This window comes from Coenobita brevimanus, chromosome 38, assembly GCF_032717465.1.
Source record: "Coenobita brevimanus isolate Jiangsu-jjx chromosome 38, ASM3271746v2, whole genome shotgun sequence".
NCBI classification, from domain to species: Eukaryota; Metazoa; Arthropoda; class Malacostraca; order Decapoda; family Coenobitidae; genus Coenobita; species Coenobita brevimanus.
Genome location: NC_136991.1, coordinates 50429812 through 50501900, shown reverse-complemented (window position 1 = coordinate 50501900; position 72089 = coordinate 50429812). Strand labels below are relative to the sequence as shown.

The 72089-nt window shown below is 40.9% G+C and overlaps 4 protein-coding genes and 1 long non-coding RNA gene across 5 annotated transcripts; 1 reads left to right on the top strand and 4 right to left on the bottom strand.

Annotated features, from left to right (window-relative positions):
* Positions 1 to 2787: 2787 nt before the first annotated feature.
* Positions 2788 to 11983, bottom strand: LOC145396466 (peroxisomal ATPase PEX6-like). Its single transcript, XM_080269841.1, has 10 exons — positions 10608 to 11983; positions 10213 to 10336; positions 9601 to 9820; positions 8506 to 8606; positions 7642 to 7806; positions 5801 to 5947; positions 5181 to 5289; positions 4634 to 4750; positions 4160 to 4237; positions 2788 to 3399 (listed from the first exon to the last, which is right to left on the bottom strand). Exons 1-10 carry the CDS (start codon positions 11904 to 11906, stop codon positions 3108 to 3110), a joined length of 2652 nt encoding a protein of 883 aa, XP_080125967.1. The 5' UTR covers positions 11907 to 11983; the 3' UTR covers positions 2788 to 3107.
* A 3439-nt stretch (positions 11984 to 15422) lies between these two features.
* LOC145396465 (uncharacterized) lies at positions 15423 to 27472 on the top strand. Its single transcript, XR_013896785.1, has 5 exons — positions 15423 to 15527; positions 15869 to 16052; positions 20883 to 21043; positions 21242 to 21466; positions 27316 to 27472. It is a non-coding gene; the product is annotated as an uncharacterized LOC145396465 (long non-coding RNA).
* Positions 27473 to 38591: 11119 nt separating this feature from the next.
* LOC145396528 (tubulin-specific chaperone C-like) lies at positions 38592 to 41459 on the bottom strand. Its single transcript, XM_080269906.1, has one exon. The coding sequence runs from the start codon at positions 41307 to 41309 to the stop codon at positions 40296 to 40298; it is 1014 nt and encodes a 337-aa protein (XP_080126032.1). The 5' UTR covers positions 41310 to 41459; the 3' UTR covers positions 38592 to 40295.
* Positions 41460 to 41532: 73 nt separating this feature from the next.
* Positions 41533 to 48571, bottom strand: LOC145396529 (protein CEBPZOS). The gene is made up of 5 exons (XM_080269907.1): positions 48510 to 48571; positions 46502 to 46642; positions 45363 to 45407; positions 44795 to 44922; positions 41533 to 41664 (listed from the first exon to the last, which is right to left on the bottom strand). The coding sequence occupies exons 2-4, from the start codon at positions 46629 to 46631 to the stop codon at positions 44816 to 44818; spliced, it is 282 nt and encodes a 93-aa protein (XP_080126033.1). The 5' UTR covers positions 46632 to 46642; positions 48510 to 48571; the 3' UTR covers positions 41533 to 41664; positions 44795 to 44815.
* Positions 48572 to 55396: 6825 nt separating this feature from the next.
* LOC145396591 (solute carrier family 40 member 1-like) lies at positions 55397 to 69646 on the bottom strand. The gene is made up of 11 exons (XM_080269966.1): positions 69579 to 69646; positions 67202 to 67323; positions 65741 to 65855; positions 63677 to 63801; positions 61815 to 61929; positions 60663 to 60872; positions 59766 to 59960; positions 58634 to 58743; positions 57529 to 57955; positions 56283 to 56481; positions 55397 to 55571 (listed from the first exon to the last, which is right to left on the bottom strand). The coding sequence occupies exons 1-11, from the start codon at positions 69643 to 69645 to the stop codon at positions 55397 to 55399; spliced, it is 1860 nt and encodes a 619-aa protein (XP_080126092.1). The 5' UTR covers position 69646.
* Between the last annotated feature and the right edge of the window lie 2443 nt (positions 69647 to 72089).

Sequence of the window (72089 nt, the reverse complement as noted above, 5' to 3'; positions counted from 1 at the left end):
TGACTTGCTACATACGCTTAAGTGTGATTAAAAGCTGCTACATTCATGCATAAAGGGGCTTGAACTTTGTAATATATATTCTGTGATATAAGATGCTAATAACACATCGTGTGTTAGATACGGTGTATATCATTCATCCATCATCCAATCCTATGTTGCCCCATGAGGAGCATAGGAGCCCGAGGCTAAGTAAGTTGGTCTTGACATTTAACATGAGAGTGACCAGCATCACTCATCCCTGAGTGGCATTATGTGAGCAATAAACCCCAGCCACTCCTTGGATATAAACCTACACAGGCTCAATCCGATTGGAGCGCCTTAATTACTCACTAAACCATCAGGCACCGTAATTTGGTTATATAGTTACCACCCAGCGTAGTAAATGGTTTCCTGGTGTACAGGAAACCATTTGGCATGTCACTCAGTGTAGTCACCCATAGGCAGAAGGAAGAAGAAAGAGTGAAGGAAAGAAAGACAGAAGAGGGAATGTAATGTCACTCGTGGGCAGAAGGAAGAGGAAAGAAAGAAGAGGGAGGAAGGAGGAGGGGAAAGGGCAGACACCCAAAGCAGCACTACACTGAGTGAGTGGATGGTGAGTGCCCCCACCTACCACAAGAAGAAGCCAATAATCAGCATTCTAACCAGATCCATGTTCATGAAATAGTTTGAAGTTTAGTTAGCTCTCCACAGCATTACTTTAATATGGTACATTTTAGGCAGCTAGCCTCACTGTTTCTGAGAAACAACTGTTTGCTGTAAAGTGAAATTATTCTTACAGCAGCAGTGGAGATGTCATTCCAGATATCCTGTCTAGGACTGTCTGCTTGTACTGGATGTATTAGCTTCTAGGCTATCATAGATCATGATACTGCAGCAAATTTTCCCCAAGATGCATGATTTTCATATATTTGCCTCAGCTATACAGTCAAAGAAAGAAGCACACAGGTTCAAAAAGCCTGGACCCTACCCCAAGTGATACACTGCCATGTTCCCTTATGTCTTGGGTTATACTGTATTGAGAATTTAAGTACAGTATTGAGATTGATGTCACACTGTTTTACATTACAGAGAAGGGCCTTTAGTAATGCATCATGCTGCAGTAAGGGTTTGTGGTTTTGTATAGCACATCTGAGACGCGATCAGGAACAGGTTTGAGGTGGCTCGGCATGAGCACGGCGTCACTCCAGTCAGGTGTGCAGTTGTCAGCACCCACGTGTGCATTGTTTGTGGGTGGGTGTGTTTTGCATGGGTTGTATGTGTGTGTATATGTTTTGTGCTCTGTGCATGTGTGTGTTATGTGTGTGTGCACAGTACATTGTAATAACATCTGCATGTTGGCAAGGTGTTCAGGTATTTCTGGTAGAGCTGTGAGAAAAAGGGTGACTTTTGCAACATGACCAGAAGCAGTTAGGCCATTATAATATTTAAGCTTCTGTAGCACTGTTTTACTTAATGAAGTAACTGTCAATCAAAGGTAATTACATTACCTTAGACCCCCTTGTAATGAGTGACAAATGGAAGGTATATATACCACACCTTAATGCATTTAATGAAAATGAAATACAATATAGCATTGTAAACTTTTCCACATTGTTTCAGAATGTAGGGAACTGCAACACTAACAGTACTTTTTGGCTGTTCATTTCCTTGTTTAGTGTAGTAGAGTAAGTAGAATTAAACTGTTATCATTTTGTATAAGAATGTGCTGCTGAATTTGTCTTTTTCACTTCTGTATGTAATAAACTATGTACATAATTGATTTCTCTAAGTTCTCTATATTTTCTCTCGTACAATAACCATATAGGCTTATCACTAGTTTTGTTTTGTTTGTGGTTGAGAAATTAAAAATGCAGTATGAAAGTACGGTTGATATTGTAAGGGACTGTCCACAGAATTGTTTCCATGCTTCAGAAGCTTGTATCAACCTCTCTCTGAGCCCTTCTGTTTCATTACACTGTACAGAGACTCAAAATATCCCTCTGTCATAATAACCGTGATGTGGTAGCGAGTGTTTCTTTTCTTAGCCAGTAACTCCTACATGCACTCATTCATAGCGTCCTCCTCCTGCATTTCATTTCCATAGTCATCCAGTGTAACATTTACGTTTTTTTGGCCTTGGCTAAGCTGACATATGTAAACACTGGTCATCTGATGGCTGTTTCATCGTTTTACAACATCCCTGGTTAGTCCCTTTACCACAAGATCATTTTATAAAAACATTTCATTTATACCTACATATTTTCCTCCTACAACAAGGTAGGTACCGGCATGGAGTAAAAAATAAGTAATGAAAATGTCTGAGAAAATAACATTTTAAATATAAATTCTATTTGAACAATAACAAACAATATAAATACATGATAAAAAGGCCATATATTAAAGGATAATGCCTCGCTAATTTCTTGAGCACATAACAACCACTAGGACATTTTTAACACCACTCATCATCATACCTTCATTCTAACTATACTTCTTTCACTTTAACCTGGCCTATATTTTCATCGTTCTGTAGCTTATTTCACACAACTGAGTGGCAGAACAGGTAATCCTATGGTTCTGTGCTCTTTCCAAAGCACTTCCTCATGACTAACTTCATATTCTAGAGTTATCATACTTGCAGCATTTAAGATGGAGAAATGTCAATTTTAGGCCAAGTTAGAGTAAAACAAGTACAGTACACTGTAAATTTTCCTCACATTCACATTAGTTAACACATCTAAAAACATCTCCATGATTATACTGAGGAGGTGGAAAAAGAATGAAAGCACCTAGTAAAACATTCTCCTTTATCATAGGAGATAGGAGGCTGCTTGTAACGCAAGTAGTGAATAACCATCTTGTTCTCCAGCTTCCAGTTTGTTATCTGCACTCCATATTTTTCACAATCCCCTTGATGTAATGCAGCCTCCCACACCACAACACACTTACTCACCTCACTGTCACAACACAGACAGTCCTTCACCACAGGCACAGCCTCAACAAAAAGATTTCTTGGAGTAGTCACCTGAAGTGTCTGATCTCCTGCAGTCTCCTGGGTTTACATAAAGACTGGAGCTATACTAATCTTTTTCACAGCTCTCCATTTTCTATTCCATCCGCCCAGCACATTACCTCTGCGTCTGCTTTTCAAGACTCTTGTAATGTGCGAGTTCCCTTGGGCTCACAGATGGCACTAGGTTCTTCACTGCTTTCTCAAAATCCCTCTCCTCCACCTCAAATTCTTCTTCAGCTTCATCTGCTACCTTCCCTTCCCTTTCTCTTCTGTCTATCTGGTCAATAGCCCGACGGATGGCAGAATACAGAGCATCGGAGCATAAGGCATGGAGATCTGCTCCAGTCAAAGTGAGTGGAAGGAGTTCAGCAATGCGGTGGAGGGAGACTGAAGAGGCAAGGGGCATTCTGTAGGGGAACGATGCAGTTATATTTGGCTGTAATAAAATACTACAGCACAAAACTAAACATCCTCCTCCTAGTCATCCAAATCTCTTTCGCAGTAGATGATTTTCCTACTTAACAGATTTTAAAATATATTTTGAAGAAAAATTATGGCATGCTAACTCCCAGAATAAACACACTCTTTTTACCTGCTTTAAAAGACATAATCCATATGAGATTGGCATGTACTTCCTGCATCTCGTGGTTGGAAAAACTGCAACTTAAACCATCACCAGACCAACACTAGCTAACCTTCAACCATCATTTTCACACTGTCCCATCAACCATCACAACTCATCATGTTCACTCCTCTCCACCCACCCCACTCTACTTGTATCCAATATATCGAGGGAAATCTGTCATTTACATTTTCCTACTGCTGATGCTGTCCAAAAGTCATCATCACATGGTGTACTTGTCTCATCTTATCTCACCACTCACATCATCTAAGTCCGTCCCAAACTCTTTCTTCCACTGCATTTATCATCTGCTTCCCTACCTTTGCGTTACCATATAAAGTATAAATGCCTACCCAAAATGCCCATCTCCACAGCATATACTTTGTCAAGCATGACCCACCACCTAACACTATCCCAGTCCATCTTGTTTACGCCTCTCTACCCATCCTAACCATTTCTGGTGCAGTGTGCACCAAAAATAAATAAAACAAGTCCACTGGATTCAAGATGTTAATAAAACACTTGAAATGAGGAATAAAACTCACTTGGATGTAACAGCCTTGAGAATCTTAACCTGCCCTTCTCTGTCCTCACACACTCCTAAGAACACCAACTTCTCAAATCTGAAACACAATGCAGAGAAGAGGGAAGAATTTGCTTGTTTTGCTAAGGGTGCTGGGAACACCAGGTCTGTTTAACAATATTACATACAGCATAACATCATCCTCACCTCATTTCTCAGTTTTCAGGAGCAAGGCATTAAGCACCATAATTATAGTAGATGCTGTCCAATTCTTACAATATACAAGTCTCCACAAGTAAATTATTATCACAGACTGTTCTATTTTTACAATTTTATCACTTTTAATTTTTACTCTAGTTTGGTTGTGAAGAATATGGTGGCTGTGTGATTGAAAAGAACATACATGTAATTATATACACAACTCTTAAAGCTTAGATGAGTTTTTTGGTACATCTCTTAAACAATTTGCACACATCAGACCAGATCTGTGCCTCACCTCCCAGGCCTGAGCAAAGCCGGGTCCAGCAGGTCAGGTCGGTTAGTGGCTGCCAGAACAAACACATCCGCCCCACTGGAGACTCCATCAAGTTCCGCTAAGAGTGCAGACACGATCCTGCAAATTTACTGTATATAAAGTCTGTCTGCAATTAAAGTCTATGATGTGTGTAGGCAAAATGCTAAGCTACTTTTAGTGAAACATGCAAGACATGTTCCTAGTTTATGACTAAAAGGTTTAAAGCATTATCATACTGTATAGTTTAAAAAAGCTCTAATGCTGTTGCATGTGTTAGTCATGGTTATCTGACAGCGGCTCTCCATACTGCTCAATCTGTAGCAGCCTCTCTTAACCCTAAGGACACACACACCTCCTCCCAACTCTTTTTTTTCTTTTTCTTTCTTTTTTCCTTTTTTCTTTTTCTTTCCTTATTTTTGGGGGGTGGGGGTCAGCCTCTTGCAACTTCACACCCAACATTCAAACTTTTCAGCCTCTGCACCCAGTTGCCATCCTCCATCCTCCATCAGCATAATGAAATAATGCTCACCTGTCCATAACTCCTCCAGAATCACCTGAACGTCCTCTATTTGGGGCCAGTGAGTCCAGTTCATCAAAGAAAATAACACACGGAGCAGCTGCCCTGGCTCTGCTGAACACTGTGGAGGGAGAGGATATATATAACAGTATAATCTGACATCATAAATATTGTCCATGAAGATATTTGTACCAGTATAATTATGCAGTATATATATTGACTGTGATTGTGAATTTATTATCACTGTATTCGTCTAGCCTTAATTGTTCTCAGTCTTGCAGGTCTAATATCAGGTCCCTACACTACACATGCAGTAAAATGGGATTGGATGTTACCATTTTACTAAGTCCTCTGCTAGAATTTTTTCATCTCTTCATTCCTCTGTTTCACCAAGTATCATCTTACAGTCACATACAGTACTTATTTCCTCCCTTTGGAGCTGCAGTCTCGAACTAAATATTTTATCTTTTCCCCACAACATTCTGCACTAATGTACCAACACCTATTCCTTTATTTTTTCATTCCCTCCACACCCTACTTCTTACTCCTTTCACCTTCCCCACTTGGTCCCTTCCTCCACAGCCTACACCTTATTCTTCTCCCCCTCCCTCTCTGTCCCCAACTTATCTCACCTTGCCTGACATTCTCCTCACTCTGCCCGACATACATATTGAGCAATTCTGGGCCTTTGACAGACATGAAGTTCAGTCCACACTCGGTGGCCACAGCCTTCGCCAATAGAGTCTTGCCAGTGCCAGGTGGACCATACAGCAACACACCTGCCATGGGATATTAAAGTGATTTACCAGAACGCTACAAGGTACTCAGGATACGATTTGCCATCCAGTACCATCCTACTCTTCCATCTCAGGTACTGTACTTATATTTTATTAAGGTACAATAGGCAACACTGAAAAGGTAACAATTATTCTAACCATTCTCTACTCAATGCCTGATCCAGAAAAAAGAATGGAAGAGCATAAAAGTGGGAGAATCCTCACCAATATGCCAAATGAAATGGGTCAGACAATCATTCACACATCATTCATGCTTCCAGACACCAGAAAGATATGTGCAATACTTCATCCAAGCAACATGACCCCCTGTCAGTTCCCTAGTCTCATCAACTCTCTTGCAAGATAATTTTTTCAGGCATTAAGAAAATTATATTCAAGGCTGCAAATGTGTACAGTATCCATATGTATTGGATGCAGTAGTCAGCTTTATCTCTGTTTAGTGTATCAAATGTTAAAATCCATAAGCTATTTAAAGATATACTGTAACAGCCAGTTTCTTGAAAGCCTAAATGCAAGAGTAAATGTTTCAACTTTCATCTTTCATTGCACATCTTGACCAGTTAGTGATGAATCAGTGCCATATTCCATAGTCAACTTATAGCTTTATTTGTGAAAAACCTGTAAAGTAAAGCAGGTTAATTGAGGAATCCCTGTATTTTGTTCTAAATCAGTTTATGTACATTAGCAGTAAGTCGGTCTTTTCCATGTCTCTGAATCAGTAACCATAAAAAAACGACCATCCCTTCATTGCCCTACTGTAGTCCAAATCATTAATTCACCATCATCATTCCACCTCTTATTTTCCTAGCCACAGGTGGGGTAAGATATGGTCTAGGAAGCAGGGGAGGGAAAAAAAAAAACATGATAGTGGGATAACAAACCCACAGCATACCCAACAAAATAGGCCATACAGTCATTCAGTCACTCTTTCTACTTTTAAATAAGTCATAATCTATCTATCTATCTATTGCCATACACCTTAATCCCATAAGGGATGGCCACAAACAAATCGCCTCGATACCGTCCTGTCCCCTGCCATTTCACTGCCCTGATTCAGCTCACACACACCCTCTCTCATATACCTCTCCACTCCGCCTCCCCCTCCTTCTCCCCCCCATCTACCTCACTCACATACACTCTCCTCATCAGTCTCTTGCTCTCCATCCTCTCCACATGGCCAAGTCTTAATTATAATATAATTACTAATAATAATAGTAATAATAATATTAAATAATAATCTGTCATTCTAATCTATCTTAGCCAGATGCCTTAATTCAGTATGGGGTGGCTATTTGTCTTTGAGTTAATTGTTTTATGGGGAGGGGCACTAACCCTCCACCAACCCACTTGCTGATGTGTATGGAACATGTATGGGTTGGTTATATGGTTACCATCCAGCACTGTAAATGGTTTCCTGGCTTACAGGAGACCACCAGGTTTGTCATTCAATGTAAAGCCACCTGAAAAGGAAAGAAGAGTAATAAAATGTAACAGGAAAGATGGGAGATAGAGGAAAAGAGGAGGGCAGACACAAAAAGAATGGTAAAGGTGAAGGAGGAAGTAGCCAGCACTACATCAAGTGTGTGGATGATGGTTGCCACCACCTACCACTCAAAACATAACATTCGTAAATGAATAGTAAATGCTGTTCCCAAAGTAAACCCAATGCCACTGACCTGAACGCCGCAATTTGCTGGACACAAGTGCCGGGTGTTTTAAAGGAAGTTGTATGGTGTTGACAATTTCTCTCTTGGCCTCCTCCAACCCCCCAACCTCCCCCCACCTCACCTGTGGGATGCGTGGGGCTCCCAGAGCATCACTACGGCTCCCCTGCAGCTCATCTGGTTCAGGTGCAAGGCAGTCATGTCAAATATAAGCATTCCTCACTAAGGGCCTAGGACACATCCAGGTAAAAATTTACCAATCAACTGGTAATCTGCATGCTTCGGCCTTATGGTTTAGTTGTAAGCACAAATACAGGTACATTGATATTTTACTTCAAAGCAACCTACAGTACAGTAATTCATGAATATATTTATATGAAAATGGTCATTAATTAACCTGCAGTTTACCAATGACTGCTAATGCAGTTGTCATGGCAGATAATTTTCATTAAATAATTTAACAATGAAGCATCTCAAAAAACTTTACAGCAGTGCTAAGTGTAAGTGAGGAATAGCTGTAGAGGTACTAGTGTTGATATAAGAAACATGCTTATATATTCATTCCATGAGACATCACATCAACGCTAGAATTTTCTAGCATGTGATTGATTTACCCATATTGAAATAGTACAGACCATTTGAAGAGACCTACAAATAAGGAACCCAACATGTATCACATGTAAAATCTGTCAGTCTAAAGATCATATTTTCCCATGGCCGCCTCAGGTTATAAAATATGTATCATAATATGTAATCATACAGTATTTTTAATATACTCTAAAAAAAGCATCCATTTCAGAGCCAGTTATGTTATAAATTCAATGCTTTCTCAGGAAAAAAAAAATCTTGGGGATGAGATACATTATACACACATACCCAGTGCATTTAGTAAATCAGTGTGCGTTAAGGTCAGCTGTCTACTGGGGAAGACTTCTGTCCTCTCTCTCTCTGTCTCACATACACGCAACAAACACTGTCTGTCCAGGAAGAAAACTCTGATTAGCCTACCAAACTAGTTCCTGCCATTCATTTTTAAAGTAGACGATCACACCAACAGTTTTACTTTACAGGGATTGATGATGGATGTGTTCTAATATATTAGTTTTTTCCATACAAATGGTATGCACTGTGCTGTAAACTGGGGGACATTGGTAACAGGCAGATACAGTAGGGGTAGAGTGGGTTGTGTGGGCTTGAAGCTAATACTGATAAGTAATGGCAACTACTGTATATACAAAGACAAAATTTATGTATAAAACAGGTCTGCTGTGGAACTGTTTTCCTCTGTCTGTACAGTATTTCTTTTTGCCCATGACCTCCAGTCTCTTAAACACAATGAGTCCAGCCATTTTGAAATGAATGGCTTTTGAATATGGATTTCTAGCTTTTGGTTTCTTCTTCCTTGCATTAAAAAAAAAAAAAAAAAAAAAAATCTGGTAAGACATTGCTCTGTTCTGCCTGGAAAGTGAAGTTTCATTGGAAAGTATGAAAGTTACTGGAGTGACCCCTTGAAGCATAGTGCCCTGCTGGTTTATCTGAAAGGATATGGTGACTACCTGATCGTTACAATGCTTGTGGTATGTAATGTTGGGTGGGTGGTGTGCACAATAATTCATTAGAGCACACAGTTTTTCGTGTTTTGCCTTTGCATTAGGGAGATGTGTACCAAAAGAACTGTGTGTGTGAGCTGGGTATTGTTCTGGGATAGTCAACTGTGCCTTCCAGTTCAAATTGTACATCAATGAAAATATTTAATATTCTTGATGTATGCAGTTCATAATTGTGGTTATTGGTCTTCTTTTACTTGTTTGAAGTTTTCCACATTTTCATGATATTCAGAGGACTGGAAGTCAAGATCCAATAAAGAATCATGATATATTGGTACGAATCCTCTGTACCATATACTGTATTCTGTTTTGTATATCTTCCCATCTACAGTCTTATTGTTCCTATACAACACAGTGCCCTCACCTCTGAGCAGCATGTAAAAGTGCCTCAAAGTCCCCTAGAGTGTATCCTGCTGTACGCTGGGCTAGGGGCTGAATCTGAGGCCTATCCAACATGTGGCTTCTTTCTGTGGGTGTCAGTCTGTCACTGGTGTGTGAGAGGAGCCACGTCAACATTGCCCCACGCTGGGCAGGGTCTGGCGCACCCACCCTTTCCTGGTGACTCCATACACTCCACAGGTCATCTGGGGAGCATGTTCCACTTCCTGGCTTTTAACTTTGCTTGAACTTGTTACGTAACACATATCACAAGACAAGTACTGCGACACTAAAACAAAAACTGCTACAGTACTGTACAATCTTAAATTCATTATCATCATCAACCAGACCTCCTTTCCCACCCTCCAGAGGGCCAGGAAAAATTTGAGTGAACATAAAACACTGACATAAATTACTGTATTACCATATAACTGTTAACCAACTACATTTTCTAATACTGCTGTAATATCTGAGGTACGGTAAATGTATGTGCTGTACTGTAGTACAGTAAAACATACCATACTTATGTATCGTAGCTTCAACTTATTTTCCAACAACCATAATTCCCACTCAGAGAAGGTGTTAAGTGACAGCACACCTGAGACACTCTTGCGGTCAGGTGCAGTGGCCAAGAGGAAGACTCGTGGTTCCAGTTGGGACAGCTTCACTACTTCTTCTCTCAGTGTTGACACCACTCGCACATCCTCCTGTCCCTCACGATTCTGAATAAATAATCCGCAGTGAAAGACATTCAGCTTTCAATCATATGGTCAAGGATATCAGTTCACAGTCGTGACTGGCATCTCCATCTTATGATATGTGCAGATGTTGAAGTGTTCCATCTAAGTCAGTACAGTACATACAGAGGACTGTTACAGTATAGAAGACAAATTCTATCCATGGAACTTCCTCCCTATTGCAAAAGTATGAGATAACTGAGATTCTAAATGTTTATCTACAAAATATACCATATGTGCCAACATCCTCACACACTTTTGAGATGCAATGGACATTAAGGAGTGCCAGGATGCAGGGTCCCTGTGCAGAAGCTCGTACAAATGTCTGCCGCAGTCTGGCCTCTGTGCCCCCACTGGTGTCCCCCTTCAGCATCCAGCAGTTGGCCCACACCACACCCAGCCCGAGGGATGATGCAGTCAGTCGGATTACTTCTTTCTTGCCACTCCCAGGAGGACCCAGGAGTAGAATAGTTGCAGTGGTGGTGATGTTATGCTTATATTTTGGTGACAATGTTGACTTATCCCCTTTTTCTCGAGGTTTATTACTAACTTTGGCTTGTGCTACATTATCAGAAACTTTAACCCTACTTCTCTGCCTTCTGATTCCTTTTGGAGTGCTTGGAACATGATTTGCTGTGGCACTGACTAAGGGTGGAACTTTTTGCTTTCTCTCAAGCAGTTCTGTTTGAAGAATAGCTTTAACTTTGGAAATGGTTTCTTTTAAAAGTGGTGGGATGTCTACTTCTCCCTTGCCATCAAAGTTTTCAGAAATGACAGGAAGAAGGCAGTGTGTAGTGCCTAAGAGATACAAGTCCGTTGCCCTGGCAGTTACTTGGACACACTGCCTGGTCTCTCTTTCTGATGTACCTTTCACCTTAGTCACTTTTATGAACACATATTTGGGAGGAATTAAAGAATTTCCAGGGGTGAAATCATAAGCTATGTGGCTGGGCACTGGGAGAACAATCACATCACCCTCTGCTACGATCTTGGGTACCCTGAAGTAATCTTTCAGCAGGGATTCTATTTCCACTCCACATCGATACTTGGCTGATTCAATGGCTTTCACATGAACTTCACTAGCAGTCTGAGGTAAATGCGGAGAAGTATTGAAATCTTCACCCTTTACCGGTATTCCACTTCCTTGTATATTATCCCAGAGTGTCACAACTCTCCTTACAGGCTCTGACAGTTCTGAAAGTCCATTACTGAGGAATCCCACTAAAACCTGTACATTTTCACCATTAACATTCTGCTGGACATTATGGTACAGTACAGGGGACATAAGACAGCATTCATTTTCTACATCTGGGCACACAACTACTCTGATCCACCTCTTCCACCCACTTTTCATATCGCCATAATCTCTGTTCCACTTTCCACCTTCCCCCTCACAGTGGAATACAGCTTCATACCATTGTCCACCATAAAGTTCTAGAGTAAGAGATTGTTTGGGACTTACTAGAACCAGAGCATTGATGTCAAGTTCACAGTTCTGTGCACTTTCTAATTTATTATTCATTTCATTCACTGATATCCTGCGAGCCTTTAGCATATGTGGGGATCTCCTGTACTTTCTCTGCTTTGTACAGTATATGAGAGGGTTTGCTATATGTGGTCTTGTGAGTTTAATAAGAAAACAGGCATAAATCAGTGTTCGTAAATGAGTTGCCAGTGCTGATATGGGTATGTTTCCCTCCATGATTAATCTGAAAATAAAAATGAACCTATGTAAGTACAGTACAGTGTATCTTCCTCCATGAAAAGATACTTTACTACCAGAACTTTGGCTGTATTGACCTCTGTGAACCTACTGAACAACATTTAAATACTGTACTATATCTCACACTGAAGGTCGAATTTTCAAGGTGACTCAGCCGTCAGATCAAACGAAAGGTAAATGAAATATGACTATTATTTTTTTCTGTTCTGCAGATTATTACTGATTGAAAATATTTATCTATATAGCATCAAGGTACACAGTATAAGCCCATATGATATAAAACTCAGATAAAAGTGTGAGTGTATAATTCCAAAAGATCTTAATGAACAAGATTTGGTGCTGTATAAAGTCAACTAGTCTCCCTTTCAAACACTGGCTACATCAGATTTTTGGTTATACCTTCAACCCCTCCCCCCAGTTTGTCTAACACATCAAGGATGTAATTTATTTTGTTATTATTGGATGATGAATGGAAAAAAAAAAAATTATCTACAAATGTACTGGTAGGCTGAAAGAGAAAAGTTATTTATGAACTGAGCATTTCTGAATGGATTATCTAAGATGACTGAACTTCCTGAAGCCCAATAAAACTATCTGGCATTACTGGCCAAAATAAAATCCCAAAATGCAACATTGCCCCTGAACAGGTTAATTAGGGTAAGCTTAACCCTGTGATGTATTGTTCAGATATTTTCCTCAATCACTGGCTGGATTAAATCATTTCTCCCCCATCAGAAGTATAGGAACCTGGGGCTAGGCTAATCAGTCCCAGAATAAAAGCTGGGGGTGACCAGTGTTGCTTACCCCCAATACGCACTGTTGGCAACAAACTCAACCACTCCTCGGATTTAAATCATTATGACTTCCATCCAGTTGGAACATCTTAACTCACTGGAACATCAGGCATCATTTGGATACCCCTTATGGTTACCACTCATTGTGGATTACAGGTCATTTGACTTGACACTCAATTATTGAACCCATCATAAACAACTTGATATTAGTTTGAATAAACAATGTTTAAACAATACCACTTCTGACTGTATTGTAACCTACGATAACCATCAGGGGTAGATGGTTTTGTTTGCACATAAATTTAATGTCATGCGATATTCTCAAGTTATGACAAACCCATGAGTTAATGAATACTATCTATCTATCTATCTATTGCCAGACGCCTCAATCCCGTTCGGGGTGGCCACAAACAAAACGCCTCCACGTCAACCTGTCCCCCGCCATTTCACTGCCGTTCCCAACTCACACCCCCCTCTCATATACCTCTCCACCCCATCTCTCCATCTCATCCTCGGCCTCCCCCTCCCTCTCCCCTCCTCCAACTCACATATACTCTCTTCGTCAGTCTTTCACCCTCCATCGTCTCCACATGGCCAAACCACCTCAGTGTATTCCCCCTAACGCTTCCTATCACATCCACATCCACACCACAACGCTCCTTTTTATCCTCATTTGTCAGCCTATCTCTCCGTGTGACTCCACAGGCTCCTCTTACGATGAAACGCTCAGACGACAGATCGGTCATAATCATGAAGGTTCTTGGTAAATTGTAAAAATGGTCGGATATACATATTACATGTCACCATATTTACATGACACACACAATATTCCTTGCACTGGTACACAGTTACTTCAGGAACTGTAAATAACACATGAAACAGGTTATTATCAGCCTTACGGCTATGGGTCCTTCACACGATCCCGATTTCTGTTAGATATATTTCATTGATGTTCAAGGCTCTGTCCCTCTACTTTTGAATCTCATACAAATTATAATAGATTCCTAAAGACAAGCGCTTTTAAAGTGTTGGCTTTTTAGGATACTTGCCATTTAACTCAAAACTCTCAAAGTGATAGTTTAGTAGGATAAGCGACGTAAATATTCCCACCCGTTTCCCCGTCACAAATTCCCCCATCAAAATATGAATGATACCCTGTGCGAAATTTTTGCATGAGGTTAATGGTGTGGATGTGTGTATGCGGCCTTCATGGATTTGGAGAAAGCATATGACAGGGTAGATAGACAAGAAATTGGAAAGTATTAGGAAAATTTGGAGTAAATAGGAAGTCGTTGAACGCCGTGAACTATGGTGAAGAGTATGTATGAGGATTGAGGGGGTCTAAGGCTGCAGTGCGTGTGGATACTGGATAGTGAACTGAGTGAATTCTTTTGTTGGAAGGTTGGATTGAAATAAGGATGTGCTATGTCCCTATGGTTGTTCGGTCTGTATATGGATGGGGTTATAAAAGAGGTACAGGAAGGTAGGACAGTGGTTTTTGGAGCGACCCTAATGAGAGAGGGCAGTTGTTTGCAAATGATACTATGGTGTTAAGACGAAGGGGAACTGCAAGGCTTGGTGGATGAGTTTGGGAGAGTGTGAGAAATGGAATCAGTGAATGTAGGGAAGAGTAAAGTTAAGGTCTACGAGAGAAATGAAGCCACTGTGTACAGTGAGGCTGGATGAGGAGGAAATGGAAAATATGAGTGAGTTTAAGTACATGGGTAGTGTGATGAGTAAGGATGGAAGTTTAAGAAGGTGAAATGCTTGAAAGGGTACAACAGGGAAGAAAGTTTGCTGGTTCTCTGAAAACAGTGATGAGGAACAGGGAACTGAGCATGGAAGTAAAAAAGTCGCTGAATGACAGTATTGCGGTACCAACCCTAACGTATGCAAGTCAAGCTTGGACCATATTTGAAGGACACGAGTCAAAAGTGAGAGCAGTGGAGAGGAGCATGTGGAGTGACGTAGAGAGACAGACTGACAAATGAGGAAGTGAAAGAACGTTGTGGTGTGGATGTGGATATGATAGAAAGCCTTAGGAGGAATACATTGAGGTCGTTTGGCCATGTGGAGAGGATGGAGAGCGAGAGACTAGCGAGGAGAGAGGTGGAGTGGGGGAGAGGGAGTGGGAGGCCGATGAGATGAGGGGATGGAGGGGAGAGGTATATGAGAGAGGGAGGTGTGAGCTGGGAGCAGGGCAGTGAAATGGCTTTGGACACGGCGACATGGAGGCTATTTGTTTGTGGCCACCCTTTACGGGATTGAGGCGTCTGGCAATAGATAGATAGAGTATTGTATGGTGCAGACGAAAATCTAGGTAATTTTAAGGTGAACGTGATATATTGACGTTATATATGACCCTTATCACAAGTTTTATGAGGTAAGATAATAATGGAATCACTTTAGAACTGCGGTAGTGCATCCGGCTCAGTGAACGATCGATAAACGCAGTGGTGTGTGTGACGGAGGGATTAGAGAAGAGATTCCGATCCTTTCATAGACTCAAGTGTGATCGTCTTTTCAGCAGACGTATAAATACTGAAAGTAAACAGTAAGGAGGACGGCGTGTGCTATAATGCCAGTGAAATTCACGTGTATACACACTGAATGGTTGCATTTTTCGTATTGTGGAAGATATAGATACTATTACATTAAGGTATGTCATGTATTGTGATTATGTGACTAAGGTGAAATGTGAGAATGGTTGGCAGTATGCTGTATCCCCCAATCTCGAGTGTGTCGGGTGACCACTTTGGCCGGCATTAGTATATTTGATAGCGGTAGTACGAGATAAACGCATATATTAGGGTGCACAGGATTAGAGGATTCTTGCAATGGTAAGATGGATAAAATTAGGCATCAGATTAATGTGGTGTAAGAAGTGAAGATACCCAGTGAGGACCTTAAGCTGGTGGGAACTAGGAATACTAGGTTATACAACACTTATATTCTTTTAGCCTTTCACAAAGCTCTAATTTTGTTTTTCCTTTTTGGCAGGGTGTTCTGAGTAAGTGCCGATTCAAAAGCCACACCTCAGTGAACCAGCAATGACCCTTACACGAAGACCTCTGACCGATATTCAAAACTGTTGGCCAAGATGGGCCGTGCAGAGTAGTGAAGGATTTTATCACCACCTCTTGAAAACATGGCAGTGCCTGTGCATTTCTTCTAGTTGAGATGGGTAAGGAGTTTCTTTTTCTGCTCTTTTTGTTATTTTTCTTTTGTATGCTACGGTACACACTGTAGTGCTGTCACCCTCGATAACTTCGTGACCCCATTATTGTGGAATTTTAATTCCTCAAAGAATGAATTTTTACTTTCAGGCAGACACAATTTTGTAGATAAAAGGATATTCTGATTTTTTTGTGTGGTTCATGTGATTTTGACTCATTTTTGGAATTGCCTCGTTTCCCTGTTTTTCCTTCCACCTCCATCCCTCTATTGAACGTGGGAACCCGTGCAGAGAAATGAAGCTCTTTCACATGAAAACGATGGCTAAGATCAAATGAATTGCGTAACAGATCAGAAAATCCGTGTTTTATCCGAACCTAACCAAATCTGACTGAACCCGAGGGTGTGCCATTGCTTCTCAGACCCCTCATAGCATTAATGTAAACTCATCTAACTCAATCAAACTGCATGAAGAAAAATGAGACAATGAAGCTGGCAGTTTTGAGCATTATCTAACTTCATAAAACTAAGGAAATGGTAAAGGAAAAGGTTGTTGTTACGGGAGCCGACACAAACTGCAAAAAGATGCCATCGCTCGCCAGATAACTTAATGTTAAGTGCAAAAGTGGGGTCAACTTGAATTACCCTCTGTTATACAATTTTTGTGTTACTTTACTGAAAGTAGGATATTTATTGATTTATCTACATATAATACTGGAGAAAAAAATGGTTTCTTTATCAGAATACAATAGAAGTGGAAGGTTGCGTCCATCTCAGTTAGGAGACAGCCTACATACGATTATTGTGTTGCCTAAGTATTGACACTATCGTGTTTTTAGGTGGTGAATGTACATTTGTAAGGAAAAATGGTAAATGAATATAACGAAATTGTATCTTACATAACAAATGAAGGAAATATGGTACTTAAACAACCAAGGATCATGTGAACTCACTGAGCTCATATGGAGGCGCTTTCTCATGGGTAGCGTGGCATAGTTTGTGTGCCTGCCGCCAGTGGCCCTGGGTGGCGCTGATGATGTTTATACACTACACCTGTCTCCCTTGCCTTTTGAAATCAGCCGATAAATCTAGAAAATATAGTGCTGTGATCGACTGCGCAGCTATTATATATGTGGAAAAATAGATTGTAGCAGAACTGAGACGTTTTCTCAAAGCAAGAGGAATACCGTGCCTTTAAAAATTAGGGTTGCTGATCTCGGCCACCTAAGATTTCGACCGTACAGTTCTTACTAGTATTAAGTGTATAATGGATAGAATCATGTCAGGATTTGCCAAATGAAAGATTACGATCTTTGGAAACTGTATGATAAATTTTTCCAACAGCTGAGATTCATAACACTTGATAAAAATGTGCTGAATGCAAAAATACACAATAAGCTTTCATGGCTTTTAGTAAACTCTGTGGAGAACTTCTCAGCTTAAATTTCACGTAGAGCATCAGTAAAATATCTAAGACGAAAATAATACTGGTATAATGCTTTATGCATGAGTAATAATCCCGATAGGAATTTTTTTAAAGGAAGGTACACCAACTCTGAGTGGTTAGCGACCCCACGCTATTTAGTGATCCGGCGAGCATTGGCAACTTTCAGGAATTTGCGGGGGCTCCCATTGATTAGAGGAACCCAGAGAAAAATAAAGCTGTGTACTGTGTGTTTGACATTTGTGAAAGAAATACAGCACACTCTCGTTATACAATCACTATAGTGGACACTCATTTGCTTATGAGATCAGTGAGACTTTATTTTATTTATTAATTATTTTTTTATTTATTTATTCATTTTGTGGTATGGTAGGTGGTTGTGCTCATCATCCACTCACTCGATGTAGTGCTGCTGTTGGGCGTCTGCCCTTTCCTCTCCTCCATCCTTTTTTCCTTCCATCCCCTTGTCTTCCTTTCCTTCATTCTTTCCTTGTCCTTCTGCCTATGGGTAACTTTACACTCCTTCTTCTGTCTTTCTTTCCTTCATTCTTTCCTCTTCCTTCTGCCTGTGGGTGACTCTACACTGAGTGACAAGCCAAATGGTTTCCTGTACACTAGGGAACCATTTACTACGCTGGGTGGTAGCCATATAACCAAATTCTGGCACCTGGTGGTTTAATGGGTAATTACGGCGCTCCAATCGGATTGAGCCGGTGAAGGTTTATGCCCAAGGGGTGGTTGGGATTGATTGCTCATGTAAGTTTGAGGAGGCAGTGAACATGATTGTGTGCAACACATATTGTAGGAAAAGAGAAAGTAGATAGATTACATTCGAGTCTGGGGGAAATAGTAGCCAGATTGACTATTTCCTGGTTAGGAGGGCTGATAGGAGGTTGGTGAGGGATGTTAAAGTTATAGGGAGTGAGGAGTATGCGCAGCAACACACGTTATTGATTTGTGACGTGGTGCTTAAGGAGCAGATGATGAAAAAGAGGACCTATGCACCTAGGAGGAAAATATGGAAGTTGAGAAAACAAGCAGTAAGGGATGCCTTCTATAGCGAGATGAGTAGAGTGGTGGCTGAACAGAGCTGTTGACAGAAGTGTTAATGAACTGTACAGAGCTTTCAAGAACAGTCTCCTGAGAGTTACTGATTCAGTCTGTTGATGGACAAGGGGCCCCCCAAGACATAAGTAACTTGGTGGTGGGATGAGAGTGTAGAAGCTGCAGTTAAGGGAAAAAGAAGGCTTTTCCAGGAATGGAAAAGGGTTTTTAACAAAGAGGAATACTTGGCTGCCAAGCATGGGACTAGAAAAGAGATTTACAGGGCAGAATCTGAGTCCGAGACTTTTATTTGATAACCTAAATAGTGTAGAAAGGAAGAATATGATATTTAAGGTGGCAAGTCAGATGAAAAGGGAAAACTGGGATATCATAGGTGAGCAGTGTGTGTAGAATGATGATGGAAAGGTAGTGGTGACCAATGGGGATGTTAAAGACACCTGGAGAGGGTATTACAACCGGTTGTTGAATGAGGAGCTTGAATGGAACAGGGAAGGTTTGAAGCCAGTGGATCCAGTTTTTGGCCCTTGGCCTTTGATTGATGCTGCTAATGTGTGCAGGGTGGGGAAGGCAGCAGGTGTATCTGGGTTGACTGCTGAAATGCTGAAAGCCTCAGGAGATATAGGAGTGGGGTTAGTTACTGACTTAATAAATATGGTTATATATGAGTGTCTTGTCCCAGATCATTGGCAGAGGGGTGTAATAGTATATTTGTACAAGTGGAAGGGTGATGCCCAGGAAAGAGGAAGTTATAGAGACAATGGTTTTGGACCAGGTAATGAAGGTAATGAAGAGAGTTCTAGAAGGTATAATTAGAGAAAGAGTGAATATTGATGAGATGCAATTTGGGTTTATGCCAGGCAATGGGACCACTGATGCCATATTCGTTGTTCGACAGTTTCTGGAAAAATATATAGGAAAGAAAAGGGATCTTTACTTTGTTTTTGTTGATTTGGAGAAGGCTTTGACAGAGTCCCTTGGGAGGTGGTGAAGTGGACAATAAGGAAACTTGGGATTGAGGAGTGGCTGGTTAGGGTGGTTATGGCTATGTATGTGGGTGTTTGCACTCAGGCAGAGGTGAATGGAGATTAGAGTGATGAGTTTTCCATGAATATTGATGTGCATCAGGGGTCAATCTTGAGCCCCTTGTTGTTTATTGTGGTATGTGAAGCCCTGTCACAGGACTTCAGAAATGGACTCACGTGGGAGATGTTGTATGCCGATGATTTGGTGTTGATTGCAGAGAATGAAAGGGAGGCGGAGGAAAGATTTAGGAAGTGGAGAGATGACACAGGGGCCTATGAGTGAATGCACATAAAACAAAAGTGATGGTATGGCTGGTGGTAGTATTGTCAAAGAGGAGGGAGAGTGGCCATGTGTGATTTGTCACAAGGGCCTGGGAAGTAATTCAGTCTTCTGCAGTGTGTCAAGCATGAAAGAATTGATTTTGCTGGTGAGTCTCTTGAGTGTGTGGAAGAGTTTTGTCATTTGGGAGACATGTTATGTGCTGGAGGTGGGGCTGGAGCCAGCTCTGTGGCCAGAGTGAGAAGTGATTTGAAGAAGTTCAGAGGGCTGTTGCCTCTCCTGACATTGAGAGGGCTCTCCCTCCATGCCAAGGGATCTTTGTTTGTGATATGTGTTAGGAGTGTAATGCTTATGGTAGAGAGACCTGGGCAGTAAAGGAAGAGGATATTTGCGGCCTCAGACATGCAGAACTGACAATGATTAGGTGGATGTGCAGTGCATCCTTGAGTGTGAGGCCTTGGGGGGGCTAGGTTAACAATGAGAGAATTGAGAGGTAGGATGGTACTGGAGTGTATTGGTGTTGTGATGAAGAGAGGTAGATTGAGATGGCTGGGGCATGTGGAGAGGATGGGGGATGATAATTGGGTGCGGAAAATGAAAAGTGTTAATGTTAGGTGTTGTGAGAGGTGGACCGGTAAAGACTTGGGAAGAGGTCCTTGAGTGTGACCTCCAGGATAAGGGACTGAATAGGGAAGCTGCCAGAGATCGAGCAGCATGGAGGGCTGCCATTAGGTGACCAAGGCTGGCATGCAAGCATCTTGGAGCCTTTAGAAAAATAAATTGCAGTGAAAACCAAGAAACAGTGTGCATCAAAACGTGCTGAGTGAAATAAGGTATTCTTGCCAGCAAACTAGGAGAGTTCACTGTCTAACCAAATCTCTCCCAGTAAATAGGACCATAATGTTAAAGGTTTACACTTTATTTTTGTATTATCATTATTTCATTTTTCTGTACTTGCATAATACGTGAACAGGAACTCTAGATAGATGGGCACATGGCATGCTTTCCTTAGATTGATCCTTTTCACAGGCTGATATGTGAAGGCATCAACCTGGGATGGAAGGCGCCAAGAAGAAGGCTGCAAATCGTGGCTGAAATGTGTCAGTCATTTTTGTCGGGAGATACTGAATGGGGGAGGAGTTGTTGCCTTGACACTTGCATGAGGGAACCTTCGTGGATGGAGTGAGAAGGTGAGTGAAGTTTACACCGTGCAGCATTTACCCTGAGTAAGTGAGTGAGTGGGAATTGCAAGGCTTAATGAGTAAAATATTGATGATGATGACTTCTGTATTTTTTTCCATTTTGTGGATCATAACTATTCCATGTATAACAGTGAGAATAGAATTGAAGATGACAATGATGATACTGGTAAGGATTTTTGTCGGCAGATGGAGGAGTGGATCCCAAATCTCATCTTGCCATCTTGTTCTGATGTCAAGATTTGCTGGGATGTGGTGGAACATGCTGACCGCCAATACATCAGACTGGAAGATAGTAAAAACCATTATTCTGCGTCGGACTGACTTGGGCTGCTGCTGCTGATGGATGGAATTGCGAGAAATCTGTCAGCACTAAAACCATCTGCGTCCATTCATCTCACTGTGATGTTAAAGGTAAACCAAATTGCTTTTTCAAATGCTATGTAGATGCAGGCCTGGTCAGTCAACCACACCTCAAGAATTTTTATATGCCAGGTATGTCACTCTAGCAAGGGTCCATATGGTACATCATTTTAGCACCCTAAGAGTTTTCAGGCATAAGATTCTTCACAAGTTTAGCAAAGGTCCATATAATCCCACATGTCTAGTGTTTCTGTATGTGTGAGAATTAAGGTCATTTTTCTTGGTAGCACTGGAGTCTTTGTTGCATCTCTTCTTTAGTGATTTAGCATACTACATGATGATGACATTTTTTCATGTGTGCTGTTTATACCATCTTACTGCTTTATCAGCATAGCCTGCAGCAATATCATCATCATCGTCATCATCATCGCCCATAGCTACTTCTTTTCCTACCCTTGGATGGGAGGATGAGGTAGAGTGTAGAGAGCCTGAAGAAAAAAAAAAAAGGAAGAAGAAGAAGAAAGAAATGGAGAAAATAATTAAGTCAGTATAGTTGAATGGGCCACACTCACAGTTCAAGCCCTTGACTTCAGTAACATCAGTCAGCATAGTAGTATTTGCAACCCCAGGCTCATTTGAATATGAACCCTTCCTCTGCAGTCAGCCATCCTCCATTTGGGGATTTAGAGGAAATTGAGGAATGTTTGTTTAACAAGGCATGGAAGCCACCCGGTTTTTTCATAGCATAAAAGAGGATGTTGAGATGTAATCTAATCTGATATAAAAATAACTCCATGTTTCCACCTAAAGAATTCCTGTATTGGGGTTGGCCATTGTACGACGGATATTCTCAATGTACTGGAAGATAAATCAAGAGCCAAAACCAGCTAATTACTTCCCAAAAATTGCTGGAAGCTGGCGGGGAAAAAACAGTAATTTGAGATATGTTGCTAATACGATTTGTAACAATTTGAGAGTCTCTGCTTGGATTTTGACTCTATGTACAGTCACTTGGATAGAAGATCTTATCATATGCAGGATAAATAACTAAAGAAGAGAGCTTATGAAATCTCCAAAGGCACTTAGAATGTGACCTTGAGTAGTATAGGTGTTAGGATCATATTAAAACTGAGTGTGTGAAAGTGTGGACAAGCTCATAGTGTTTGACAGTTAATTCTGAAGCAGGAGACCATGATTGAACATCTGACTGTTCTATTTTGTTGCTGACTACACTCTAATATTGGGTCCAGGCTGATTACATCTGACAGTTACGGGTGTCCCCTAAATGTGATGGTACAACATGTCTGGCCTTTCTGTATCATTGCTGACTGCATTCTGTAAGGTGGGATACAGGATAAGCACATCTAACAACTAGAAAGCATTCAGAAAGGGCATGTCTTCACCAGTGTCAGTGTAATTCATGGTTTACCGTATAGAGCAACCTTCATGCAGCCTCACTGGGAGGGTTATTTAATTCAACAGTCATAGTCTTCCCTGTTAAGCAGTCAGAAAGAAGGTGTACCCCCACGGACACCAGTAAAATATATGTTTTACTCCTGCATCTGGATCCACCTCAAAATCTGAGCAAATTCTTGACCCAGTGCCCACATATCCACCCGATTTTGTTGAAATCCGACAACAGCTTTTTGATATAACAGTATCATGTCCACAGACAGACAGACAGACTTGAATGAATACATACCCTTCTCCAACTTTGTTAAGAGAAGTAATTACAGGTGTTCCATAAATGACCATAAGAAATTAGGGACTTACACCATCATACACTCAGTTTTAGAGCGGTCAGTCCAGATTTTGACAGTAAATTCCCAGACTCCTAGTTATTATCTTTTTGTTTTCATTGAGCTGGGGAAAAAGTGCTTTAAATACAGGGTGATCAAAATAAGTTATTGATTTTATGGACCCCCCCTCTCCCCCCCAATGTAGTTGATTCAGGGTAACCCACTGTACCATACCCTACCTTTCTCTGTCTTACCTTTGCTTACTTACCCTGCCCTACTTTACCTGACTCTTACCTACCTGACCTTACCTTACCCTGTCTGTCTGACCTACCCAGCCCAAGCTTACCTTACCTTGCCCTAACCCTACCCTACCTTACCTTACCCTTCCATACCTTACCCTACCTTACCCTTCCTTTCCATACGTTACCTGACCGGATTTAACCCCACCTCACCGTACCTCACCTAATTGTATTATACCTTACCCTGCTTAACATACCCTTCTGTATCTAACCTTCCCTACCATATGTTACCCCCTCCAACGTTGCCTTACCGTATCCTACCCTACCCTACCCTACCTTACCATACCTTACCATACCTTACCCTACCTTACTTTACCTTACCTTACCTTACATTATCATACCTTACCCTACCCTACCCTACCCTGCCCAGAAATCATGTAAGTGATAACATTCTTGATCCCCCTGTTTTGAGATTTTTAGGAGATTTAATGAAACAGAAGCTTGACCAGAATTATTAGAGATAGATTTGATTTGACTATAATTTTATTGAGGTTAGATAGATTTAATTGGACTAGAATTTTATTGAGGTTAGATAGATTTAATTGGAGTAGAATTTTTAGAGGTTAGAGAGAATTGTTTTATATTTTCTATGTCTCTTTATTATGTGTATTTGTGCATTTCTTATTTATATTTGTATGTATTATGAGGTCACATGGAATAAACTGCATATGTGCATGTCATCAGTATGCTGTTAGTGAATAAAATCAAGGTATACATTCACCCTTGAAAATGTGCATCTTGTATGAGTGAGCAAGCTTGTTGATGTTATTATTTTAGCTAAAAGAATTGTGCCATCCCACTTGCCTGATATTATTGCATGCTGTGATATTTTGGAGAACACCATAGTCTATCTATCTATCTCTATCTATTGCCAGACGCCTCAGTCCCGTTTGGGGTGGCCACAAACAAATCGCCTCCAAGTCGCCCTGTCCCCCGCCATTTCACTCCCCTGCTCCCAACTCACACCCCCCTCTCTCATATACCTCTCCACCCCATCCCTCCATCTCATCCTCGGCCTCCCCCTCCCTCTTTCCCCCTCCACCTCACTCACATAGTGCATGCCTAATATTAATAAAACTTTGAAATTTTTAAGAAAGTGCTATTCCACTTGCCTGATATTAATGCACACTTTGACAGTTTGAAGAAAACCACTTTGTGAAACCCATAACTTTTCGAAAAGTTTTCAGACATTGTGTGTTGATGTGCAGTAGCTTAATAATTTCCGAGACAACTTAGTTTGGTGCTCAGTGTGGCACATTTTGGCCCTTTCACAGCAGTATTGTGTTGCATATTGAGAAAGCTGAGTTTACTAACTTATTACCATACTTTGTCATAAGCTTCTCAGCAGTGTGCATATATCCACTGTAGCTTAATAGTTTCAGGGATAAGACAGTTTTGGTAGTTTGGTTTGGTTTTTTCAGCCTTATGGTGGCAAGTTTTGAGAAACGTGATATGTAATACCTACTACCCCTTAAGTTATCCATTGATTTCCATACATCCAATAACGCTTTTATAGTTTCCCTGATAACAATTTAGGTGCTGTGCTCTACCACCCAACTACATGTCTAATAGTGTTCTCTCTGGCTTGCTTTGCTCATTCATTCAGTCAGTCATATGGCTAAAGAATATATGCTAAGAAGTCTCCTACTGTCACCAGATTATGATCTTTCGTATGCAGTCAGTTCCATGTGGCCATGTATCTTTTCGTACTGGGAGCGCTCACAAAAAAACTTATGATAACTTTTCTCTCATAACTATACACGTTTCACATTAACTTGGCCTAAAATTGCCTTCTATCCATTGTGAATGCTGATTTTTAACATCAGATAAACACTAGAATGTGGTTCTAATGGTGTGAGAAGGATGTAGAGCCTTAATGTTATCTTTTTTTGCCATTGAGCTGTAACTACAGATTATCACTAAAATCCGGTATCAGGAAATAGGCGTCCACACAACAGATGTGAGATGTTCCAGAGTGAGGAGGATTGTATTTTGTGCTTTTTCAGGCTACATTTGACTCTTTTTGAAAACTAATGACACACTGGAAGGCAATTCTTATGACATTTTCAGAGTATGATGTCCCATGCTTGGTGTAATAGCTGAGAGAAAAAATACATTTTCATTGCTTTGTTCTTGCCTAGTGAAAATGCTTTGAGCATTTTTGGCTGTAATTGGCTCCTTTGGAGTACAAGTTTGGTATCAGTGAAAGACGCTTGTTATTGCATAGTTATGACACTTTCAGAATGGTACAGCCTGTCATGATATGGTTCCATAGCTGAGAAGAAAAGGAAATTTTGGTAGTTCTTAAGCAGGAAACTTTTACAAGCCATATGGGACGAGAATTTTACACATTTCAGCCTGAGTACTTTAGTGTTCTCACTCACTCTGCTTATGCAAAATGTTATCACAAAGTGATGTGGAAAGAATGTACAGCCATTGTGCTGTATTGTGTATTTCTACACTAAGCTACGTGAAACAAGTTGCAAATGACAAAAATCTGGGCCAAGTTAAAGTGAAAGAAATAAGCAATATTTTTGCTAGAAGAACAAGATAGAAGGGAGAGTCTGTGCCCTCAATTCCTTGTACTTCCAGCAAAAACTCAATAAGAGTTACGATGTAAATTGATCATAAGTTTGTTTGCGAATCAGCACACATTTACGGCCTCATGTCATACAGGGCGGTCCATGTATTACGCATCTTAGTTAAGGGGATGGCTAAAATATCTGTACCCTTTGTTTTTCCCCTGCATCATTTTCTACTCCCGTAACGCTTTTCATGATTAGTGTTTCTGCGATTTCATGTCCATTGATTACATAGACCTTTTCATGCTTTGTGTTATGATATCTGTTTTTCCATATCCATTAATTGTATAACCCCATTTATGTTTAGTGGTAAAGTATTTGTTTTTTAATGTCCATTGATTGCATGGTTGATTATTAGTTTTGTGAAGCAGCCAAATCATCATTGCTCTTCTCGTAATCAGACCGCTGTCCCCATAATATTAGAAGAGTGTAATATATGGACCGCCCTGTATTAATTACAAGCCAGCATTGATTCGATTAATCAGAAAGTAGTCATTTTATGGGCAACATCATCCAATCAATTCAGTGTTTTGGTATATATATTTGTTTTAGGTAATAATAAGAAAGTAATTTGTAAGTCAGAGCTATCATTGCTGTTATGAATGTCCACAGGATTATTCATAAAGTAATTAATTGATGCCTCATTCTTGTATCATTGGTATCTACTAAGCATCGCAAAATTTTGCTAAGTCCAAAAATTTGCTTTTGGTAATATTCAGCAGCAGCTTTCAGATCCAAGATGGCCACAGTTCTTTAATATTGGTATCTAAGAATTTGAAAACATTTTCTAAGTCGAGAAATTCACTCGTTGTATTATTAGGTGGCATCTCAAAATTATACTAAGTCCAAAAATTTGCCCATAAAAATACTAGCTGGCAACTTTCAGTTTCAAGATGGCCGTCCATGTGTGTTGATGCTGTGAGCCTGGTTGGTACAGCTGCAGACAAAAATACTGCTCCACATTTTAAGTCCATGAATTATGAAACTCGAAAGAAATATTCGGAAAGGTTTGTTATGCTTGAAGATAGCCTCACTGGGTTTCAGAAGTCACTGCTCACTTCCTGGCTAATTATTGTTTATGAAGTGGATCAGTATTTATGTCTGCAACTGTACTCTGCTCCCACTTGCTGCGTTTTCCTCCACGTCCTCTCCAAAACTCCCCCACGCCTTTTCCCTTCCTGTCTCGCCCTGCTGCATGTAATGGTGAGGGAGGAAGGGGAAAGGGGTGGGGAATTTTTGGAGTGTGCCTATTATTTTGTTAACATTTTTTAATGTTTCAGGTTGTCTCCGGACACTCTTCAGATTATGAAAGGCTCGACGTGAAACCTGGTTCCATTAATCTCTGCAATAGACTTAGGTACATTTTAGAAGGCCTGAAAACCCAATTTTTAGGCTATTTTTTGCCATTTTATTCTGAAAATTGCTCATTTTTGTAGTTTGGTGGTATTTATTTTCTTTAATAAAATATATAAAAATACGTAAAATGAAAATATAGTAATGTGTTTGGTTTATGAATTTCCATTGAATAAATTTTTTTTTTTTTTTTTTTAGTTTGAGTTTTTTTCATAATATTGTCTTGAAATATTTCAGTCTTCAATATACTAAGTTATGCATAGGTATTATAATAATTCCTGTTAACCAGATTTAAGGTAAACAAACTGCATACAAATATATGTTAAGGAAACAAGACAATAAATTTCATTTTTTTATTGCGTTTTAAAAAGGGAATACATTAAAAATGAATACAAAGGTAGAAACATCTGGTAAAAGCAGATGAGCGCTCTTCTCCTTCACTCGGCATGGGACCACAGCCAGAGTTCTTCGCCATCACTCAGCATGGGACCACAGCCAGTGTTCTCCACCTTCACTCGACAGGGGACCACAGCCAGAGTTCTTTGCCATCACTCAGCAGGGGACAGGTTTTCATTCACCAGAATCCTCAGCAGTCCTCAGGAAAAAAAATCCCTAGTTGATTGCCAGGATAGCAGGGTCAGCAGCAGGCACACAACACTTATGGACAGAAAATTATTAGTTTAAATCCACATTAGCCTTTAATATATAGATCAATAAATATTTTAACAGACAAACTTTTTAAGAGGAAGAATACTGTTACTCACCAACATTTGGTAGGGGCATGACTACCACCACCACCAGGGTCCCTCAGTGGCATCTGGCAGGAGCACCACCATCACTAGGGTGGGTCCCTCAGTGGCATCTGGCAGGAGCACCACCACCAACTGGGTCCCTCAGTGACATCAGGCAGGAGCATGACCACCACCAGGGTCCTTCAGTGGCACTTTGCAGGGGCACGACCAACACCAGGGTCCTTCAGAGGCACTTTGCAGGGGCACAACCAACACCAGGGTCCTTCAGCGGCACTTTGCAGGGGCGCGACCACCACCATAATCTTTTTGAGTTACTCAGCAAGGGCACAACTACCACCTGAGTCCTCAGTAGTCATTCAGCAGGGGTACACCCACCACCAGAGACCTCTGGCATCACTCAGCTGGGGTACAACTGCCACCAGAGACCTCTGGCATCACTCAGCTGGGGTACAACTGCCACCAGAGTCCTCATGCCTCACTCAGCAGGGGCACAACTACCACCAAAGTCCTCATGCATCACTCAGCTGGGCTATGACCACCACCAGAGTCCTCACCCATCACTCAGCTGGGCTACGACCACCATCAGAGGCCTCTCACATCACTCGGCAGGGGTAATGACCACCACAATCCTCTGGCATCACTTGGCAGGAGCAAGACCAGTTAATCACCCCACAAGAGAATGACTGCATGGGCATGATGACCAGAGTTCTTCGGGCAGGGACAGGACTAGAGTTCTACATTAATGCTCGGCAGGAACAGGACTAGAGTTCTTCATTATTGCTCAGCATGGGAAAGGGCAGAGTTCACTAGGATGACTGGGTCAGCAGCAGGCACACACAACACCTATGTAGCATAAGTGTTAATTCAGATCTATCTGCTTTTCCTAGAAATAAATATCAGTTATAAGCATAACTTTTAATCAAATATCAATCATTATATAAGATTTAAACCTCGTAACAGTAAGAGCACTCTACTGCACTTGCCAGAGGAAGAGACTCTTGGCCACAAAAGCAGGATTAGCAGCATGCACAAAAACCTATAGAGCTTCAGTGTAATAGTTTAAATCCACGCTCCAGCAGGGGCACAGTCCTTCCACACCACTTGGCAGGGGACAACCCAGAGTAGTACACCAGTACAGGTGGGTCAACAGCCAGCATACGAAACCTGAGGGGCAGAAGCTTGTTAGTTCAAGTCCACGTTATCTTTTAATACTGTTTAAACAACTTGGTAAACTTCATATGGGTCTATGTAGCTTAGTAAGCTAAAGGCTTATATATCAGTTCAGACTATGGTGGTTTACATATGACATTTCTACACACCACAGTAGGTCTTAATACAGGTAAATACAACTAAGTGAAAAAAATATTTGTGAAGGCTCCATAAACTAATATAAAATAAATATTAATGAAACTAAATTTAATGTTAATACTTCACATGTCCTTGGCATCAAGGAATGCCAAGACTACCGTTTCCACAGCTCTTTCATGGCTATTACTATTTAACATTTCCTATAAAGTCATCTTACCATCTTTAAATCAGAGTTCTAACAACTGATTAACACTAGAATGTGCTAGTCGTGAAGCAATACCGTGGAAAAAACAGAGAACCATAGCATTGTCTTTTACTGCTTTCAACAGACATTAAATAAACTTAAGACCAAAAATTAGGCCAAGCTGGTGTAAAAGAGGCACAGCACCATATCACCATGGGCTATCACACCACGAGGGGGGGGAAGGGCTATGTGCCATCACACCACGAGGGGGGGGAAGGGCTATGGGCTATCACACCACGAGGGGGGGGAAGGGCTATGGGCTATCACACCACGAGGGGGGGGAAGGGCTATGGGCTATCACACCACGAGGGGGGGGGAAGGGCTATGGGCTATCACACCACGAGGGGGGGGGGAAGGGCTATGGGCTATCACACCACGAGGGGGGGGGAAGGGCTATGGGCTATCACACCACGAGGGGGGGGGAAGGGCTATGGGCTATCACACCACGAGGGGGGGGAAGGGCTATGGGCTATCACACCACGAGGGGGGGGGAAGGGCTATGGGCTATCACACCACGAGGGGGGGGGAAGGGCTATGGGCTATCACACCACGAGGGGGGAAGGGCTATGGGCTATCACACCACGAGGGGGGAAGGGCTATGGGCTATGACACCACTAGGGGGAAGGGCTATGGGCTATCACACCACGAGGGGGGAAGGGCTATGGGCTAACACACCACGAGGGGGGAAGGGCTATGGGCTATCACACCACGAGGGGGAAGGGCTATGGGCTATCACACCCCGCGGGGGGGGAAGGGCTATGGGCTATCACCACGAGGGGGGAAGGGCTATGGGCTATCACACCACGAGGGGGGGTAAGGGCTATGGGCTATCACACCACGAGGGGGGGAAGGGCTATGGGCTATCACACCACGAGGGGGGAATGGCTATGGGCTATCACACCACGAGGGGGAAGGGCTATGGGCTATCACACCACGAGGGGGAAGGGCTATGGGCTATCACACCACGAGGGGGGAAGGGCTATGGGCTATCACACCACGAGGGGGGGGAAGGGCTATGGGCTATCACACCACGAGGGGGGGGGAAGGGCTATGGGCTATCACACCACGAGGGGGGGGAAGGGCTATGGGCTATCACACCACGAGGGGGGGGAAGGGCTATGGGCTATCACACCACGAGGGGGGGGGAAGGGCTATGGGCTATCACACCACGAGGGGGGGGAAGGGCAATGGGCTATCACACCACTAAGGGGGGGAAGCGCAATGGGCTATCACACCACGAGGGGGGAAGGGATATGGGCTATCACACCACGAGGGGGGAAGGGCTATGGGCTATCACACCACGAGGGGGTAGGGCTTTGGGCTATCACCCCCCGTGGGGGGAAGGGCTATGGGCTATCACACCACGAGGGGGGGGAAGGGCTATGGGCTATCACACCACGAGGGGGGGGGGAAGGGCTATGGGCTATCACACCACGAGGGGGGAAGGGCTATGGGCTATCACACCACGGGGGTAAGGCTAAGGGCTATAATACCACGGGGGGGTCTATGGGCTATCATCCACGGGGCTATTGACTATCAATCACGGTAGGACTACACATGCTATCAAATCCACACAAACATAACGCTTAAATATCTTAAAAAAAAAAAAAAAAAAGGGACAGAGTATAAGAGCAGAACGACACTACATACCGTGAGGATGAGTAGCCTGGGTGTGGTAGCCCCTGTGGTAGTCCCAGCGATCCGGCCAATACCTGCAATACAAATAATACCCTCCTGTCATGACATTGGCCTCATCACCTCTGAACAGCCACGTCATCATCATCTTCATCCAGACACGCAACTGTGGTCAACTCTGCTTCGATATCCAGTGAGTAGAGGTCGGATGTTCAAGTCTAGCATGGAAAAGGAATCGCTAATGCAGAGGAGCTACGAAGCCACCACCATCCAACTGTATCGCTTGTTTTGGTATCTAAACACTAGAGGTCGTATATCGTATGCTAAAGTCTGGTATGCAATGTAAGTCGCTAAGGAAGAGGTGCTCGGAAGCCCTCTATGCTAGCTAGAATTCGTCCTTACGTTTAATAATACAGCAGCCAGTCATAGGGTAACATAAATCCTCCAACTAAAAAAAGTTGAAAAAAAGGTGTCCCACTGAAAGGGTTAATCGAAGGGGGACTATGCTACACACACACACACACACACACACAAAACCATCGGCCTATCTTAAATGCTGTTGGAACCAGATTACTGGAAAATGATGCCGGTCACGAAGAGGTGCTATGGAAAGGACGTAGAGCCGTAGCCAACTGCCCTTTTCTCACAACGAATTACATGAAATAATATGGAGAGAGAGAGAGAGAGAGAGAGAGTCACAATTTATATAATCAAAATGTTCTTTACGTCTCCTTGTAAATGTCACTGCATTGGATTTAATTTCTTGTTTTAAATAAATATATATATTAATGCATTTTGTTTTTATCCACTGCCTTGTATCTTAAAACTCATCTGAACGTGAGCCCAGTGGACTGACGGCTGAAGCTGCCCGTTCCCTGCAGTCCACATCCTCCTTTTGGTGAATAGGAAAGGATTTGAGGGACGTTTGTGTAACCAGGCAGCTCCACCGCACGGTTATATCAGTGCCACCACGTGAAGGCGTCCCTCAAGATCATCAAAGACAAACATTATTAGGGATCGTTCTTATGCACCTCTCTCTCTCTCTCTCTCTCTCTCTCTCTCTGCCTCTACGTTCGATCTTGAGAATCCATATATCCTTCATTACCCCCTTCAAGGAGCACACACACAGCAGATTATCCCTTCAAGAAGCACACACACACAGCAGATTATCCCTTCAAGGAGTACACACACAGCAGATTATCCCTTCAAGGAGCACACACACAGCAGATTATCCCTTCAAGGAGCACACACACAGCAGATTATCCCTTCAAGGAGCACACACACAGCAGATTATCCCTTCAAGGAGCACACACACAGCAGATTATCCCTTCAAGGAGCACACACACAGCAGATTATCCCTTCAAGGAGCACACACACAGCAGATTATCCCTTCAAGGAGCACACACACAGCAGATTATCCCTTCAAGGAGCACACATGAAGAACATTACCCCTTCAAGGAGTACACGGAGCACACAACCCCCTTCCAGACGTACACAGGGAGTATATTACCCCCTTCAAGACGTACACAGGGAGTATATTACCCCCTTCCAGACGTACACAGGGAGTATATTACCCCCTTCAAGACGTACACAGGGAGTATATTACCCCCTTCAAGACGTACACAGGGAGTATATTACCCCCTTCCAGACGTACACAGGGAGTATATTACCCCCTTCAAGACGTACACAGGGAGTATATTACCCCCTTCCAGACGTACACAGGGAGTATATTACCCCCTCCAAGACGTACACAGGAAGTATATTACCCCCTCCAAGGAGTAAACAGGAAGTATATATATAACCCCTATCATGGAGTACACAAGAGTACATTACCCCTTCAATGAGCACACACGAGTACATTACCCCTTCAATGAGCACACACGAGTACATTACCCCTTCAATGAGCACAAAGGAGTACATTACCCCTTCAATGAGCACACACGAGTACATTACACCTTCAATGAGCACACACGGAGTACATTACTCCTTCAAGGAGTACACATGGAATATATTACCCCTTCAATGAGCACACACGAAGTACATTACTCCTTCAAGGAGTACAGACTGAGCTCCGTACTCTCGTAGGTTACAGTAAAAAAAAGCTCCTTAACACCTCTTCCTCAACAATTTCTTTTGAATGTGGCTGGTTAACCTTGTGTATGTTATTTATGCAGATATCCCCGTGTATCTTATCTATGCAGAGTAAGGCCATGTTCGAAGGATTTACTCGTATATAACACAGAAGAGAACAGTAGGGTGTACTAAACAAATTAAATACCCGGTAGTTAAGGAAGAGGTGTTACGGAGCCCCAGAGTCCAACATTCAAGGCATACGATACTTCTAAGGTCGAACTAACCCTCCACTGACCTTGGCCTTCAACCTGTTATTCTCAAATTTCTTCTTCCTTGCTTGACCCTCAACAATTCGTTTCGTTCAAATTTCGAAAGTGTTCATGTTGACACTGACCTTTGACTGAATGTTATAATAGTAATAATAATAATAATAATAATAATAATAATAATAATAATAATAATTTGGTGGTTCCATTCAACAGTTTTTCATAATCTTGCTAAGGGATATAAAATATACAGATGTTACGTGTAGCCTATATAAATATGTAAGTTTGAGATTCTTATGCATATTGACTGGGCGAGTAGACAAGGATTGTGGAAAGTATTAATATATGGAGTAAATGGGACGCTGTTGAATGCCGTGAAGAGTATACTGTATAATATGAGGGGGCTAAGGCTGCAGTGAGTGGGGTTAGTTAAATGAGTGAATTTTTCTATTTGAATGTTGGATTAAAACAGGGATGTGTCAAGTCCCCATAGCTGTTCAATATGTATATGGATGGGGTTATAAAAGAGGTACAAAGCAGGGCAGTGGATTATGGAGCGACCCATAATGAGAGAGGGAGGTGTTGGGGAACTCCCAGTCCCTGCATATATATATATATATATATATATATATATATATATATATATATATATATATATATATATATATATATATATATATATATATATATATATATACACTGTATTGTGTGAAGAAGGGGAACTGCAAGGCTTGGTGAATGAGTCTGGGAGTGTGTATGAAAAGGAATCCAAAGGTAAATGTGCGGAAGAGTAAATTTCAGTTATGGTCTTCGAGAGAAATGAAGTCACTGAATGTACAATGAGGCTGGATGAGGAGGAAATGGAAAAGTGATTGAGTTTAAGAGTAGTGTGATGAACAGCGATGGAAGTTTAGAGGGTGAAGTGCTTGAGTTTAAGAGTAGTGTGATGAACAGCGATGGAAGTTTAGAGGGTGAAGTGCTTGACTGGATACAACTGGGAAGAAAGGTTGCTGGTTCTTTGAAAGCAGTGATAGGGTACAGGGAAGTGAGTACGAAAAAAAAAAAAATCGCTGCATGACAGTATTGTGATACCAATTATCAACCCTAACGCATGGAAGTGAAGCTTGGACTTTGTTGGATGGACGCAAGCAAGAATGAGCAGTGGAAATGAGCAGGGGTGGATCCAGGAATTTTCGGTGGGGGGGTCAGATTCGCTGATTCAACCAAAGACTTGGCGCGACATACTGATATTTCAATGTTGAAATTGCCTCTTTATTCAATGATGCATGGACGGTGGGGGGGGGGATGCATCCCCCCCCCCCGATCCATCCCTGGAAATGAGTTATTTGAGAGGAGCATGTGGAGTTACGTGGAGCGACAGACCCGACAAATGAGAAAGTGAAGAAGCGTTGTGCTGCATATGCGGATGTGATAGCGTTAGGAGAAACACATTAAGGTGATTTGGCCATGTGAAAAGGATGGACAACGAGAGGGAGTGTATAATTTTTTTTTTTTGTGTGTGTGTGTGTGTTCGACTCTGGGCATAGGCTTCACAGCCTGCTATCAAGGCCCAGCAGTCCTCCTACATACCATACACCTCTACATGTCACCACTTCGGCGCTAACACCTACCGTCCATATTGAATACATGCTAGGGCTGTCTCATACAGGACTGGTGTGTTGGTATTAGCGGGGGTATTTTTACGACATGTCGGCGGGTCTTCTGGTAGATCAGTAAAGCCTGATTTTAATGAAATTCAAATCCTTAAACTGTTCCCTGCCCCAGCCGGGATTCGAACCTGGGTCCGATGGGACTGCAGGCCACCTCTCTACCGATTGAGCCACCGCCTCAGGGGTAAACCAAAGATGAGATGGAGGGATCGTGTGGAGAGGTATATGAGAAAGGGGAGGGTGTGAGCTGGGAGCAGGGCAGTGAAATGGCGTTGGACGGGCGACATGGAAGCGATTTGTTTGTGACCACCCCTTACGGGACTGAGGCGTTTGGCAATAGACAGATAGAGATTCTCAGCCTACTGTATCCAAAAATAACAATAAGCTTCACCAGATGTTACCGCTTACGCAGATTAGTGCCTGAACTTGGACCACTGGAAATATAATCAGTGGCAGTGGGAAGTGTTGGAATTATTTTCGTATAATTTGTTTCAGAACTGATGCATAACCTTGCCGGATGACCCGTGCTAGGCAGCTCACATAACTGTGACCATGGGTGCTATGACAAGGCAATAGCAGTAAAAATAAAAATTAAAAAATAAAGTATTGAAAGTCCTCTACTAGGAACACTAACGAGTTAAAATACGAAAAACTGAGGTAGAGCACGCATAGTTTTGGAACTGACAAGAAAATTATATTGGAAAGGACGGAAACATAGTGTACTATAAAAGTGAAACCTGAAAAATTAAAACTAGCAATTCTGCCATGAAATAAATACTGAACTGACTTGGACGATGTTATTCCCCCTTGAACCCATTCTTATTTACAACAGCGTTTCATTATAATTCATCCATTATTCCTTAGACGATGGGGCAGCTCTTACAGAACGTTATGTTTCCAGTGCACTGAAAAATGGAATTACTGCAGCCTCTTGCTTCTACCACTGGTAAATTACCCATTGGTCCAATTAAGCTTGGCAGGTGTTGAGGCTCAGCCATACCTTTCCCCACGGTTTGCGTCCGCTATGGACGATCAGACACAGGACACTGTTACTTGAGATGAAAATACGCCTTTATCTCTTCAAAGTCGTTTTAAAACATTCCCAATATGTTTTAGTACCAGTAAAAATTAATGAGGGGAGCTATGGGTGACGCCAGAGTCGTCAACAGCGAAGTAGAAAATTATTGATTAAATGTGCAATATATAATGCCCAAAGCCTACGCTATTGAATGAACATAGACCTTGATGGTTCCCCAAGAAAATTAATCATTACAGTATTAATTAATTAAGTACATGTTTTGACGGTAAAAAGTTGACGTCGCCCTACCTACTGGCTTCCGTGGAGCTGTTGACGTGGTTGTCACTGCTGACGCATTGGCTGAGCATCAGTGTCATCATCCATCACTGTAGTATCCTTCCAGCTGCGCTTGGAAGAGACCTGAGACATCTAAATGTCATCACAGGATAGGTTACCCATTCAGGTGCCGTTATTGTAACGGGTCGGCTAAACTCCTCTTACAGCGATAATGGGGGCGGTTCCCTTCACAGAACATTCCGGGATGTTCGTCTTCGTCCCAGTACTTACTGTACATAGGAATTATTGCCTTTCTACAAACAACTTATTTAATGATCTGAGTAATATTATTATACTTTCTGGTTCATAAGATCATAATTTACTAGCAACTTTTCCAACCTCTAATGATTGTTGTATTAGTTCCCAAAACGAGATAAACTTTTTGTCCAATGATGTTCCGAGAGAAAGGGGGGGGGAGAGGGAGGCGAGTAGAGAGGAGGGATTTTGACCTTCCATGGATGTCATTGCGAGGTACGGGATGGGAGGTGCTGGAGAAGGCAAATCCCCCTAGTTATGACTAATGAACCATGTAACACCGCAGGGCAAGAAAAGAACCTTGGAGAGACTGCTACATCTTGCACCAGAAGCGCGCTACCCTGTGGTGCGGGCTACTGTCGTGAAACGCAAGCGCTACCACTGAGCTATTCTGGCCCCCGCGCTGCTGGAGAAGGTCGCCTTCATGTGGTGGCACCGATCTGCCCAAGCGGCAGAGCTACCAGACTTTATAAACAACCTTAAGTCCTCCTCTATGCCCCGAAAAGAGGATGGTTGACTGCACAAACCGTTTCAGCCTACAGTCAACCGGGTTCATGTTCAGATGAGCCTGGGGCTGGTACTACAGTACCACTATTTCTACTGCTGCGGGAATGGAAGATTGTCTATAAAATTATCAGGATGAATCAATTAAAAAAATGCAATCGGTTTCGAGATTAGTATCACTCACCATCTTCTCATCCTCCATTCCTCATTTATCATCAACCTTTCTTCTGTTTCCTCCTTATCATCAAAAACTAGACTGCCATTATCATCATTGTCATCCTTTTCATAATTCTTCTGTAATCATTTCAATAAAGCTTCCCTCTCATCATATCCATTCCTCATTGTCCCTCATCACTGCAGTCATCAACATCACCTTTCATCATCTTCCATTCTCCTTTTTCCCTCTCCTTATCATCACCCTTCCATACAACCTCGTAACTCCATCCCCCACGAGTGCCTGTGGGAGTGGCCAGGAAGGTGGTGGAATGACTTGTAGAAGTGTGTGTGTGAAGGCAATGTGGTTGGTGGAGGGTGTTAGTTGTGGTAAGGAGTGGTTAGGATGGTGGCAGCTGTGGTAGTTGTGGTTAGGATCGTCGCAGCTGTGGTAGGAGAGGATAAGAGTGGTCATCATTATCCAAGTCCACTGAAGGACAAAGGCTTCTTCCAGTTACCTATTGTTTTTTTTCTGTTTCATCCAGTCCCAGTGTATCTCCAAATCTCATCTTGCCGTCTTGTCCTCTCTCTATCTATCTGGGATTATGATAGTTGTGGTCAAACTGTGGTAGGAGTCCTTAGAAGAGTGGTGATATAAGAATGGATGGAGGTAGTTATGATAGCAGTGGTTGGGATGATGGTAGAAGGGTTATGGTTTTGTAGTTGTTGAGTTTAAAATGACTGTAGTTTGGGTAGGACAGGTCAGACTGCAGTAGGAGGATAGACTGTGGATGGGGAGTTAGAATCTTGGTAGTTGTAGCATTAGCAATTATGACTGTGGCACAGGGGTTAAAATCCAAGAAAAATGGAAACTATACCAACAGGATGTTAATGAAATGGACCATACATTCTTTCTCCATACAAGCCCAAGGAAATTAAGATTCCCACTATTCTGTGCACAATTAGTAAATGAAAATTATCTTGCAACTCACATAATATATTCTTTAACATTACACAGCATTACATTTCTTTTTAATTTCAGCTGGAGTGGCAAATTATGCTTCGGCTTTTACATGAGACAATGTAGAGTATGGTATTCTACAACAATATGTTAAAACATGACTTTCCATTACACGTGTCAGAAGTTTTAGAATGTATGTACATTACCCTCAGCCTGTTTCATGTCTGTTAAAAGCAAAATAAATATGTGCTTACAATGCAGTGTACCAACATTAGTAGATTAAAGGACATCCAATGTTTATTACATGACTCTGAAATAACGATTTGCTACCTGTGACTGTTCATCCATAGCACAGTTGTGATGGTCTTTTCACCATTATGGAACTCGCCCAATATCCGCAGGATATATATAGCTAACCGTGCCCCAAGTAATCTTGGAAGAACACGGTACAGTAGCATCTCACGAGAACAGATCAAATTTTTGCTATTTTGGGGACATTTTTAACCTACTGGGCCTCATTCTTTCATGGCAGACTAAGATGTTACAGGAAAAGTCTGGAGTAACCAATGCTTGACCAAACTGTAACCAATGCTTGACCAAACTGTATATAGCACATATATGTGTGCATAAGTGTTTTTTCATGTATATAACAAATATACAGCAGGAAACTTCAGTAATAAATGCATATATATCTTTAAGCAGCCAAATTTAGTATTACATTAGTGAAAGCAAGCATACTTTGTAGTCTCAGATTTGCATAGCTGCCGTGGGACTTTTTCCAAATATACTGCACTGCACAGTAGTTTGGTTAATAATGGAAAATTTAATCATACAATAGTGAGACCTAACTTTATCAGATTTTTGTTGTTTTCAGACTAGATCTTAATTAGTATGCTACAGTGAGGGCAGTCAGCCGCATATCCTGTGTAGAAATATGAGGAAAACCTTTGTAAGTACTGCTACAGAAATCTTTGTTTGAATATCATATGTTGGTGGCATCCTCATGCTGCTAGAGTTATACGGCACCCAACATTACTATCAACTGCTGTCAACAGGTGAAATAAGGCTTACACGTGAATGCATTGGCCAAGACCTTGAAAAATATAAACACAACTGATCCCATCAGTGTGAAGAGCTATACTTATCACAGGTTTAATGTGAAATGCTACTATCATATATGTTCAACCTCTACAGTTTTAGCCGAGTTTTCAGAAGCCTAGAATTATGAACGTTTTACTTAGGATGGATGCATAGCATACTGCAATGGAATAAGTGTTAACTCTAATTTTAGTTTTCCTGTTTCTGATTTCAACCCAATCCCTCATCCTTTTGAAACAGTGGGAATCTGCGTTATGATGATGATATTACGTTATTTGAGAGCATTAATTTGTAGTTGCATTAGGTACTTGCAACTCTAACACCTGCCATGATTCTCACCTGTTACACAGAGCTACGATAGACCTTGCATGCGTCATTTATCCCAGTGTAACCAAAAAACTTTATTTTGTGACTAAATTTTACATTATTTTTTTTCCCCATAAAAGTTTTAACTTCTTTACTCTTGTATATACTCTTCCATTTTGTTGATTATAAGTCATTTTTCTACATTACCAGACTGTAAATGGTCATATATCCTGTTCTAGGATGCTCTGGAGGATAATTATTATTCCAACCATCATTTTTATGAACAAAAATATGTACTGTAAAAATGTTAACTGCTAAACCACTTCACTCACTCCAGCCAGTTCTTAAATCTCTCAGTTTCTGGGATGACTGACCAATTGGGTGACTCCTCATTTTCATTCAGCCAGTGGAAATCCTCAATCTTGTCCCAGCGGTTAGTATCGGGGGCCAGGCCACTCCGCCTGAAATGCTCTGCCAGCTCAGGGTAGTCTAGATTGTAGGGGGCCACCTGTACCTTCTGGCAATTTTCTATTATTGCAGCGCCAGTAACATGGAGGTAGAACTGAGTGTTTACCGTGTTGTGTATACGCACTTGTTGACAGGCCATGATAAACTTGCAGTCAGTGCAGTCCTTGATGAATGCTGACCTTGATGTCGGCCCAACAATCACCGTACAACCATGGAGTGAGGCAAACTGCAGAGTGCCAGGGTTCCCGAGGGCAACAACTCGACACTCTTGCAAGTTGTAAAGGTTTAACTGACGGTTCTCCACCTCCTCAGGAGATTTTGTCAATATCTTGTTCTTCTCATCCTTGAAGCCAAAGAACTGTTTTTCAATGAGATCAAAAACACTGTCCTTCTTATCCTTGATGCTGCTATGATCAATGGTATCCTTTTTCTCATCCTTAGATTTACTGCTCTTCTCAACTCGCTTCTTGCCAAAGCCAAATTTCTTTTTTGGCTGCAGCTCATCAATTTTGTTGTGAACTAAAGCACCCACATCCCTGAGTTCCTCCTGTGCGATTTTAATCTGAAAGGATGCAAGGAACATGCTCGACTCATTTAGGAACTGCTGCATCTCTTGTACATCCTTCACCATTCCATCCAAGAAACTCACTAACTCAGCTTTATCTACACTCCCCGCCTCCTCTACCTTGGCCAGCACTGCAGTCCTCATTTCTTGGAAGGTGCGGTGAAAGTAATCTGCACTTTCCGAAGACGCAGCCTGGCTTTCTTTCTCTTGGCGACGTTGTTCAGCCCTCTGAGCAATATCATCTGTTCGCTGCTTCATACGCTCCAATAAGCTAGGTGGAGCATTGGCTGAGGACTCAAAAGCATCCATGTTGAACTAACTACACTGACAATTACTCTATAACTGTACACACTTCACCAATATTACATCTACTACCAACAAATCAATATTTACACCTTTAACTCTCTATACAGTACACTCCCTATATACTGGTAATAACAAGGGGATAAGATATATATACTGTACACGGCCTGGAAGAACTTCAGGAGGGTTGAGACTTAGGAGCTGGTGGTAAGTTCCTTTTCTCCTGAACCTGCCTGGCTTTTTCTGCTGCTACTTCGGGTGAATCTCCTGCTGCAGAATGTTTCAATACTTCCATAAACGCAGCTGTTCGTTGTTGGGCAGCATTCTGGTAATCCTGTTGCTGGCCCTCGGGTAGATCCTACTGAACAAAGGATAATATGATTTGTGGTGACTAACAGTAACAACATTGTCTTTAAACCACCCTACAAAGCAAGTAAGAGTATTATATTAGTAATCTGATCCAAATATTATAAAACAGTAAAGACAACCCCTTCACCCAAGTATATCCTTCTTAAGACAAATAAAACTATCCATTAGTATGATGTGTAAAGGGTTAAATTCCCCCAGTCTCCTGCACCAGATATCCCCTATGTCAGGAATGCTGCAGCCTTGGGATTAAATATTATGACGTGTATTTTGCTCTGAGTAACACCCAATGATTCACCTGCCAGTGGAAAACCTCCCGACATCTGACGGCTCATTAGCTAACTTGATTTAACTCTTAAACCTCAGGGATGGCTTATCTATACTGTAGCTAATGCCTGACACATTTTTGTCACTGAAAAAACTGTCAAGGTTTTGAAGGTTAAGAAAAAATAATGGTGTCAATATGACAATAATAAACACAATAACAACTATAAAACATAATCTTGGTTTTCAAATAAAGTTATCAGGTGAAAAGAAGTTAGAATCTGCTTTCCTCACAAAATATATGTCAAGACAAGTGAGGCATTATTTAGGTGAATGATTATATTTTGGAGTCATTTCTCTACAATCATTTATTACCCTATATAACAGTATCAACTATTCTCACTGGTAATGATACTGTACTACTGCAGCTTCAATCACGTCTGGTACTGCCTGTGTTATGCTCCTGATATCAAGAGCATTTATTAAAACCTCCTACTACAATTAAGGATAACAATTCATCTGGTATGTAAAATCAACGGAAACCTACTGGGAAGGGAAGGAAGAACTGTAAGTAATGACTGGAGAGGCAGAAAAATGTAGAGAGCAGGTCCTAGAATAACTGAGGTAAAATACATAGTAAGTTTAAGGACACACTAAAATAAGTAAATAAAAAAAAAAGTTGCTATGAAAGGTGCATGTGCGCCTAACCTTGCGTAGGGCTTCAGGGTCCCTCTCCACAACTTTCATGAGGAAGTACCCCACAGCAGTGAAGCCCGAAATGTAGTACAAAGACTTCAGGGCAGACATATTCACCACGTTCTGCAACCCTAAACAAACACAAATGATATAGTACAGCTAATTTACTTTATTTTATTTTTTTAGAATACTTAATGCAACTAGTGGGAAAAAAATGCCATACACAAAGTACTCTAAAGCATGGACAACACAAAAAATTTTCTTTTATGACAGTGAAATACATTAACTATGATGGCTCAACTATGGCTTCTGAAGAAACTCTCCTATTTGTATATCATGTATTATGGTCAGGTGTAGAAAATGTTACTGCTGTTAGACTTAGTAATCAAATGTTTAAATTTTAAACTGAAGAATACAGAAATGTAAAAATACTGAATTCACTACCACTGCGAAGATGCTGTTCAATATATACTTGTCCAGAGACTACAAATGGCTCAACAATACATGAATTGTGTGGCGGCATTAAACATTATCTCTCTCTCTCTCTTTTTTTTTTTTTTTTTTTTTTTTTTTTTAACAGGCTTCTGAGGTGAAGCCACAGTTCTGTGAGGCTTAAATGATACGTACAGTACTTACAGTACCGTATATGACTGAGTGGCACATTTCCCATGGCATGCTGCTGATAGTTCTTCCATTTTCTTAATTTGTCTTTCCCTATTTCCGAATCCAACCTCCCCCATTCAAAGAAGGTTAAAATACTGGCAAAATTCATTATGATGATGTTAATGATGATTAGCAGTGACTGAAGTGGAACTAAACCCCAGCTATAACCACCCCACCTCTTATGACAGACCTACTGCACAAGGAAGAATGTAAGTCAAGTGCTTTGACTGACCCTTAATAAACCCAATTTTAAGGTGGCAATGTTAATAAAGCTGGTGGTGAAGTATGGCTCCCAGCAATGGGAGTTAATACATAACCACACCTTAGTCATTTATAACCTTCCATGAAATCTGTCGATACTACAATCTACATTCTGGATACAAAAGACTTTCCAAGGCCATGGCTGTAAGAATTATACATCAAATAAAGCAAGGGTAACTGTGTAATGAGTATTATCTCACCAAGCATGTTTTAAAATGTCAGGGATCGGCTGCCACATAAAGCTTCAATTTACAAAACATGGTTCTGTCAAAACTGGGGCTCACCAAAAATACAAACAAAGAGCTCTGGTATTAAGTCAAGGAAAGTGTTATACTGAGTTTTTATATCAAGAATTAACTCTACAGCCTATGTACACAATGCTGAAAACATTCTCTCACACAAGCAAATCCAATATTCTCATTTAAACCACTACGAACAATCTTGTTGTCATGCAAAGGACTGTAACTCCCTTTTATTATCAAGTACAGCAGATATAAAGTTCAACATAACCAAAGGTACAAAACACACAGGCCATAACATTTCCACTCATTGTACTACAGTTGGGGTCTTCAGCTGTGGGGGGTTAATAATAGGACAAGTATATAACTGGTAAATGGTTACCAGGTATACACAAAAATGTATATACTGTACTGTACTAGTACTGTGCTGATACAGCACAGAGAAGACAGTGTTGCTGAAAAATAAAAATGCACACTTGCAAAAGGGAAGACAAACAGAACAGAACAGGACAGAAACACATGAAAACACAAAAGATGGAAGTCAATATCACAACATAAAAAAACTCCAACACATACATAACAGTAAGTCCTTGTTATAAGACACTTTATTTGATCATTTTTGCTGATGTCTGCAGTAAATAAAAGAAGTTAACTACTGCAGTTCCACTGCTACCAAATTGATTTGCCAGCTTTCCCATGAAGAATGTAAATATTAATCCCGGGTACCTATGTCTGTGAGGTGGAGTCAGGGTTCTGAGGGCTTGAAGAGTCAGTGAATGAGTGTGCTTCATTTAACCGAGTAGACTTCTAGCTGTTTTTCTTGCTCTCTGGCCCCTGCCTCACCCTATTCATAAGTGAGGAGAGGTCTGGATGATAGAAGTTGTGATGTTTTGGTAAACATCCGTGACTTTAACAAAGACTTCCTGTACCCACTAAACAGTACATGCAGCTACTGATACTTTCCCCTACTGAAAACAATACCACAAACACTCACATACTCACTGTGATCTAATGCTCGTTGCTCTAATCCTCCTTGATCTGTTTCTGTTTCTGCTGCACTGCCCACACCGCCTGATCTAAAAGTCGAGTCTGGTCGTTTTTGTTGAAAAATTCACCAACAGAGTAGAAAACTGAAAGAGAAATTGCAATGTCTGGGGCAACAGGTACATTTATCAACTTAACTTCTTCGGAGTACAGCATTGGGTATGAAAATATTTTTTCCTTGCTGGTACTAGAATATATTATTCAGTTAAGAGAAAACCCTAGTACCGTACTATATTGCAGTTAGGGTTAAGTAAGTTGAAGAATATTATATCTAACCCTAGCAGTTTAAAAAAAAAAAAAAAAAAAAAAAAAAATCCCATGAGCTGAATAAAATTAAGTGGTGATAGCAACAGTAAAACAGGAATGACATTCTTGGGCTGAATGGGTCAGTGACAGCAAGAAATACTGCAAATGGACACAAATACAACACAACAGATGCACAACATGATATATCAACAATCCATGATAATTCAGTTTGGGCTAAACGAAACAGAAACCAAGGGCTCTGGTACTTCCTCACACTCACCTTCAAGACCAAAACTGTAGTTGTTGTTCATGTAATATCGAAAATCTGAAAAATACACAACACACCATTAGTTTATTTCTCAAGTCTTATACAGGGGATTAAATCACTCTCAAATAGTATTGTAGCCCATACAAAGCTAATGGGCAGAATGTGAGAAATTATCCTGACAGTGGGAAAGGTTATGTCACAGATTTCTATAACAAGTATGTCTGTGTGTGCATGTATGTGTAATGTGTCTGTAATGGATTTCTTGTACACTCTTGTAATGGCCAGCACACTCAACCACCTGCAGTTCATATAACGCTACGGTAACTACCAACTATACAGTATACTACACTCAAACTTCCACATTTTTTTGTGCTGAAGTATACCACGAAACCACTCACTACGCTGGGTGGTAACCATATAACCCAACTATGACGCCTGGTGGTTTGGTGGATATTTAAGGCACTCCAACCGGACTGAGCCAGTGCATGTTTATATCGAAGGGATGGTTGTGGTCTACTGCTCACGTAATGCCACTCAGGGATGTGTGAGGCTGGTCACCCTCATCTTAAATGTTAGGACAAACCTACATAGCCCCAGTCTCCTTCACTCCTCATGGAGCAACATAGGATTAGATGATGTATGTATGTATGTACAGTGTAAACATACCTTCCAGGCTAAATACCAGTGCTCTACTTTATAATAAGTATTCCAATGTTTTGCAATTACAAATGACTTAATCCTTTTAGTATGATGGTGTACTTTGTGTGCCTTATTTTATTATCATGCATATTCAAACAGATGAACTGCAATCACACAGTAAACAGTGTTTACTGTGACATACAACAGTGTGTCATCAACAGAGGGTCCATTTCAGACTAAACCTCTCATATGTTCACTAAACATTAAATGCATTCCAATTTCTGTTTATCAGTAATATGTATAATGTAAGTCAACCACTTTGTGATTTACTATGACTGTCCAGACAATTTTATTCAGCTTATGGGAGACCACTGTGAATGAAGGCACTGAACAAAGTGGAGTACAGTAACATACAATAAAGTATGCACTGTGCTGCAAGTCATAAAATTACTGAAGTAAAAAAAATAAAAAGAATAAAAATAAAGCATGCAGTGTTATATGCAATGCCTCACCACGGTCAGTGTTCATGCGGTGGTACACATGGTAGATCCCGGCAAAGATTCCCACTTCAACTGCCAACAAGACCGCTGCTCCCTTCTTTACTGCATTAAATATGGGAGGAGAGCTTGGACGTTTTCTCATCTTAGCTCCTCCTGGAAGTTGTAAAGCAACATCAACTTTGGTATGGTAACTCCTTCATAATTAGGCTCAACATGTACCACCCATCAAGACAAACATTAACTGTTTAAGTCAGTGCAGTTTGGCCTTTGCTTATGCGATAATTTGGACAAGATATTCACATGTAGGCTACTGCTATCTTGTCAGCCAATATCGGCCTCCATGAATATCAAACTTTAACATGAAACAAAAATTACCTCACATTACCCGACAAACACAGGGGACCTAGAACACCAAATGAGTGGTATAGCAGGCATACTTTAAGTATCATAGCAAAATAACAGTTCTGAAAGAAACGATTGTTGATTCAGGCATCTCACACCAAACTTATACAGTAAATTATTTAACTGCATAATAAGGTCAGCACTGCATACAGCAAGCACCTATATGAACTAGCTAACCATATGACTGTACCACAAATCTGTGCTGTGTTAATTATACCACACATTACAGAGGTTCACTCTACAACGTGGGTCTTCACACATAGCCACTACAAGGAAGTAAGGGAAAATTATCCAAGGCCACTCACAACATGGCTAGAGTAAAATAAGAAATGAATAAAAACTATCATTGCACACATATTTAATACTAGCAAAGAGACATACATTACTGGTGCTGCTGTTACCTCTGGCTCACGTGGACGTGAACCCAGTGGATTGCGGGAAACCAGCCATGTCAACCAGACGTCCCCAGTATCCATCAAAACTACCTACCCTTTTTGATCCCCATCCTACCTCAAACCCATCAGCTGCAACAATAATCTAAGCGGTGAGTAAAAAATGTTGAAATATAGGAGAGGGAAAACCACACCATATCTATTAATAAATGGGGTCACTGCAGGCTATATCTAATACCTCCAGTAGGGAAAATTTATCTTAGCTGAATAAAATCATTGACATAGCAAAAACTGTGTAGCCTATACCATTAAAAAAAAAAAAAAATATATATATATATATATATATATATACTGCAGAATTTAAGCTTAACAGAGAAGGACAAACATTTTCCCCATATGTTTTCACGTTTTTTATTCATCCTTTTGATCAGTAAGACAGTCCTGTATCACTTTCAATTTAAGGGCTTAAGTTTCGTACCCAACACCAAATCTGGCATTTTCTGCTCTAAATAAATACATTACTGAAAACAGGGGGAAAAAAATCTATAACAAATATAAATGTTAAAATTTAGTACAATTATATCACAGCCTCTCAAGGAAAAGAAAAAGAAGCAGGATGGGTGAAAGCTCAATATGGGAGACAACGCAGGGTGAAGGAACATGAGAAAACATCAAAATCTATGTGGAATTATCTGGGCCAACATTGCCTGTATGGGTTGGATTAGGTTATCAACTAATTTTGTATAGAAAAAAAAGGCAGTGCAGAACCCAACCCAACCTACAATAAAACTACAGCAAACCTAACATATCCTGGCACAACCAAACCTAACTCATAGGGTCTGTGTTACTCCTGATAATTACCCTCTCTGAATCCAGTTCAGTAATCACAGTGGCAATCAATTATTACCCGATTAGGCTAATTATTCTGTAAAGTATCGGTAATTAAAAAAAAAAAGGTGATACCGCCCACGCCTACATTTATCCACTGGCCTGATCTTTTAATTTGTCCCATACTATACTATGATAGCACTGCTTGTATAAAGATCACTGAGTACCATTTAACAGTAGTTACTATAGTCTGCACCTGCATCAAATACCTGACTACAGATTACGTCATACTGTCTTCACAACCTTGTAAAATCATCACTGCTTCTACTGAGGCATGGCTCCACATATTCTTTACATTGAAAATGACATCTATGAGGTCATAATAGGCCTATTCTTACCATTAGCTCGGAAAAAATAGGTAAAAGTAAGAGCCACACCACTCGTACGAGAACTTTGTTGACGATCGTGAATGCCTGTGGGTACCGAGCTTAAAACATTTATTTCTTATTCTCAACAAAAAGCTATTTAGCGTAAAAATTTTGGATAACTGTCAAGTAACAATATTTGTTATTTCTCATTCGTCGCCATCATAGAGAGGGACGCCTTCAGGCGGTGGTCCCGATAAGGCAGCCGCTCTGCTGTACTGTATTAAGACTAAGGGGATTAATCCCCAAGCTAGACCTCATCAGATCATATAGCCCTGCTAGGGCCACAGGAAAGCGCTACCCCTCCCAACACAACTGTACTGTATTAACGTCCCTCGTCTTCCTCCTTATCCCCCTAAAGGTGGTGAGATTAACGAGGTGAACAACTTAACCCTGCAGTCCACTGGGTTCACAATCAGATGAGCTACTTCAACTAGAACCACACTAGAACTATCGTCATCCTATCTATCTGTCTGTGTATGGCCAGACACCTTAGTCTTAAATGAGATAGGCACGAAGATAGCTTCCGTGCCACCATATCCTCCGCCATCACGCTGCCCCCCCCCCCCCACGCCACTTAATTCACAGTCCCACCTCATCCTCGGTCTCCCCATTCCCAGCCACCTCACTCATATACGCTCCTCTCCATATTGCAAAACCATTTTAGGGTACTCCTAGCACTTTCCAGCACATTCACATCAATGTCAAGCCACTTAAATCTTCCACATTTGTCTTTCTGTCTTTCCACTTGACTCTAAATGCTCCTCTCAGCTGACTCATTTCCAGTCCTCTCATCCTCAACTTGTATCCTTTCAACAAATTCCAAGCTTCACATCCATACATTAAAGTGGAGATGACAATAACGTCCTGTGATTACTTCTCTACTTCAATGCTGAGATCCCTATTCTTTATCACTGGAAGAGGGAAGTGAGCATGGAAGTAGTTGTAGCAGTACTTGTTGTTGCTGTTGGTGGTGGCTTGCAGTCCACCATCATCCCTTTGTGGGATTGGGAGTTGAGGGATGCTTCTGTAACAAGGCAGCTCCATCACCTAGCTATATTAGTGCTACCATGTGAAGGCTCCCCTCTTCAGCAGTGCCCAAAAGTAATTATTGCACATCATTATTTTGATCCCCTAATGACTTCTCTACTTCCATGCTTTACCCAACTGAAGTTTCTTATCTTTACTTGGCACTGATTTTCATCCTTTTGCAACGTACTTCATGAAGGCCAGTGGCAGAAAATGATAATGCTATGGCTCCACATCTTTTCCATAGCATTTCTTCATGACTAATATCAGTTCTTAGTGTTAATCCACTGTTACAAGAGATTAGCACTGATATAATCATGCATGTCCAGTTACAGCATACATTGTCTCTAACCTCCCTCTCTGTTCCACAACGGGAGGATGGTGGACTTCAATAGGTAGCCTGCAGTCCACTGGGCTCATGTCCAGATGGCCCAAGGGCCACAACAGGAAGGTGAACAGCATTGCAAAAAAAATAAAAAAAAGTCCATGATAAAGCATCAATACCAGGAAGCAAGACCAATGAATGCATGTGAGTCAATGGCTGTGGTGGTCGTGATGGTGGCGGTCAGGTGAATGGGTCAGAAGGCACAAAATGGTGGTGACCTTTTTTCAAAGTCTGAGATGATATCCTCAAACATAAGAACATATCATAGAAAAGGTACTGCCTGTTGTGGATCCTGCCTCACTTTGTGGGAAGGTCAGACTGCTGATAATGGTAATCATCATTACCACCCTGCCAATACTTCCCACTTGCATATAAGGTGGGGTATCTAAAGCAAAACTCTCATATCTCTTTAGAGGCAATGAACTGAGAAGAAATAAGAGCACATTTAAAACCTTACCCCTCCTTTTTCATAGGAGGCATGAAATTATTTGCCACATAATGAACAGCGGTGGGTCTCAATGTTCCTATGCCAATAAAAAGTGTGGGTTTCCAGCTTCCATCTCATGCCCCTCTAACAACTTTTCCATCAACCAGGTATTCTGGAAGTAGGGATCTTTTTCCTTAACTACCAGTGATTATAAACTTCCACAGACAATACCGGTACTGAATGTGCACTTAACATCATTATTACAGTACAGTAGTTGTAAAGGTCTCAGATCCTGATATTCTATCTAACGGACTCTAACACTAGCTCACAAGCCTTCCTTAACACTACAAATAACAATCCTGTAGATAAACAAAATGTCTTGTTATCAGCATGGCATGACTGTAAACCTATAAGGCCTTTCAACCACATGGCTTTGGGGATGCAGAAAACTAACATGAATCTGTGGAAAAGCGTTCTAATAATCCATCCATCATCCAATTCCACGTTGCCCCATGAGAAGCGTAGAAGCCTGGGGCTAGGCAATTCGGTCTTGACACTTAAGATGAGAGTGACCAGCCTCACTCATCCCTGAGTGGCATTACATGAGCAATAACCCCAACCACCCCTTGGATATAAACCTTCACTGGCTCAATCCGATTGGAGCGTTGTAATTACCCACTAAACCACCAGGCGCCATAATTTGGTTATATGGTTACCACCCAGCGTAGTAAATGGTAGGTGGTGGCGACCATCATCCACTCACTTGATGTAGTGCTGCCTACTCCTTCCTTAGCCTTTATCTTTCTTTTTCTGTGCCTGCCCTCCTCTCTTCCTATTTCTCCATTCTTTCCTGTCACTTCCTATTGCTTTTCTTTCCTTTACAGGTGGCTTTACATTGAGTGACAAGCCTAATGGTTTCCTGTAAGCCAAGAAACCATTTACAACGCTGGGTGGTAACCATATAACCAAACCATACGTGCTCCCTACGTGTCAATAAGTGGGTTGATGGAGGGTTAGTGCCTCTCCCCGTAAAACAACTGACTCAAAGTCAAATGGCCACCCCTTACGGGATTATGGCGTCTGGCAATAGATAGATAGATAGGTTACCACCCAGAATAGTAAATGGTTTCCTGATGTACAGGAAACCATTAGGCTTATCACTCAGTGTAGAGTCACCCATAGGCAGAAGGAAGAGGAAAGAATGAAGGAAAGAAAGACAAAAGAGGGAATGTAGTCACCCGTAGGCAGAAGGACGAAAACTTTACAAATAACACATTAGGAAAGCTCATCACACAAAGGGAGCAAATTTCTCATTTATTTGCATAAAAGCAGTAAAGGCACCTGAAATGACATTACTCTCAAGGTGCTGTGTGTACAAGGTACAACAGCAGAGGACCATTCCACTGAGATAAATATTAACCCCATCTGCCCAAGGATGCCATTTATTCTATTCCAGTTAATCTGAGCCTGATGGGATAAGCATGCCAAATTTAAATTTTTTTACTAGAGTTAGAAAGAAAGATATTGCACCAACAAAAGTACACTGCTTATCACCTCCTAATTTTCTTAATTGAGTCAGTTCTTCCTTACAGCATTTAATGGACTATGAATTAAAACATCTTCAGAGTGAAATCTGTTGCAGAGTCACCTGCTCTTTTTCAATAGTGTATTTCATAATTATGATATCAATCCTAGAAGTCTAACACAACCATAAAACTATGATGAAACTGTACTGTACAGTGAGCCCTCGGTAGTAGTAGTAGTTGTTCCCTAGACAGTCTGGCTGAACAGCCTCGAGTCCCTAAGGAATGCCACAGCCGAGACTGGGTTTTCCCACAGTGCTCTCAAGGAGTGTATGTTGTGTTGTTGGAGTGTCTCAAGGAGTGTATGTTGTATTTGTGTACGATATCGTGTGCAGGGCATTGTTTTGATATTCCTTGGTGTGTGGATGTGCTACCATGTAGTGTAGTGGATGGTGTGGGTTTGTGGAGGCTGCGGCAAGAGTCTGTGTCTCTCATGTCTTGATGATCCTTGAGGACTTTAGTTTCTTGGTGCAGGTGGTCTGTAGGTGTAGTAGCTGTGCAGCTTGTGATTACTTTTAGGGCCTTGTTCTGTATGGTCTGTAGGGTGTTGTAGTGTGTTTCAGCGAGATTAGAAGCCCAAGTGGGGCTTGTATAATTCATCACTGAATGCATACACTGCTTGAATACTGTGGTATACAAATGTTGTATGGGCAAGTGACCTTAGGGTGCTGAGTCTTGGTGTTAATTTATTTTTAATGTTTGTGATTTCAATACAGCTGCCTTATTCTAGGGAGTTATCTTGTTTACAAAAACTGAAATAATCAAGTATTGGAAAACCTTCACAAAAGTTCACTTGCTACTGTCCACTTGGTAAGTCACCTTTTTTCTCCTACAACTGTATCAAAATTATACCCTAAACAACACATATCACACACAATAAACACAGGAGACAACTACTGTACACCTGACTGGAATGATGTAACACTCAGCTCAACCCAAGTGACATAAAAATGGCCCAACATTATAGCTCTTTAGCACATCAATGAAGAAGGCAACACAATTTCACTTCTTGTGCTAATGAAAAAACACAAAAAAAATTAAATGTAACAGGGGTCACTGTACATAAAACATGCTATGTATATGTTGAAATCTGCCATTTATCAAGAATTTTTATAAATTAAACAGCAAACTATTGGAAATTCAGTAATCTCCATGCTCACCTACTTCCAAAGGAGCATTACATGCAAATTTTAAAGACATTTATACCCATGTAAAATCTGATTTACATAAAACACTCCAGGAGTCAGACACCTGAAATACTGCAATTATGTAAGGCCATGAAAATATCTGTGTGTATCACCCAATCAAATATTTGAATCTGTAAATGAAATACCAGTTAACTCCAGGCAACTGATAGCGAAGCTTTAACCTGGTAACAATGTGTGTAACATGTTGCTAACACCAAGACAATCAACAATCAAACTATTTTTTATACGTTATGAACAATCATATCCTCTTAACTTCATCAAAAGATAAATTATGCACATGATTCATCAGACTGCAGAAAACTCTTGCATGCCTCTTTAGCAAACCTGGGGAAGGTTTAGTGTAAACATAACTGTACTCATCTGACCTCTCACTTACGAGCTGAACTTCACACCAAAACAGCTAGGAAGCAACAAATACAGTTTAAATAAAAAATTAAAATGGTTAGGAAGTAAGAAATACTGTTTAAATATAAAATTAAAATGGCTAGGAAGTAACAAATACTGTTTAAACATAAAATATGAAACCTCTTATCTCCTAACACCAAAATATTGGGATGTAATATGAGATCAAGACTACAAACATTAGTGCTGCCATGTACACTGCTTGAAAAACTAAACCTTTCCCATCAAGCTGCCCTTCTTGTTTAACACAGCCTACAAAGAACTGTTACTAACAAATTCAGAGTAACTCACTGGCATCACTTTTTTTTTTTTTTTTTTTTTTTTTTTTTTTTGATTACCGATGTACTGAGTAGGATACAGTTCCCTGCATATGTGTAGTCATTATTTTCTATATTATATAAACCCTTCATTATAACAGTGTACCGTAGGGTGTAGAAAATCTATTTTATACATATTATGACCAAAAGAATATACAGTACTGTGAATGTCTCAAACTTTGGCTTACCAGTCCAACTCAAACCTCCAACCAGTCTTCTTTATTATTTCCTTAACACATTTCCGCACACCCTTTATACAATACAGCACAGTATAACAAACTGTTCAATTCTTACAACACAACACATTCTTTCATATATTGTATACAAGACAGGAGAAAAAGGTAACTATAAAATTGAACATTAATATGGCTGTGAATGGAGGCAAATTACAGAGTGTATTCAAGTACCTCCTAAATTCACACTCCCTCGTACAGTCTATATTTATTGCACTATCCTATATATATATTCATTCTTTTCATATAACCACACCATCTATGCACACTCTCTTCATTTTATCTCTAACTTCCTTATTCCTTATCTTTTATAAATCTCTGTTTCTTATTCTATCAGCTCAATTCAAGCTACATACATTCCCTCACAGTTCCAGTTCCACTGCTCTCTCTTGTTTTTCACACCCATGTCTTACAAATACCTCGCACCCATATAACAATATAACAATGTGAGCACTACTATCAATAAATGATATTCTATTACCATCTCCATCCTACCACTTATTAATGAGTGAACAGTCGGATTTACTGAAATTGCACTTCTTTGTACTGGACACGAAGTGAGCACAGATATAAAATTACTTTACTACTTTATATATAATACTGGGAACTGGTACTGATATGAGATCCCAAGCTACAATTAATTCGGCATTCAAGAATGTTAACACGCTCATATAACCCTTGGTCACAGTAGTGGCAGCTGCAATGCAAGGCTCATCAGATGTGAACCGTGTGGACTGTTGACCAAACCTGAGCTTCTTCCACAGTCCATCCTCCTCCTTTCCTGGGACATGGAGGGGACTGAAGGATGTGTGTACAATCGAACAGCTTCACCATCCAGTCATATTGGTGCCACCATGTGAAGGCATCCCCATCCAGAACCCATATAACCCTTAAAAATCAAAATGCAGAACAGTATTCACCATCCTCACCTCATCCTTAGGTGAGAATGGAGGTCTGGATGATGATGATGATATGATGATGATAATGACAAAGTACTCAGAATCAGATACAAAAGTACAAAATACCAGTATTATATAAACCCACAGCAGGCTTGATATTTTTGTTGTTATTGTTGTGGCTCCAGGTTCATTTGAATAGGAACCCAGTGGACTGCAGGCCTGAGTTGCCCTTCTTCTACAGTCCACCATCATATTTTCTGGGAATTGGGATGTAGTTAAGGGACATTTATATGACCGGGGAGTTGAGCTGCCACTATCAGTGCCACCACATGAGGGGTGTCCCTCTCTGGCACTGAGTAGACTAAATCCCTGCACTGTTACACCACTTCAGCTTTCCTTAGTGCCTCTCCCTCTGCCCTAGACTCCCCTTCACTTCCTTTCACATTTTCCTCGCCACTGTTCTGCTCTCCCTCTCCATTGGCTGTTTCAAGTGCTAGTGATGTTGAATTATGGGCAGGCTGCTTCCGGGCATACAGTCCAAACATGAACAGCCTGTGGAACAAGATAAAATTATTTACAGTGCATTATGTAATATTAATAGTACTATCATCACCCATCTGTTTCTGATATATAGTGGTGCTGAAGAGTGAAGCCTTCATGTCGTGGCACCAATATAACAAAGCAACTCCTCTGCTTATACAAACATCCATGAATTTCCTCTCTACCTCTGAAAGGAGGATTATGGACTGCCACAGAAGGGCAACTTCAACATAAAGGCCTCTGGGTTCATGTTTCAAATGAACCTGGGGCTACAACTAATGTTTCTACTACTCTGATACATGGTATGGAAATGTACAACAAGGCTCTTGATCTCTTTTGCAACATATATCAAAGGAAAACTGAGAAGCTGTATAATCATTTGCACTATAAACAGTGAGTGATGAGGCCACCAGGTCCCTACATCAATACAAAGGGATGAAGGTTTCCATTCCCGTTCCTAAACCTCTTGATCACCTACTTTATACAGTACGAACACATGTGCAGCATTTTTCTCCCTAATCGACAAGATATCCACTGCAGCCCTAGCAAGAAGCCAATACTGTACATACTCATACCATGGAAATATATGAGAAAATAATAAGGAAGCTAAATGTCTGTCTAAGGGAAGGATATACATATTTATGTCATGGAGAGAAAGATAAATGACAGGATGATGATGATGATAATGATGATGAGGGTAAGAAAGCCAAGCGTCTCACATACGCCATGGACACAAATATAAACGAGAGGATGATGAGGAAGCCAAACGTCTCTCTGAGGGGAAAGATAATGATGAGGATGGATCGCAGGAGGTCAAGGGACTGGTTGAGAGAGGACTGCACCCCGTTGATGGCCCCCCTCTGACCCTCCGCCACACCCTCCTGCAATATCTGAGTCACTGACAGGTCAGCTACCCACAAACCTGCAAGAAATTGTACAGGGAAATTAGAGACAAACCACTGCTATCTGTCTTTATATCATCATCCTGACCTCTCTTTTCTACCTACAAGTAAGAATGGGGTGAAGTGGAAGAAAAAAATCACACACACACACACACACACACACACACACACACACAGAAAAAGAGAGAGAGAGAGAGAGAGAGAGAGAGAGAGACTAATCAACAGTATACCCAGTTAAATGGGTCACATTCTCATTCACTCACTATTCAAGCTCCCATACTCCTGACTCCACCTTGTAGGCATAACCATCCACACTTATGCACTTCACATAACCTATCTACTGTCATCATGTCAACTTCAATGATATTCTAATGTGAAGTCAATGCTGAAGCTTCTACTCCTTTCATCATCCCACCACAACATCGACCATTAACATGAAAATAAATCTAGATGACAGCTCTTTGATATATAAACTCTAGATGAAGGCTCTTTGATATATAAACTCTAGATGAAGGCTCTTTGATATATAAACTCTAGATGAAGGCTCTTTGATATATATGTGGGCATGAATCAAGGGACAAGAGAAGCCCAACATACACTTCTCTCTATCCAGCACTGAAGCAGAAACACTCAGCACATCATCATTCTATGTACATTATTATACTGTCAATCTGTCCACATGACATGACTAATTAAACTTAAGTACTGATTATCCCCCCTGTAGGTTTGAAATCCAAGTCTGAATTCACCCTATCACTCACCATCCATGTCATCTAAGATACAGGTGATGAGTTGTACACACCAATGTCATTATTTTCAGGCTAACAAGATCCCACTGCACATGCAAGAATACAGTCCTTGTGAGGAAACAGTGTGTATGGCATCAAAGCAGACTGTTAAATTATGCGCTTGCCTATGTAAATACAAATGAAGGCACAAATGTCTACCCAACTAATGTGTTACTCGCCTATGTAAATAAATGGTACAGACACAAATGACTACTTTAAAAAATGTGTAACTCTTTCCAATGATATCCTGGTACTGAAGGTGTAACCACATTAACTTACCAAACCTGGAGGTGATGATGCCACACAGGAGCAGAATAACAAAAGTATAGTCTTGCTCAGGATCAAGTGTTGGGCTAACCACACTGCCTGTTGAATTTATTGGGTTGTTTGTGGTGGGCAGGACACTGTCTGCTGAGTATGAAGGATCAACTGATTTTTCCATAAGTGTCCAGTTCAATGCAACACCCACATCCAGTGAGGAGGAACTATTTGCAGAGCTATACATGGACTCGGATAAAGCTGGCCGCTCAGGAACCACCAAACTATGATTAGCACTGGTAGTCGAGGTAACAGGGGTGGTGGAGGGCTGCCCTAGTATGGCCGAGGCATCAAAGGGACTGCCTGGGGCGAAGACAGAGGCCACACACAGAGACAGGCATGTTGTCTCTGCGACAAACCCTACCAAACCAGTACGGGTCACACCAATCTAGAAGGTATATAGGACACTTTTTAAAGTTTTTATTTAACCCACTGAGCCGGGGACATCTTATTCACCTTATTCTTGCTATCTCCTGATAATTTTATCCAGCTTTGGATAAACTTCTCTAATCAGAGGTGTTAGATAAATGACTAATACACCATTTCAGGATGAGAAGATTTTCCTACGAAGAATGAAATCATCAAGCAGCAGTAGCAAAAATGAACTATACTGCTTTTACTCAATCATGGTCATGATTTTTTTTCCTTTTACAGTTTATATCACACAGGTCAGTGGTAGAAAAAGAAAATGCTATTGCTCTACAGCCCTTCCATTGCACTTCTTTATGACTAGCATAACTTTCTAGTGTTAATCTACTGTTACAACTCAGCATTCAGGATGGAGAGAGGGCAGTTTTAGAGGAGGTTAAAGTAAAAATGGTATAACAAGCATGCCACTTAAATTCTAGGGGTTAATGATGAGAGTCAATCCAAGTTCTATGGACAAGAATATTTTTACATGACTGCCTGGAATAGCTCTCTCTCTCTCTCTCTCTCTCTCTCTCTCTCTCTCATTTCTTATTGCTCCATTACTTTGTTAATGATAATCAATAATTGTGTATCCTCTTACAACACAATACAGTACCATCAAGTATTCATAAACTTGAAAACCACACCAGTTACCCACCCTGGATCTGAGGAGAGGGAACGCAAGTGAGCCAAATATGCCAAAGAGTGAAGCAACGGCCGTGAGGACACCAAGCACCGTCTCGGACACCCCAGAGTCATACACAAACGCTGCACAGAACAAACACAAGTGGGGTACAAGTCAACACAGAACTCGGGAAATATCATGCTGTATGGAATCATCATCATCATCATCATCATATGAGGTCATCGTAATTATCATTATTATCATCACCATAATCATCATCATTGTCAACACTGTTTTTGTCATCATTATCATCATCAAAATCATCATCATCATCACTGCCACCACTCTTGTCATCATCATCATCATCATCATAACCCTTCTTTTCTTTTTCTTTTCTTTCTTTTTTTTTTCTAAGAATGTGGTGGGATAATATGGAGAAAAAGAGAACAGAAACACATAAGTGGGAGGAGTAGCAACAGCATGCCAAGAGAAATGGGCCACACAATCCTTCACACCCATCATTGAAAACCTCGGACACCTGGCTCCCACCTTACTGCCCTAACATCTGCAACTACATATTATTCTCTTTTTTCTTTTTAACAGATTCTCTATACAGTATATACACTTATTATACCCCTTCCAGAAAAAAATCATGTCACTGTTTATTAGAAAAAAAAAAAAAAAAAGTCATGTGCTTCTCTGTAAATTTAACCATGCAATTCAATCCCCTGTTAGTTCTTCTGCCTCGACAACAACTTCCATACCTCACTTTCTCACACACTCATTCAACATATCAACCACTTTCTTCTTCAACCAACGTGCTTCCTCCCACCTTCAAAATATCCCAGTTCTTAACCCCCTTCAGCCCAATTACTTTATTTTAAACTTTCTACATTCAGACGAATCTTTTATATAACTTTGGACAGACTTTTTATAAACTGCATGGGTTAAACAAAGCTTTCATTAATCCTTTCCCTGTTCAATGCCTCCCTTAAGATGAATATAATCATCCTGTGGTAACAAAAATATCATCATCATCATCATCATCATCATCTCTTTTCCTACTAAAGGGTCCAGAGAGCAAGAATACACTATAAAAATACAGTATCTATAAAATATCTCACTGTACTGAAGAAGTTAAACTACAACACATCCCCATCCTCACCCCTGGAGTAGTTGTCAAAAGCCAGGACCGTCATGAAGAGCAATGCTAAGCCCAGGCCAGCATCCCTGATGGGGTGGGACATATAGGCCCGCCACGCCCCCCATGCCGCCACCACTCGCTCTGCCACGCGCCACCGTCGCCCCTTTCCATGCCTCTCTCTTTCCTCACGTCGGCTCTGTTTCTCTTCCTCTAAATCTGGCAGATCACCATTTCCACCCTCTGCATCTTTCTTGACTTGCTCTGATTGCTGATCCTCCTATATAAAGAGAAGGGAAAATAAGATCTGAGGAAAACAGTATATAAAGGTAGGCCACTTGTTGCGAAAAGATGAAGCAGACTCCCGGTACTGACGAGTGCTGGGACAAAAAGATGGAAACTTTTGTCAAGGTCATCCCTGATGAACTGTATCATTAGGCATTTGGCATTAGACACATACATATACACTAAATATAGAAGCTAACATCATACAAAAGTATATAACGTTTCCTAAAGGTTAATACAGCTATACCATACAGTACATCCATACAACTGAACTGGGAAATACCGTACAATAATTCACAAAATGAAATTAACCTGACAAGTACTGTGTAATAAATCATAAAATATAACTTGCTTTTATGAACTATCAGTTATTATCCATTATTTAGGTGTTTATAAATTACATGTCGTAGTTGAGCAATCCTGGTCTGTCTGGCTGAGCAAACCCATAACCAAAGGCATGCAACTGACCCTATATGTATTTCACACAAATCCTGGCAAATTTAATTTCTGAAACATTGGGAAAAAAAAATCCTGAAGCCTTAATATTCTGCCTGTCAATTTGCAGCACTATGCAGTACACATACAGAAATGAGTTAATTTATAATGCAGTCTTTACCAGCACATTTAATCCCTCACTCACATCCTTGACTTTTGGCTTGCGGAGGTCTGCATTAGAATAGTACAGGTGGTGCAGAAGACCGTACTCCACTGCCAAAGACCCCACATTCCAAGCTGCGATGAACACCCCGCCTGCCGCCATCCCAAACCCTGTCATAATTCCACCCACAATGACAGGGGCGAAGACCTCCGTGCTAAGGTCCACCGTCCGTAGCACACTGTTCATCCCTGTGTGGTGGGTGAAAGGACAACAAATTGAGGAAAGTTTACTCACTCAGCCTGTATGGATGTCCTTTTCATACTATTCTTACCAATTCCTAGTGATTTTATTCAATTAGGATATATGCTTCAAAGTGGAGGAGTTAGATATAAAACAGATAAACCTCTTCAATACGAGGGATGGTGCTGGAGAGGGATGCCTTCATGTGGTGGCACTGATATAACTGGGCTGTTGAGTAGCCTGGTTATACAGACATCCCTCAACTCCCTCCCTGTCCCCCAAAATGATGATGATGATGGACTGCAGGAGAAGGGCAACTTAAGCCTGCAGTCCACTGGGTTCACATTTCAGTTGAACCTCAGGCTACAACAGTTCTACTAATATGAGGGATGGAGTGGAGAGTATATGAGAGAGAGAGGGGTATGAGCTAGAAAGAAGATAATCAGATGGCAGAGAACAAAGCAACAGGAAGGCTATTTGTTTGTGGCCACTCCTTACAGGATTATGGCATCTCGTGACGGAATACGAGAAGCCTTTCCTATGGTGAATAAAACTGTCTGGCAGCAGCAAGAATATTCTCAAAAGGACATCACACAAATTCAAGGAGATAAAATACCAATCTTTCAGTACACCTTGCTCTTTCCATTTTTCTTCAAATCCCACAAGGTTCAAGGGGTAAAAACAGAACATGGCAGGAGCAACGCACGAGGCACAGATGGTAAGCACTTTACAAAGCACATTCTTTCTTTAAGTTAGTGTCACCATCAGATCTATAGTAGGGAAGGTCATCAGTATTAATGCTGAGAACTGACATTACTTTTTTTTTTCATGATATATATATCAACAGCAAAAGTACCTAAGTTTTAAAGCCATAATATTGCAACAGAGATAACAACAGACCTATAATATATTTCAACTCTAGAAACACCACAACAGATGCCAAAACTCACTAGCCAGCTTCGTCTTATCCTTGGCACATAAGACAAGAATCCAGTCCTTCTCAATAACAAGTCTGGACCCAAGAGTTCCAATCTGAGCCACACAGGCTGTCAGGATCACAAATACCTGTAGAAAAAAAAAAAAAGTGTCATAGATGTACTTTACAGATATGTTAGTGGCGCTGACAAGAAGCCTACATGTGGCTGCAGCTGCACCATCCACCCAGGAGACAAACCTCCTCACATTTCCCTGCACTTCAGCATCAGAAGGATCCTGGTGAGGCACTGTCTATCACAAAGAGTTACTGGATCCCTTGGTGGTGTATGTACTGTGCTGTAACCATAGGGCAGTCCCACAGAAGCAGTTGCTTATAAGTTGTCAATGAGGCTGCTCAACCAGACACAGAAGGTTAAGTAACATACAACAAGAGGTATCTTAGTTGGTCTAGTTTTCTTTATTCACTGACATGCAGTGTTTCATGCTTGCACAGGTTAGTCTTCATCACCTATTTTCAACTATACATGCAGGTTGATGGCAAAGTTTACCCAGGTCACTACACCAAGGTTCAGGTCCATCATTAACTCTTGCAGCTTGTGGGTGTCTTTTTCAATACAGTATATTCTTGCTGTCTCCTGGTTACATTATTCAGCTGAGGGCTGACTTTTTAAAATGAAGGAGTAAGACACAGCATTAATAAATCTCTACAATAAGAAAGATTTTTTTTTAAAGTTGATTATAACTGTCCGAGAGCATCTATCTATCTATCTATCTATTGCCAGACGCCTCAATCCCATTTGGGGTGGCCACAAACAAATCGCCTCCAAGTCGCCCTGTCCCCCGCCATTTCACTGCCCTGCTCCCAACTCACACCCCCCTCTCTCATATACCTCTCCACCCCATCCCTCCATCTCATCCTCGGCCTCCCCCTCCCACTTCCCCCCTCCACCTCACTCACATACACTCTCTTCGTCAGTCTTTCACCCTCCATCCTCTCCACATGGCCAAACCAAGAGCAACAAGAACAATAAACAACAACGAATGTCACCTGAATTCAAGGAGTTAACTGTGGAAGCTGAAACCTGGTGATATATATATATATATATATATATATATATATATATATTTTTTTTTTTTTTTTTTTTTTTAATGTGACCGACTCTGGGCATAGGCTTCACAGCCTGCTATCAAGGCCCAGCAGTCCTCCAACATACCATACACCTCTATCTGCTCCAAGTTGCCTTGATACCAGAGACACCAACTAGACAAGTATTATAAATGTCTGCCCTATAACAGTGCCATTCTGTTGTTGCTGTTGTTGTTGTTGTTACTTAATCTGTCTGGTAGAGCACACCTGTCAACCACTGGTAAGCAAATGCTTTTGTGAGACCATCTTACAAGTACAGTATAGTGCATACAGCAACTGGGGATCTGGCACCCCCATAAGTAGGTCCTTCCCCATGATGAGGTCCAGGGAAAAATGAGGAGATTTGGCTCCTGGGTGGATCCTGCAGATGTTTCATTTCACCTAGGGTACAAAGCACCACTATGTCCAGGTTCCTCATCAGTGTCTTCCATTCTGATGTAAAGCAGCAAAAGGAAACCTGAGCAGCACAATCACTAAGTTTTTGTGGCACCAAAACCAGCCCTACTGGCCAAGAAAGTGTCTGTCAGGGAAATTCTTTTTCATTTTATTCTTTCCCTCTCTGGACAATATTATTCAGCTCTGGAGAGACTCATCAAACTTGTGGGTGTGATGTAGCTTGAAACCCCTTAAGCATGACAGGCCTTTCCTGAGCTGAACATAACAGCCAGATGGCAATAGAACTACACTGAAGAGGACATGTCCACATTCTAAGTGCTATGCTGTTCTCACCTCAGTCACCACCAGTGCCCAACCATCCCAGGCAGTGAAGGCTTGGTGCTGTGTGGTGATGGCAACCAGCAGCGCCGCACACAGGCACACCATCACGTTCTGCACCGTCAGGCTCACTTGCGCTGCTGTTGTGTCATGGGAGACCAGGCATCAGGCAAAATGTGTTTATTCAAATTGAGAAAGTATAATCTGAAGGGTGGAGTTAGGATTTTAGGGGTTAGAATGGTGAGTTAATGAGAGTGTGGTTCATTCAACTGGTCAGACTTTGGTTAGTTTCTCCTGAACCATCTCATCCCAGGGTGGGAAAAGAGGTCTGAATGATGATGATGATGATGATGATGATGATGATGATGATGATGATGATGGCGATGATAATCATTCAAAGAAAACAAGATCTGGGAGCAAAATTAGCACTGGGACCTCAAACAGTGAGGTTCAATGGTATGGGAAACAAGTTAAATTACTCAAAACTGCACAGTTCTAATCCAATTTTTCCTTATAAATGGCATAACTGCGCTCTATTCTCCTGGAAGAAACAGGGACTAAAAACCCATCTTTCACTCACTGAAGGTACAAAGATATTAGACTCCTCTGTCTCACACATCATTACATGGCCTGTTCAGAAAGTATCTCACATTAGGTTATAAAAAAATAAATAGCTAACCTGTTGGACTAGGACACCAATCCTTCTCAAAGTAGGCCCCTTCTTACTTGACACATGTAGCCTAGCATTCTTTCCACTGCCTGAAACATTTGTCAATGTCGGTTTTTGGCACCTCCTACAGGTGCTGTCACATTCGCCATGATCTCTTCTCTTGGATCAATGTTGCCCAAGACAAGCTGGAGTGCGCAAATCATGATCCTGACTTTCTGAAGACTGAAACCGCTGGAGATGAGACTTGGGTGTATGGATATGACCTAGAAACCAAAGCACAGTCATCTCAGGGGAAGCATGTAGGGTTGCTTTGGCCAAAAAATGCACACCAGGTCCGTAGCAACTTGAAGGTGAAATGCATATTGACAGTTTTTTCCGACTACCATGGTGTTGTGCATCACGAATATGCACCAGCTGGTCAGACTGTCAACAAACATTACAACCTGAACATTATCTATTGACTTCATGATGCAGTCTGACGGAAGAGACCAGACCTTTGGAAAGTGACAAGTTGGAAGCTGCACCATGACAATGCTCTTGCCCATTCTTCTCGACTGATTCAGGAATTTTTGGTCAAGCACAACATTCCACAGGTCTGACGGGCTCCCTACTAACCAGGCATGGCTCCGTGTGCCTTTTGGTTATTCCCCAAACTCAAAACTCTGCTGAAAGTGTCCCTGATTTAAGACGAGAGAAAAGATCTTAACAAATGCAATGAAGCAATTGCAGGAGATACTAAAAACCAACTTTGCAGAATGTTTCAGGCAGTGGAAAGAATGCTGGGTTATGTGTGTCAAGTCAGAAGGGGCCTACTTTGAAGGGGATTAGTGCCCTTGCTCAACAGGTTAGCTATTTTCTTACAGCCTAAGGTCAGATACTTTATGAAGAGATCTTGTATCTGACACTTGCTCTGAGAACTTCTTTAACTTTATTCTTTTAATAGCTTATGGTATTATTTCCAACTAATTGTAAAGAATTATTCTAGACAGGGCTTTAACTGAAGGTACAGCAAACAAGTACACTCTCAAAATTAAAAACAGGCACCAGTGTCAAAGCGAGCAGCAAAGCATGACCAGGAGATAAAGGACAGATCACGAAATACACTGGGTAGTTACATTTACACCATATGAACCTAATCAAAGAATTAATTTTACCATGTTATGGGTGTTCTGGAACAGTTTGCTCCAGCCACCTAACAGAAAAGCTGCATTATTGGGAAAGAATTTTAAAGGGACCACTGTAAAATGATTTGCATTTTTCCAATAACTGAAGGGAAGGAAAAAGGCTTTAATAAAGGTGAAATATAAGACAAGTTGTTTAAAGAAACATTACTTAGGACCCTAAAGTGCAATGACAACACAAAAATTCAATATTTCAGAGGATTAATCTTAAAACTATAAACCTGGTACCAGTGAGGCGCGATGTGCGGTCTACCCAGCGTCCAACTGGTGCGCCCAGGACGATGACTGTTAAAGCCAGAGCTGCTCCATACACAGCTGCCAGACGCAAAGACCCTGGTGTTACCTGGGAAAATAATGAGTCACACAATGATTTCCTGCATCATTATATAAAAACTCACTGGAGGAAGGACAAGGCTGCAAAGATTAATATGCATATTTCACACTTTTCATAGCAGTGCACCTATCCTGCTGATTCATATTTCCAAGAAATCATAATCTTAGCTATACAATCTGGCTTAGCTTTCTAATTAAGGCAGTTCACAGGTTTTCTTAACTTAATTCTTTTAGCATGAACTGATGATAATGTTTTAGGGTATAGTTTTGCTTGCATCAACGATAGTACACATTTTTCAACACATCTCTCGGATTAAAGAGGGCAGACACTGTACCTTTAAAATTTTTTTGTATTTTTTAGTCTGATGACAATTCTTTACCTCGGTCTGGCTGCCACCTAATGATATAATTCAGTATAAGACAGTCTTGGTGAAATGAATAGCCTAACTCCTTCAATATATATCTTCCAACTGCTTAAATATAATAATAATAATAATACAGTAATAATAATAATAATAATAATAATAATAACAATAATAATAATAATAATAACAATAATAATAATAATCTGAGGCTTGCACAATTAATTTGCAACAAAACACCATTTTACTGAAAGGGTTTACTGGAAACTGTTTATAAAAATATCAATATGAGGACTATCCTAAAATAAAGTTATCTGGAAGTACTGTAACAAGAATATAATGAAAAAATGTCATGTATTGAATAAGGTTAATGATTAAGTGGCAGACAATATTTTTATCCTCTTTCAGCATATGAGAAGTATCTCTGTCAAATCACTAATGTATACTGTTAGACATGTCCTTTTAAGGAACCAGTTAACCAAATGTTTTGAAGTGCCATACCATATTAAAAATTTCAATACTTTACAAGCACTACTTTAGTTAAAGTCTGAGGTCACCTGAGAAAAGTATTTGGTCTAAACAATATACAGGTATATCCTAAATATAGATATTTCTAGCTTACAGTATCTCAGAACTACTTCTTCATGAAAAGTACTCATCGTTTACTACAGGAACTAAATGTATAGACTTTCTGAATATTTATGACCCTACATCCTTTCACTAATGGGAAAAACAAAAATATTTAATCTGAATCCCTCTATCATGTTCCCTCACTAATACCAGGCTTACACTCTCCTTTGTTACTTAAACCTTGTCTGGGTAAGGGTGTGCCTTAACTGGATAAAATTATTTGGTAGTGGCCAACATAAAGTACTGAATCTAAAAAAGGCTCTACCTCAACTGGGTTATCAAGTACTGCCCTTCATACAGACTTATACTGTATTTTGTTTCACTATAATATCAAGCCAGGTGCTACATGCCATGGGTGTAGTACCTCCAGTAGGAAGAGCCCTCCCGCAAACATCCACATGCGGTCACCCCAGGAGGACAGGAAATGTGAGCCGTACACCTGAAGTCTCTCTGAGCACCATCTACAGCACATCTTTTGTACCATACCTCAAAATAGTGATAAAAGAATCAGCATCACCATAATCATTACCAAACATCCCACAATTACAAAAAGATGAATATTTTTTAATGCAGAAGGAAAGAACCAAAGGCTGGGCCAGCAAAACCCTGATCTTTTCAAAGAAACACATTCCACTCCAGAGACTCGACATCAAAGGCAGAGGGAAAGATAGACTTACAAAGGCAATGCCAGAGTTTACCAGCTGAGTATGTGAAAAACTAAGATTACCAGTTAACTCCTGCATTAAATAACTGGAATGAAAAGTATGTTGCTGGATGGATGCTGCATGCTCATGCAGAGTTTTGAAGAAGAGTGATCAATGAAACAAATTAGGAGAGAGTGAGAAAGGCAACACCGTGGCAAACGAGACAGGTTTAGGTAAGTTAGTAGGCCATGAGATGATAGCCTCAATAATGTGCAAAAGCATACTTCGAAGGCTCTCAGTCATAGAAGTCATAATCATTCCAAAGTCAAAGAAGTACTGCCTGAGGGTCTCCCATCAGCAGTGCCTACACCACAAACATCATTTCTTATGTGAGTCGATAGGCCTTACTGGTACAATAAGACAGGTTATGATACTGAGATAAGACTGTGATCTGAGAAGCTTCATGGGGGGGGGGGGAAGACAATAAGCAGAAGGAGTAATGGTAAGAAAACTATCAAGTACACTGGAACTCTCTCCAAAACTGTCAGATACAGAAAGGTTGCTATATAAGTTGCTCTAACCCATTAAGGAAAGAAAAGCTGTAGGTTTGTTCACCATGTGGATACCAGTAACTAAAAGGTGAGAAGAACCAAAACTGGTGATGAGCATATATCTCCTAGAACAGTGACTTATGAGAAAGGAGAAAAAGGAAGCATGTGTTCCACTTTTGAAGTATGAGTCAGATCATTCCAGGTAATCACTATAGTTAAGAGACACACTAACTTCACAAATCTGAGATGGTAAGACAGCCATAGTCAGTGTATAATGATCTGGAATATTCCAGGTAGGATATTTGTAAGCACGCACAGCTTTAGCCTATACTGTACCTATAACTGCCACATTTGGCTTGGAAACTGGGCTACCATAAAGAAAGTAGGGATATACAGATAAAAGGTTTAGTATCTGTTGCCACACAGAGCAAAGTATGGTATGGATCAGAAAAAAAAATAATAATATGAGATTTGAAAAGGAAAGGTGGTGTTCCACAATGAGGAAATTTGAAGAAAGTCCATGAATACTGCACAAATTTATAACTAGCACATGACCACCTAAAGAAATGTGAAAAGTAACAACACAAAATAGAAGCTATTAACCAAGTAGCTACCTAGTGAAACAGGCTTAACATCCAATCAGTTATCTTTCAAGAACAGTACTTTATGTCTGTTAATTTATGAAAATAATAATGATTCACAAGAGGATGAAAAAATGAAAAAAAGGATGAGGTTCCAGATTCATTCCAACAGTAAAGCAAATGATATCAGCCAGTACAAAACAATGCAATTTATGCTCCATCCCCTTTTGTTCAGGTTCTCTATGATCCGTACAAGAGTATGATACTGTACACAAATACTGTACTAAATAAAGTACCATACAGTAAACTCTCAATTATCCACTGTTGAAACCACAAGTTCTATGCAATATCCAGCGTCGAGGTGTATCAATCGGCTCATAAACAGTAGTCAACTGGTGCTGCATTACTGTATTTTTCACTGCTTTATTGTACTTTATGCTTAATTTTCATCTTTTACTCATGGGAAAGTATTTAGGATGGAAAGTTGAGATGGATAGGCCTAATAATGCAATATTCGGTTCAGCGCCGAATACTGAGCCGATGGGGGGTACTGTGCAATATCCGGCATAGGGCTTGGCTGAATTATGGCAGATAATTGAGAGTTTATTGTATCACTAGTTATTTCCCATCAACATCATTATGCCAATAAATTATTATACTAATACTGTACACTGAACTGTATATACCAGTATCATTCATATTCAAACAGTTTTAATTTTCTACTACAGGTTGCTAATTCACCCTTAAAGAATAAGAAAAAAAGGATTTACAAAAAAAATTTCCTCAGGCAGATATTATTGCCTTTCCAAACTACTTTCTCAGATTCATACGAGGCAGGATGACTATGATGAAATAAAGGATAAACACTGTGTCATCATGACTGAAATGAACTGCATTGCCACCAATAAAATGAAATACAGTACCTCTAAATACAGTACCTACATTTTAAAATCACAGACATGTACCTGATCTCGCTTTGTTGTTCACATCTGGTGTACCATTGTCTTTTGGGTCCCCAGTGTCAGTAACCATATTCTCTTCTGTGGAACTCTTATGGAGATTCACCTCCACACTGTTGCTATTGCCGCAGCCAGTATCTTCACCGTTATCTGAGGAAACGGCATCCTCCACACTCATCATGGAGGATTTTTTCTGCTCGTCGCCCTTCTCGTTATCATCTCCAACAACGGCTGCCTCAGTCTTCTCATCATTGGACATGACTCCTTTCTGACACTACAAATTCAAATCAGGGAAACCCATCACATGAACGGTTTTAAGTAATAGTATCGTTTCAACATCCTTTTCATTGTAATGTAGCCTAAAATTGCCATCTATCCATCTTGAATGATGAGTTGCAATAGTAGATCAACACTAGAATACCATAATAGTCATGAAGAAGAGCAACAGAAAGGATGCAGAGCTGTACAATCATCCTTTCCCTCCACTGTCTTACATGAAATAGCTGCTAAAGGATAAAACTTTGGGCCAAGTTTAGGTGAAAAGATTATGGTTACTAGAATGCTCCCTCGTGTCCTGAAAGGTTTATCTGTGGACTGTTTGTGACCCTTACAAGATGGGAAGTCACTCTGAAGGTATTGGTACTATAAGTGTAATCATCAAACAATGACCATATAGAAACAGCCTAGACTGTCCATGTCCTGACAGGGTTTGAAAGTGCAATATTAGATCCTTGAGTCTGGCAAACACTTTCTGTGCCCACTGCCTCTTACAATGAAGTGAAACAAGGAACTTAGGAGGCAAGAAAGTGTTGTACTGTATCTGATCAAGGAGGTAACTTGTGGACATATGTCAACGCTTCTGGAATTTCTCAACTCATCAAGTCCAAATCTGACACATCCAGGGACCTGGAGTGTAAGAGGAAGATCTACCCTCAGTGAGAGACTCCTGATGTTGGTTGATCCAAGGACCCTCAGCTGTAATGAATGTTAGTATTGTACCACAGCAATTTCACCATATACTGTACTGTAACTGAAAGTTACCTGTACATGAGTCTTGCAGAAGCATATACACTAAGACTATCTCGTACATCATATGTGTAATTAAGCGATGATCAAGCTTCTTTCCCATCCTTACTACACACTTATCCTACAAAAGTTACAGAGAACTTTCAGTATAATCAAGGTCAATACTGTTAACAGTTTAATTATACCTTATCATATTTTACCCAGAATCTGTGATGAATTACAGTCAATCCTCGTAAATTGAGTGTTCATAAATCATGGATTAGTAAATCATGGTTAAGTCATGAAAATCGCGGACCTAGGCACCCAAGTGGGCCTTTTCCGAGGAGAACTGTAAACCACGGCATTCAAACTGAAAATGGTGACCCAACAACCAATCACCACGCAGGCCTGTTGGCAAGTATGCATACTAATGCCGCCGTGTTGTTGTTGTTCTTGTCCCGCCAGTCCGCACACTACCGACCGTCGCCGTGGAATACGAGAGCTACCTGCTTTCTTTGTGCAACTTCCCCCCGCCTCCTAGCCATGGCCCCTCCCGGCACCCCAATGAACCGCTCTAAGCAGTATGGCGTCAAGAAGCCGCCACCGTTGTCGTACAGTCAATGTTTGGAGCTCATTCGTCGTGTTGAGAAGGGAGAAAAGTTTTCAAAGCTGGCGAAAGTTTTGAAAGAACGAGTGCTGAGAGGTTCTAAGTTCTTCCCAACATCACCCCACTCCATTCACTTAAGCAATTACGTTATAGGATTAAGGTGAGATCCCTTAACATTGCTTATTTCTATTTAATACATGCACTGAATATTCCTAAATCTGTATGTTTGTGTTTGATGGTGCCTAGATAGGGTACAGGTATAGGTAGGGTGCTGTGGAGGCGGTTTGGCCAAAGTCCAGACCCAAATTAATTTTTCACACAAGAGTTATTATTCATAAATCATGGATTTTGTAAATCATGGCAGTGATCCAGACCCAAATTGCCGCGATTTACGAGGATTGAGTGTACTGGGTTTCTCCACCATTACAGTATTATACCCTTTATCTATGCACAGAGATCATAAAACATTTGAAAATTACAATGCACAAAACACTGCCACACCACACACAGCCACCTTCACTCTCATAACTTACTGCAGAAATTGGTCTGTTGTTTAGGCAGCTGACAAAACTTTTAACTCCACATATACAGTTGCTAAATTATACTTAACAGCTTTAGCTGAATCTGACTTGTTACCAGTACCTACAATCTCCTTCCATGTAATCAGTTAACCCAAGTAACAAGTACAATAATATTTAGTCTAGCAACTCTCAAATCTGGATAAAACCACTTACAGTGCTTGCTGTCTATTGCTTAGCTGTCTGATACTGAGCTAATACTGGTGCTAAATTGATACTCATCACTGCCTAACACTAAGAAATCTAATGCTTACTCAGTTGTCTATTACTTAACTTACTGAGCTGTCTAACGCTTACTAAGCTGCCCAGCGTACCGGCTAACCCTTC

Excerpts from the sequence above, each read along its gene's own strand:
- LOC145396466 (XM_080269841.1), bottom strand. The coding sequence starts at position 11,906 with ATGCTAAAGGCTCGCAGGATATCAGTGAATGAAATGAATAATAAATTA. Across the intron at positions 5,948-7,641 it reads CAGCAAATTGCGGCGTTCAG|GTGTGTTGCTGTATGGTCCA; the intron begins GTCAGTGGCATT and ends ATCCCATGGCAG. Across the intron at positions 5,290-5,800 it reads TGAGGAGAATGTCAGGCAAG|TGTTCAGCAGAGCCAGGGCA; the intron begins GTGAGATAAGTT and ends CTCCCTCCACAG.
- LOC145396528 (XM_080269906.1), bottom strand. The coding sequence starts at position 41,309 with ATGGATGCTTTTGAGTCCTCAGCCAATGCTCCACCTAGCTTATTGGAG.
- LOC145396529 (XM_080269907.1), bottom strand. The coding sequence starts at position 46,631 with ATGAGAAAACGTCCAAGCTCTCCTCCCATATTTAATGCAGTAAAGAAG. Across the intron at positions 45,408-46,501 it reads CCGCATGAACACTGACCGTG|ATTTTCGATATTACATGAAC; the intron begins GTGAGGCATTGC and ends TGTATTTTTCAG. Across the intron at positions 44,923-45,362 it reads CTACAGTTTTGGTCTTGAAG|TTTTCTACTCTGTTGGTGAA; the intron begins GTGAGTGTGAGG and ends TTTCTCTTTCAG.
- LOC145396591 (XM_080269966.1), bottom strand. The coding sequence starts at position 69,645 with ATGGTTACTGACACTGGGGACCCAAAAGACAATGGTACACCAGATGTG. Across the intron at positions 60,873-61,814 it reads GGATAAGACGAAGCTGGCTA|GGATGAACAGTGTGCTACGG; the intron begins GTGAGTTTTGGC and ends CCCACCACACAG. Across the intron at positions 59,961-60,662 it reads GCCAAAAGTCAAGGATGTGA|ATTTAGAGGAAGAGAAACAG; the intron begins GTGAGGGATTAA and ends GTGATCTGCCAG.